This window comes from Carya illinoinensis, chromosome 15 (genome assembly GCF_018687715.1).
Source record: "Carya illinoinensis cultivar Pawnee chromosome 15, C.illinoinensisPawnee_v1, whole genome shotgun sequence".
Taxonomy (NCBI): Eukaryota; Viridiplantae; Streptophyta; class Magnoliopsida; order Fagales; family Juglandaceae; genus Carya; species Carya illinoinensis.
The window spans coordinates 32314033-32386121 of record NC_056766.1 but is presented as its reverse complement, the minus strand read 5'-3'; the positions used below and the strand labels follow the sequence as shown (position 1 = coordinate 32386121).

Below are 72089 nucleotides of genomic sequence, written 5' to 3'. Positions count from 1 at the left end.
AGTAGCCCAACCTGACATGTTCTGAACACATTACATGATTTGAACTAACATAATTGAATTTGGAATACTGTTTCCCACAAAGATTATGCCAAATCGATGGTGCTTAGGATGCCCCTGCAATACGAAAATTATAAATGTTTAACAAGATAAGCTAGCAAATTTTGAAGAATACAATTTTTTTTTAAAAAAAAGATGAACCATTGGCATTCATATCAATAGAACCAATAACAAAGTTAATACCATACAATTACAAATTAGAATCAAGCAAAACTCTAGAATGAAAAAAAAAAAATCTGGATATTGATGCTACCATTGAATAGTATCATCCACAAAATACGAAAATTATAAATGTTTAACAAGATAAGCTAGCAAATTTTGAAGAATACAATTTTTTTTAAAAAAAAAGATGAACCATTGGCATTCATATCAATAGAACCAATAACAAAGTTAATACCATACAATTACAAATTAGAATCAAGCAAGACTCTAGAATGAAAAAAAAAAAAATCTGGATATTGATGCTACCATTGAATAGTATCATCCACAAAGCGAGCGTGCCTTGTAAGTAAATAAGCTGCTTCATTTCCTTGTCTACCAATATGAATTACATCATACACTGCAAACCAAGAAATGAGACTATGAAATTCAGAAATCAGATTCTCTTGGCTTGAAATATAAGGTTCTTTAGAACCAATAGCCCTAATAACTAACAATGATTCCCCTTCCATTAGCAAACTTGAGAAACTTGAAGTCAAGATCATTTAAAGACCCCTTGAAGCAGTCAAAGCCTCTATATCATCTACTTCAAACAGCCCAAATTCCTTCTAGACTCAAAGCAAGTAAGACATCACATTTTTCATTCCTTAAAATAGCCCCAATAACCACAAAGTCATAAGAATACCAATTTTGAAGTTATAGTTGTTACATTCGGCTAAAAAAGACAAAAGAATGGAAAGGAATTTACCACATAGACTAAATAGCCAGAATTACATATACAAAGTGACCATATCATTAGCAAAAATAATGAAAAATAGGTCTTGCAGAGTGCACAAATGCTACAAAACTCAGACCAAAACCATACATATACTAGCATTGCAGGTCACATTCAAACTTAGCACAAGTACTAAAGCTACTAAAATTGTCTGAAATAGTTAGGTAACCCTGCACTAACTTGTTCTCAATCAAATGTTGGAGTTAAGTGTCATTCTAGCATCAATAGCAACAATTATTTGTATTTTACGCATGCACGTACTTGGTGAGCTAAAAACTGTATATATGGGTGCTACTTGACTTACCATAAAAAATAAAATATAATAAAATGTTAAATTATTTGTCCATCTTCATGTAGGACACCTAGATGAAGCAAAATTTGCACTACTGGTCTACATGGAAGGTGAGATTTGATCCTGAGACATCAATATGGAGCCGAAAGATGATCAAGGCATTGGGCTGCACTAATGTAAGAAAGAAACACGCATAATTGTACTAGACTCCTGACACTTTCTCCTTGGGGAAATAGCGCCTTAATAGCATAAAAAGATGTATGAATGCTATTTATGGATACATTTTGCATCTCAAATTTCCCATCCCCAAGCGAGCAAATGTTTTTCTCTAGCATATTAATTTTTGAAGGGTTGCTTTTGGCTCAATAGAATAAGTCTTAATAATATTTGGAATTTGATATCTACCAAATAAGCAATACATATTTAACCTCAATAGGATCCTCTTAAGATTTTCAGGGTAACTCAGTGGTGAAGTTCCTTAAAGATAATTAATTGAAAAAGAGAATCTAGTTATAAGTGACTCAGCAAGATATTACAAGATTGCTTTATAGACTCTTGCAATCTAACCATTGCTCATCTATAGTCCAAAAAGGTTAAAATCCTGCATAAGCTTAACAAAAACAATACAATATGCTATTCAGCATCTACCTATGTTCGCCTCCCAAGAGAAAACAAACAACCAAACAAGGAAAACATACCTCAATGTTGAATAGACAGTTTGAAAAATCAAAATGGGGGGATTTATTTAATAGAAGTAGGGAGATGAAGAAACCAAACCAAATGCATCGCTACCCAAGTCTAGAACCAGCAGCATCCTCCCAAACAGTGGGTTGTGCTACACAAACTCATTGGAGTACAAATCCATATACAAGTACTAACAGCTGAGTCTAGCCCATTGTTCATTTGTTTAGTGAGCTAAAAACAGTTGGTGTCACTCCAAACTTCTTGACCCATATTGAAGCCCATCACTATAGCCCCATAACAAGATGCATCGGGCGGCAAAGCTGGGAGAGCTCAGTAATGTCTTGGAATGAGTATGAACTTGGGTGCATGCACGCCTACCCACCATCTATAATAGCTGTAATGGACTGGTAACTGGACACAAAATCCATAGTCCCTTGAGCCTAGCCATCTCGGCTAGAAAATGGACACCATCGTTGGCTTTTTTATGCGGATAAAGTATTATCCCTATATATAAGGTATAGAGGGTACACAATCTAAAACAATTTTCAAAAGATTCTGAAGACTTGCAATCTAGGGAGGGTCCCTGCAGTATGTTCAAATCCTTCAAGTTTAAAACAGAGGAGAACTGAGCTCATATGTGTTTTGCCTAGCTAGTCTGTCCAATATATAGATATTGGAAAGAAAATTTTTTCTGATTGGGAACAACAAATTTGAAGATTTGGTACTTGTAATGCAATGCTCCCATTGCTTGAATTCGTTGGAGGCGCCAATTCATGAAGTCATTCTTCATTTAATGACATCTCCTCTTTCATTTTTGTAGACTTAATAGCCAAAAGAGATAGCCCATCATCCCTTATGTTCTTTACATGTTTTGGACAACCCCCAACCTCGAGTAGCCTTAAATGTTGCAATCGAACGCAAGCAATTGGGAGATGCATAAGGTTTTTGCAATCCCGTAGATATAATTCCCCAAGTCCAACGAAGTTCTCGATGGATAAAGGTAGTTCTTCTATTGTGGTGCCATCTAGAGACAATGTATACAAAGATTCCATTTTACACTCGATTTCAAGAAGATAACATAGACTTGAGCAATTACAAAGAAGAAGAAAGCATAAAGATCTCAAATTGTGGCTTCTTGGAAGGATTTGGAGTTTAGAGCATCCAGTGAAATCCAACATAGAAAGATTTTCTAGAGATCTAACGGAATCATGCACCTCAACTAATCTTATACAATATCTGACAAACAATTCCTTCAAATTTGAGATGCTTGAAATGTGACGCCCCCAAATCCCCATACACGGACATGGGGAAATCGAGACGTCTGGATGATGACAACACGGGTCACCACCCTATCGACGAGTACCAAGTGTGTGTAAAAGCAACAAATATGCACGAAAAATACGCAGCGGATAAAGAAAGTCAATAACTAAGTACCAGAATTTTTCTTAATTTAATACAAAGCTGTTTAAAACATACGTAATAAAATATTACAAGATACAAATATTATTCAAAGCAACAAGAAGATATTAATTTCAACTCAGAACTCCGGCGGAGCCGCATCCTCGGGCTCAGCCTCCTCCTCCTCGATCCCTGCACCAAAATCTACGGTACCAAAAATGGTGCCACAGGTAAGTAAAATCCAAACACCACCAGATAAAAACATATAAAACTCAAACAACATGTATGCAAGAAAAGCTAATGCACATGTCCCGTAAAACCATAAATTTTCCACGCACGCCAAAAACCCATTTGGCCCACAAAAACATATCGCTTAAAACCAAGCCTCGCCATTATCCCAGATAATGGCCCAAACCACCATTTTCCCAGAAAATGGATCACAAAGCCTCAAAACCGAACCTCGCCATCATCCCAGATAATGGCCCATAAACCAAACCATCAGAGCACTATAGGCGGGAATCGCAGGCGGGAATCGCAGGCGGGACTCTACCACCATCCCTGCTCACCACCATCCCTACGAGTGCACCGTAGGCGGGAATCACAGGCGGGACTCTACCACCATCCCTACGCCGTGTGCACCGTAGGCAGAAATCGCAGGCGGGACTCTACCACCATGCCTGCTCACCACCATCCCTACACGTGCCTCTGAATCAAGCCAATCAATCCAATTATGCATGCACCATGATCTCCCCTAGGGATCATCCGCACACCTGGCTCTGTGCCACACCGCAGGTAACGACTACGCATGTGACACCTAAACGAGTGATGCCCAGACTCGCGCCCAGCGCGTACCTGGCCAGGCCATCCTCTAGTCCCCGCCACTCTAGGGACCACGGAGTCGACACGATAGCGTTACCGTATCGTGCGATCCGGTCGTCGCCCTGTGACAACCCAGGAGATGTCACTCAGTATTATCCACTCCCGAGTGACCAGAGGAGCTCCACCGAGATAATAACCCATCCCGGCTTGGGCTCGTGAGACACACGCACCCAAAATTCCATTTACGCCAACAAAACATGATTTTCTCAAATAAATAAAATGCACGTGCATGCACCATGTAAAAGCAACCACAATGCACAAAACAACAATCCAAGCAACTTCGTCCTCATCCATCCGACCCCCAAACTCCTCGGACTCAATCCGGAATCAACCAACCAACAGCAAATATTTATTGAATGAGCAAAATATATTTAAATCTGAAAGTAGGGTGTGGAAAAAACTTACAGCGCTATATGGTATTTTTCGAAAGCTCGTGGCGTTGCAAACGGCGGAAGAAAAGCAACGTAACAGTGTAATTTACACTGTTGCCGTGGGTAATAAATTACCCACTTTCGAACAGGAACAAACCAAGGCACGAAATTGATAGGAAATGGTCTTGAGATATTTATGAAGCTAATGAAAACGAGTTTTGGCCGTGGGTGGTGGTGGAAACGGCGGTCGAAGGCCAAAAAGGGGTTGAACGGAGATGAGCTCGTGGGAGCTACTCCGGCAACGGATCGGGGCCGAAATTAGGTGGGTTAGGTCCGCAAGAGGTGGGGGAAGAAGCTGTCAAGAGATGGTGGCCGGAGGTGGTGCGACGGCGCCGGAATCGGTGAAAAATCGTGTGGCTTGGCGGAGCTCGTGGTGGCTAACGGTGGCTCGGATGGAGGTGAAACTTGGTGGGGATGTTCACCGGTGAGAGGGGAAGAAAACTGGGTGGGTGGTGTAGGCCATGCCACCGGCGAGCGGCGGTTCTGTGGCAGCTAACGGCTGGTCCGATGGCTCTGAAAATTGGTGGGGATGATCTTTGGTGGAAGGGGAAGAGAATGGTGGTGGTGGTGCACTAAACAGTGGCCGAACGGCGAGAGAACTAGGTGGTCAAAGGGGGGTGACGGAAAGGAGAGGGAGAAGAGAGCAGCTCGCGGGGAGAGAGAAAACGGGAAGGAAAGAAGAAGAAAAAGAAAGAAAAGAAGAAAAAGAAAATGAAAAAGGGAAAAAGAAAAAGAGAGAAGAAAATAAATGAGGTCCAATCCTCACTTCGGAAATCAAAACAGATCCGCCGAAAATGATTTTAAAAAACCGTAAAACGACTAAATAAATTAAACACAATATCAAATAAATTAAAACCAATTAAAATACATTAATTTAAAATAAATAAACCAATATATTAATTAAATTAAAAACACTCATTCAGTGAAAATACACGCAAAAGCGGGTCATCACATGAAAGATCCAAAATCTTTTTTAAGAATTTACAATCTTCGAATTCTGTAACAGAAAAGAGGAAAAGTTTAATGGAATCTACTACAGATTTCAAAGAAAAAAAAGTGTTGATGATTATAATTGTGTACGTACCTTGGGCTTGAATCCATCCCCTAACTCCTTTATGAAGCTATCATGCATTCTCAAAATAATGAGATTCTTCCCTTGAAAATTATGTGTCAAATATTGGAAAGGATAGTTATACCAATCAATGACTCTTAACTTGTTGGAGAGATAATTGGGTGCACAAGAAAAACGTGCATTACGATTAATAAAAACTCTAAGTCTCTTCATATGTAGAAATGCTTCTAGATGCAAGCTTATCTCCTCATCGCCTTTAGGTAAATCTAACAGTATGCCTTCAATTTTGTTTGGCCCCTATTATAAGTGCATAATAGGGGCCAAACAATACTTATTAATTAATAGTATGCCTTCAAAATAGCACTCTATACTTATTAATTAATATTACCCACTATTTTTCTATAATATATTTTAAAAATAAGTAGTATTTATCAATTGCTGAAATCTCCAATACTAAATAGACGCATACTATAATATAAAGGATTTGTCTTTTTACCAACTTACGAACTCTCCTACAACTTTCAATAAAAGAAGCACGCTAGCTTGAGAAGATAGTAGACATGAAATTAGAAAATATAGGATATTTGGAACGAGAAAAGGACATCTAGATTTGGTACTTTTATTGACTCATTTTAATTATTAATATACGAACTCTATATATATCTACAAATTCATATAGATAATTTAAAGGATATATATATATATATATATATATATGAGTACTGCTACATCTATAAAAGAATTACACAAAAACAATCCCACAAACTGACGTGTCTTCATCTGATACATTAGATCTACTTTACAATAAAAGTAACTTTATAATCTGATGAACCACATCAAGTTAGGTCAATTTATGCGAGTACTTTTGTGTATATATACTCACTTAGGTAAAAATTTATACGATTTATATTTTCTTGAAAAATAAAAAAATAATCCACTAGGTTTCACTTTTGGAAAAGGAAACAATTGTAAAACCCAAGATATTCTTTTTTTACTCTTACTGTACTTTCTTCCAACACTTCATGGCTATCCCCATGAAACCATAGCCTACTATGTTTGCTAGGTTCTTTGGGTGGTTCTAGTTGAACAATTTCTCGTTCCATATCTTGTAGCAAGTCATGCATCGAAACATATCCATCACTCCATTCAATAGTAATAAGACACTTGTCTATAAGCCTCTTGATTCCATGAATAGGAGAAAAACCACAACTATCAAATATTTCCATGACCTTAGCCAAAGGTTCTCATTTAAAGAAAAATGCAATTTGAAGGAAGATTCCCTCTCAGTATGATGCAATCCTTCATAACTCACTAAGACTTTATGAATATCACTGTTGGGAATGTTTTTATACTTATCCATTGATGTATACTTTGACATGTTAGATCCAAACCTAGCACTTTTAAAGCCAATGGAAGACCTTGAGCATATTTTATTACTTGTTTAGAGATTTTCACATGATAATCTTCAAGTGTTTCATCTTTCTTGAAAGCATGCAAGCTAAAGAGTTTCAATGTCATTCAAAACCATCACCTAGTATTTTCTATTAACTTCAAAGACTTCTAATCATTGTTGATCTCTTGTTGTTATGAGAATTCTACTTCCTGAACCAAACCAAGCACGATCTCCAACTAGTTTTTCTAGTTGGACCAACTCATCCACATCATCAAGAACTAGTAGAACCCTTTTTAAGCAAAGTCTATCCTGAATCACATTGACTCCTCTATCAACATCTTTAATATTCGATATTGTTTCTAAGATCTTGGACAGAAGTGTATTTTGCAACTGAACTAGACCTCCCACTTCTTTTGAAGTTTTCCTAATATTTCTCAAGAAACAACTTCTTTCAAATTGAGAAGAAATCATGTTATAAATATCTTTTGAAATAGTTGTCTTACTAATTCCACCGGTTCCAAATATCGCTACCAGGCATATAATATCATTCATTCCAATACTTAAATGCTGTTAAATATCTTGTATACAAGACTCTATTCCAATTGGATACTTGGCAACACTTAAAGGTGTTTGGTTTACTATTCTTGAGTCCACCCAGCGAATGATTTTTTGGATAAATTCTTACTCATGCCTATCAATAAAAAAGAGATGAAAAATTTAGGCATCGCAAGGTAAATGACATTTGAATATGATTGAGTTAAAAGTATATAGAGTTTTTCCTTTTTTTTTTCCACTAAAGTGACAGTAGTATGTTATGATGTCAAAGCATAGCATTTTCCTTTCTTAAATCTAAATGTTTCAATACTAGATTGTGCATTAATTTGTTGTGTCCTTGTGCCATCTTTAGACTTACATTTTTATTCTTTTCATGTATTTATTAACAAACTTTTTAACTTTTGTTTTTTCGTTCCATTCTTGACTCTGAAACTTATAATTATTTAAGAGTATTTGTGAGTTTTTATATCAAGAAACAAATTGAAAGTAAAAACCACTACTTATTTAAATGATTCCCAAATCTTATTCTTTATATAACCCAAATAATAAACAATTCCCATCCTTTTTCTTAATTTTTTTTTCAACTATCATTGAACAGTTATTTGATGGACAAAATTTCATATATTCCTCTATATATTTAATTCATATATTCATCAAAAGACACAAACGGCAAAAAGAAAAAAAAAAGAAAAAAAAGATGCATTTGATTTATTTCATGTTCTTCTATTTCTTCAATAAACTTTATGTGAGACTAATCATGTGGTAGTACTAGTATTAGATACTAAGGTTGCGTTTGGGTGTTAAAAATAGTCGATAAAAGTTGTGAATAGTTGTGAGTGGAGATTGAGTGGGTTTGTGGGTCCCATTGAGATGAGTTTGATGTATTTGGATGTATGAAAGATGTTGAGTTGTTGACTTTTGAGTAGGAAGTTGAACAATGTACGTATGGGTCCCATTAATGATTGATTTTATTAGTAATGATGGTGAAATATTGATTTTATTTATAGATTATATTTATAAACACAATTATTATCATAAATTAATTCCTAACACTTTTAAAAATTAATTTTTCACAAGCTTTTTTTAAGAGAAATTTATTTAAATCAAAATTGATAAAAAATATATAATACCAACTAATTATTCCTACAATATTCTCATTTCCCCATTTTGTTCCAAACTTTGGCTATATATTATAATCACAACCTGCAGGTGAGTTATTTCACCTTTTTTTCACTCCAAAACTTTATTAATTAAAAATATATAAATTATATGAAATATTTTATTGTAATAAATATTTTTTTCCACACAATACTTATTTAATGAAAAATTCCCAAATTATATGCCAACAGATTCTTCATTTAAAATTCTTCGAGTATGGAAATTATTTTTACAAACTTGTAAAAAAAAATCATTTTATTTCAATTATGAAGATGATATTCTCATGCTCCGGCCATTATCAATTTTTTACTGTCAGTGTGCTCATGAAAGAGATAAAAGCCAATATTCGATCTTCTTCATAAAAAATTCACCCAACTTCCAGAGCTTGCATTTCTCATTTAGTAGGTTCGCTAATAAAAAATACTTATATATAACGACATAAAGCTTACAATTTCCAAAACATGTTGGACACGTACAAAAATAGAAATAGAATACAATGAAAAATATTAAAAGTATCAATTCTCATTCCTATGTGCCCACATAGGTTGTGCGATAGATTCCCTGGTTGAAGCATGGCTTGTGCCGCCGTAGATGACATATCAGGAGTACGCAATAGATGATCCGGGTTATCCTCATTTTTCCGGCCTTCATAATGATTTGGGTTGGTAAAACGATAGAAAATGTGATCACTGGGTGTAATCGTGCGAATAATGTTGTGTATGAGACAACATGCTACAAGAATATACCGTTGCCTTGTAAGCCTGTATGGGTTCATTGAATACCGCTCATCCAGAAATTAATTAATAAATAATATTTACCCGCAGGAAGCCATGGAAAATTGATCATTGGACGACTCAAGGCATCCATAAATATGCGCAAATCATAGGTAGTGCCCTCCCACCCAACGTATATGAATGTGAATTTCATATCAAAATCACATGTTGCCAGCACATGTTGGCTAACTTGGTGATGCCGAGATATATAAGTGTTAGTTGCCTCGGCGAGTGCACATGCATCTATATAAGTCCTATCTATTGCACCATAACATTTCTGCAATCATCATATTTGAAATTGTAATTCTCAAATTCATTACAAATTAGACCGACCATAGTATAAAATGTCAACTTTATAAATACTTCCTTACGAAACTGAGTAATAAATTATTACCTGAAACCATGGATAATATCTGGGATTGCCTTCAATATAAGGCAACACCCCAACAACATGTGTAGGTGCGTAATGTATTGCATAACACAACATGTGTAGGTGCGTAATGTATTGCATAACGCTTGGAATGCATAAACTTCCATCTAAAACATGTTTCTACAATTCTTGGGGTGTCTATTGAGGATTGTGACTATGTAGTCTCATCCGCGTAAGCCAATATTATGCTGCGGCATTCGCTCAACCACTAGCCTTATAGATTCATCCTCTTCTACCGCAGCCAACAGAATAGCTATGTGATCCCAATGTGTGTTATCGCGCCTCCTCCATTCTTGGTATTTGTCCCACATTTGACCCATGTTACTACTCGATGCACCTTCGGTCGCGTTGTTGGCCTCCACTTGGGCCTCATCATCTGAACCACTTCCGAACTCCATTCTGCGCTATATCAAATAATTAGCTTAAAAACACTTCTAAGCTTCACTTGTTAATTTATAATAAGCATGTCCATATTATGGCTTTGAACCAAAAAAAAAACAAAAAAAATATTCAACTATTTTTGCAGTATGAGCCGTCTAATATATAGGTTGTAAATTATATATACCAAAAATAATATAGAGACAATCAAATATAATAAGTTGCAATTATCCAAGATAACCTAAAATAAACCATTAGCAAATTATGCATATAATTAAATGGTTAAAAATGTCATAAACTCATTCAATAATAAATAATAAAATCCACATCAAATAATAAGCAAGATAAACTAAATAGTAAGTAACCGTTGTAAATCCGCATTAAATAGCGTAGCATCGCCCTACGCTACATCACTGCAACCATTGTATCCAACCAATTCTGCAGTCCAGTGGCATTTCAAGGAACAACTCCTGCGCATCCTTCAAAATCCCTGTTGCTCATCCATATAAATCCATGTTCAGGGGTGGGTTGATGTCATTTAAAAACTTAATACATTTAGCTACCAATGAAGTTGACGAAACGGATCCAATATGATCAGATGAATCGCCTTTGCTGTGCTTACTACAATGCTCCTCGTACATCTTCTTGTCTAGCTCAGTTCTTGCGGTGGCACTAGAGGCCATTACTTCTAGAGCTTTGCTAAGTTCTGGGGAAATGCTACCCTGGGGTGGCTCCCTTCTACGCCGACAAGTACTCACTGCTTGTCTACGGGGCAGCCCATCTAAGTTGATGTCCACCTCATCTAGATCAATGGGCGCTTCCGTGGCAGTTCCCAATACCAGGCCCCTTCACCTTAGCTCGTCCTCAAGGCGATCCTCCTCCTCACATGTGGGGGGTTCTTGCGTCGAGTCATAATGGAGGACTCTTGTGGCCACAGACCCACCGAAAATTGTATAGAGGAGGTCGTAGTCTCAACATTCGTTCGTCTTGAACTTCTTCCATTTGCTTTGCACCTACCATATACAAATAAACTGTTACTATGGCATGAATACAATGAGGAACTTTACAAAAATCCTCATTGTACAACACTAATAAATAATGTCAAGAAATTTATTGAAAAAGTTGCAATTTACCTGTATTGCATTAGCCCAATGCTCCTCTGTGGCAATTACGGTTTTCATGGCCTAGTTCCAACCCATTCCTGTTTGACCCATGAGATCAATGAAGAGTCATTGCCTTTGTTGCACGCGGGTGATTTTCCCTCTAATTTGTCCCACATCAACTATCTTCTTCCCAAGTTCAGTCAGCTTCGTTGCCAGCCTGACATGATCTCGGTTTGTGATTTTCGACCCAACCAGTTGGCCGTCCATCGTCTCTTGCTAGAGAATGCCTACCAACATATTCTCCAACTCAACCGTCCATAGGCCGTGATCACGCTGGACCTTAGTGTCATCCATCAAGCACTACTCAATACAAAAATAAGAATATGCAATCCAACCCAGTAGACAGCTAATGGTTACTAGTTGTAAACTATTCAACACATAGAAGTTTATTTAAGTATGTTTAATTAATATTCTAACATGGACAAAATACATGAATAACTAAATATTCTAACTGAATATTTAAGCAAAAAATTCAGCACATGTTCTAACATTATAATCAATATGCAAAATTAATCTAAGTAAGGATCAACTTGAAATGGGTCCGGTGAAAGTGCAATCGTACCTTCCTGTAAGCACGAGTGGAAGATCGGAGGTAGTAACGCTGTAAAGTAGAGATCAAAGGGAAAAAAGCAGTCACAAGCCATTAATTGTTCGAATGGTAGCCCACATATCTAAATTTGGAACTTGCCTAGTTTTATTTTCAACAATGTCATAAAAAAAGTTGACATGCTTCAAAGATAATCCAAATTAACCAATAAACCCCACAGAAATGTCACGAGGCAAGCAATAACTTGGAACAAAATGTGCATGTTTGTCACTTGGTCTATTGATGCCCAAAGTTACATTGATAGATACTATATTAGCCACTACTTTCTCACTCGGTCTAAACAAAGTTTGGGTTAAAAGCATAAAAACAGTGAAATATAAGGGGTATACAAGATCAAAGTTGTTACAATGAAGTAAAATCCAAACCATGGGACAAACTTCTTCTAAACTAGCTTCATACATTTGGTTACAATGCACCAACATCTATGCTCAATCTAGACCAAGTTAAGGGAAAAAGATCAAAGGTATAGAATGGAAGGGCATTAGATGTGAGATAAAAATGGGCATAAAAGTTTAGAAGGAATATCAACTTGAGCTGATTTTCTCAAGCAAATAACACAATTATAATCCATCACGTGTTGCATTTCATGTTCTATGGTTAAAAAAATGGCATCTCTCTCTCTCTTGATTATTTAGCAACTACTTAAACTTTTCTTCTATGGATAATATTCTAGATCTCTCTTCTTTTCCAAAAGAGAGTTTAGGGTTGTACCTTTCATTTCTTTTTTGCCTTTTTCTACCTTTTGGTTATAAATACAAAATGAACATAAAGCAAATGACCCGGATCATTTATTATGAACACGAGGCAAAAGTCCATTAATTTCTTAGTTGAACTTGAGAGGCTCAAATCGGAGAGAGAGAGAGAGACAAATGAAGAATCTAATGACATTCATGTGACAAATGACAACCATCAACAAAAATAAAACTTTAAAATGTCTTTTAAATGGAAATGATTTTCAATTAGAAGAACTTTAGAAATCTTGAAAAAAGAAAATGAAAAAAAATGATTTATTTTTTTGTATGCAGGGTAATTGTCAAATGGGAAGTTAACCATGATTGTCTTTCTTCATAAATCTAATCTATTCAAACCTGTACAAAAAAAAAATATATATATATATATATTACCGGGTGTTTTTTATATCAATATAATGTATCTCTCGATCTATCTATATACATGCTTCTGGTCAGTTCTAGATATATCAAGAACTATATTATTATCGCTCATCTAACCTAGCAAATCTCATCACAGAGCACCATAACAGAGCAGCCAACAAATCCACTACAGCTTACCATCCTGCATAAACATGGAAGATTTGTCTTGCATCTTGTAGGCTGATTTCATTGAAACATGTTACTCATACTCTTGAGCCGCATATATCCCTCCATTCTAAGGAACTTACAATATTTGTTATCTGAAACTATGTATTATTTACTACGTTTTCTGCAAAGGATATGAGGCTATGAGGTAGGAACATCCATTGAAGACAATGACAAGGAATCCTTTTTGTTTGATGTCTATAATTCATTCCTTTTGAATAAGAATAGCCAAATGTAGAAGGATTTGAACATGGAAAGCTAAAGACTTTGCCAAATTCTAAATACTGACTTTGATATTTTTAATTTTCTAATAATTTATTATTAATAATAAAAAATAGTAATATTTTATTATTATAGAAAGTGTGATGACTAATCTAATGTAGATTTTAAGTTTTAAGTAGTTGGCTAAAAGTAAAAAAATTACATATTAGTAAAATTTTAAAGATTGAGATGACTAATTCAATGTCAATGCTAGTCAATCAAGGAGAAAAAAAATATTTGTGACCGTGAATTGTGCAACTGGCGTGTAATCGTTTTGAAAAAAGTGAATAAAATATGAGATCTACATAAAAAAATTATTTTTTAATATTAGATTTTACTCTTTTTTTAAAAAAATTATGCGGTATTTACGTACTTCACGATTGTAAGTATATTTTCCAAAAAAAAGAGAAAACAAATCCAAATTAGCTGTCGTAACTACAAGAAATATAGCTTTTTACATCACTTTAATTCATCACTAAAAATGCAAAATACATCATAATTATTTGTTAGCAATGCGTTTTATATTTTTTATGATAAATTTAGATAACGAAAAAAATCATTCAGTGAGCCCATGTGCTTCCCAACAGACTTGCCGTGTAATCTGGTCTTCTGGTGTAAAACTTGTCAGACTTTTGTCTTAAAGTTGCCTTCTATAAAGCAATATTAAAACTCAATTGTTTTTATATGATTGCCACCCCTTTTAGCCGTGTAGCTTCCCAGAAAGAATTCAAGTTTTTCTTTTAGAGGGCCGCTTTGCAACGGTCTGTCCGACATTGTTAAGCAATAACTAGCATCCAATTCAAGTGTTCCACGTAAGCAAGCACATACAAAAGAAGTAGGGAACATTACACTAGATGATTTAGATTCAGTTTGATAAGTAAGAATTTTCAGATAAAAATTTTGAGGTTTAAGATAAAATATTTTAAAATATATTTTAATATTATTATTATTTTAAGATTTGAAAAAATTAAGAAAAAGTTGAATTATTTATTATATTTTATATGAAAATTAAAAAAAATTATAATTATAAGATAAGAATTTTGAGTTATAAAAATTTTATACAGCCAAACCGATATTTAATTAATTGAAACTTGGCCCCTCCTTCTCTACCTTTTCCAAATCCCAAAGCTCCTTTATTGCGTTCACACTATAGGCAAACTTGAGTTCGGCTTCGTCTCTTCTTCTTCCCTTGTCTTCTTCCCATTTTTCCATTTCCCTTATCTTCATCTCTTCTTCTTCCCATTTCCTTTTATTCTTCCACGAGCTTTAATGAGTAAACTTTTGGTTCACCATCGAGCATCGGGGCATTGTTCTCACCGTCACCCCCTTACCAGACCCATCTAATCTCTACAATGACATTAAATGAGTCACCCACATTAAATCGATGTCGACAATTTGTTTTCTAACTTTACTAGATCCTATTGCTTCAAAATCTTGAATGTTCTTCATCTCCCAAGTCTATTAAAGTAGATCGTAATGAATCATTTCAGTAATAATTCTAAAGAAAGTATGAATGAGCTAAAAACAATGTGGGTTAATATTCAGTTACACACAAATGAACAATTTTTTTTTTTTAAAAGTACACACAAATGAACAAATTATGATGAATCTAATAGGCAAACCATGTGCTAGAGCACGAAAATGAACAAATGCTCCTTCAAAAATCAAAGATACAAAATAAACGTCCACAGAATAACATGTAATGGAGAATAACTCTTGAATAAGAACAATTCGTAAATGAGCCCAAAAAATGGTGCCGATGATGGAGAAAATGGTGGCGGCGACGTGGGTGGTGGGTTGTTGCGGCAACTGCTGGTTGGAGCTCAATTCTTCCACCTGAGTTTAGCAGATCGATGCCGCCACAAGCACCCTTGTTGGTCCATTTTTCATTTTCCCCGACTCATTATGTTTGCTGGATGTATTTCATTTTTTTACTATTTCTAGTTTGAGATTTGGGTTGGTGGAAGGAGACGCTAACATCACGTAGCAGAAATGTCAAAAGGGAAAAACGGGTTTCATCTAGTCTGTAGCACACGGGAATTACAATGAGGAGTCTATTTGTCAATATCTTGTTCGAGGATTGTTATTTGAGATTTAATAGGCCGACCGGTTTTAAGATTCTCTCTTTCTTTTGAGGAATGTTAGTTTTATTTTTGGCCATTTGTAGTCATGGCAGCCTATTATTATTTATTTCAAGAGGGTCTTCTTCGGATGTTGGGTCCCATTTTATTTGTTACAAAATACCTGTAATATCTTGTGTTGGGTTCGACTTGATTTTAAATAGACTTGTGATTAAGTCAGAATTATGATAAGTGAAAATTAAGTGGAATTGCATTTACATGATTTTAGTTTTAATTGAATAAACATGTTAGTCATACACTTTAGTTTACAGAAATAAATTAGAGTTTAATGTATGAGTCATAGAAGTTAAATAGATATTGATGAATTTGGGAAGTAATGGTATTTTAGGGTTATCAAAAATTTAGACTTTTAGAAAAAATAGGTTATTTTAGTATTTCAGGCTTAAATATCAGAATACGTGTTTAATTAAATATTTAAGTAAGTTACATGTTTTTTTATAGGTGACGATTGAGATTTGATTGACATTGCTATGGAAAAATTCAAAGAAGATAAAAAAGTCTAGATAAGCGGGATTTCCATGCTAGACTTTGTATAAAAGAAATGAATTGAGGTTGATTTTGAAAAAATATGCATGCTTTGTTATGAAAATAAATTTAAAACATCAGTTATTTGTTCTGCATTATTAATGAAATTTGTATAAAAGAGGAAAGTATTTTTGTCATGACTGGTGTAGACATGAGCAAATTTTTGGTATTCTGTTTCTGACTATGCAAAAAGAGCGAATACAAAATCTGAAAATTTGTACATGTTATTTGAAGATGCTCTAAATCTATTTTGAATATGTGAAAATGATATGAAATCGTTCAGTACTCTATTTTGATATGGTGTGGCATCTGAGAACCTTTTAGCATGATTTTCTGATTATGTATTTGATTATGTTTCTTGTCATGATCCGACGATTTTGATTTTATTTTGCTTTGATATATGGCTCTGCCATGGGTGATAATAGTGACTTTTGGCCCTATCACGAGACATAATAGTGACCTCTAGCCCTGCCACAGGACATAATAATAGCCTCTAGCACTATACAGTTTATTCATTTATAATCTATCAAATTTAATAGATAAACGGAATCAACAGAATTCTCATTTATCTATTTTTTTCCTTGTTTTTGAACTATACAGTTTATTCATTTATAATCCATCAAATATGTAGAAGGCAACCAGGTATTGTGTTTTAGAGTATAGTAGATATTGATCATGATCCATTTTGTAGAATCATCTACAATTTTTCGCTTTAAAATGTTTCCATGTGTGATGTATTCCAAGACATTTGTTGTTATGCTTTTCAAAAGATGCTATGTGATTTGGTAAGTGAGAAGAGAATTTTTAGTTTTAGATAAAAGTTTAAAATATTATTTTTTTAATATTATTATTGTTTTGGAATTTGAAAAAGTTGAATTAGAATTTGAACAGTTGAATTGTTTATTATATATTGTGTGAAAATTTGAAAAAATTATAATGATGAGATGAGATGAGAATTTTATGTTTTATCTTACTTACCAAACCTAACAATTACCTAAAAACTTTGAATACAACTTTATTTAATTATCCACTGACAAAAGTCACCCATAGTGACTATCGATTGAATTTTTCTTTTTCTCTTTTTACTTTATAATTGAGGAAGTATTTTTTAATGATGTTGTGTTTTTAAATATTTAAGAGTATAAAAACAATGTATTAAAAAAAAAAACAATTTGACCTTATCGACGAGATCTCTCATCAACTATTGGTTGGTTGTGTTTTCTTTGCTTTCTCTCTCACATATGGTTAACCTCCATTGTTTCTTGCTCACACCTTCCCTTGCTCATTTTCCCTTATAAAATCCCAAAACTCATTTTCCCTTAAAAACTCATTCATACTCATTCATACCAATCGTGCTTGAGATCTTCACCCATTTTCGAGCCAATGTCTTCGTTTGAAGCCTTGCTTCAACTTCTTGTTCTACTTCTATAGCACTTCCATAGCTAGGCATGTTTCACTATCTTGGTTAATGGCACACCAAGAGGTTTCTTCCAACACTCCAACGTTTTGAGACATGGTGATTCTCTATCCCCATTATTATTTGTTTTTGTAATTGAAACCTTTAGTAAAATGATGTCAGATGTTATGAATGGTGGTTTCTTATTCGGCCTCTTAATGGGGGAAGCAAATGATGGTTCTCTCAATATATCTTATTTTTCATATTTGCCAACGATGCCCTAATATTTTGTGATGCTAGCCAAGACCATATTTGAGCATTAAGGGCTCTTCTTCAATGTTTCAAAGTCCTTACGGATTGAAGATAAACTTGGCCAAACCAAAACTACATTTTCGGTGGGACATGCTCATTATGTAGAAAGTATAGCTTGCATTGCAAGATACGAGATATCTCATTTGCCAATGAAACCTCTTGGCCTCCTGTTGGGTTCCTTGGGTTTTCCATAGAAATCGATATCAATTTTGGATTATATGATAGAAAAAAGGGAGCAGGAACTCGCTAGTTTGGAAGATGACATACTTATTTAAAGATGGGAGATTCACACTTACTAAAATGACCCTCCCCAAGGTATTGACCTACTTTGTATCATTATTTCTACTTACTTCCAAGATGACTTCCCGTATGGAGAAACTTCAACGAGATTTTCTAAGGTGTATGAATTATTTTTTAATTTCATTTGGTAAAATAGGCCATAGTTTGTTTTTCAATTTCAGAAGGAGGTCTTGGTATTTGAAATTTGTAGATTTTTAGTAGGGCTTTACTAGGCAAATGGCTATGGAGATATCAAATTATGGCATGATTTATGATATGGCGAAATGACACTCAAGGAAGCTTATCTATAATTGTATGGTATAGTGAGAATGAATGGCATCTTGATTGTGGACCTCCTAGATCAATCCAATGCACTCCCCATTGGAATATCACATTTTTTAGAGCGTCTCAAGATTGGGAAGTTGACTCATTTTTTCGAGCTCTATAATCTAGTATACTTTGTGGCTATGATGGGGAGTTAATGAACTTTTTTGGTGCCTCTCGACAAAAGGAAATTTCATTGTCTACTCCTTTTACCAATCCATGAATACAAAAAATAACTTATTTCTGTGGAAAAGTATTTGTAAGACAAATGCCCCATAAAGGCAACATTTGTTTCCTTGGGAGGTCTCCTTGGGAATTTCCTTGCAATAGACAACTTAAAGAAACACCGATCATAGTCTTGGATTAGTGTTATTTGTGCAAAAAGAGTAGAGAGTCCGTTGATCATCTACTAATACATTGTGAGACGATTATGATCTTGTGGAATTGACTTATTTGTCAGGGTGGATGTAGCTTGGATGATGCCGCCTTGTGATCGATCTCTTAGCTTCATGGAGAATCCTTCCAGGCACTTCTCAAATTGCTCAATTTGGAAGATGGTTATGATCTGCCTATAGTGGCATCTTTGGAGAGATGAATGAGTGAAGTTTTGAAGATCGAGAGCAGTAAATTGATGAACTTAGTGCTTTATTTTTTAATAATTTGTTCTATTAGTCAATTGTAATTGATTTTGATAGTATGAACATTTATGAATTTCTTATATTACTAGAACATTATGCCTATACGTTGCTCTTTTATATGCTTGTACTTAGGCTCTTTCCTATCTTTAAGATCAATAAAATATTGTAAACTGGTTAAAAAAAAAAAAAAGGGATCCATATTTCTTAATAAAAGATAAGCCACACATTGTAATTTTTAATATTGTAAAACCCTCAAATATAACCCCTACCTTAACCCTAAGCCATTTTTTACTACTGGCAGTCACTTTTGAGAAATTGTCCCTAGAGTGGCAGCTACCACTGACCATCCTAAGAGAGTATGGAAAATTACTCTAGGGAGGGTGGCAATCGATCATCTCTTGTTGGGAATTGCTGGTAGGCGAGATATGTCGGATCCTGCAAGATCCATGGATCTAGTTGGATCCCGGATCTTGTAGGATCCAGTAGGATCAACGGGTCCTTTGGGCCACCCCATGCTAGGATGCTAACCATTACTTGCCCAGGTATTTCGTGGCCACCCCGCATAGAACTTCCTAAAGGTCGACCAGCTAACCCCTTGGGGTAGTAGTGTAATATCCGCTCATTCTTTTTTCTTCTTTAAGTATGAGCCTCGATCTACGTGTCAAGCTTCAATCTACGTGCTGAGCCTCAATTTACGTGCTGAGCTTCAGTCTACATGTTGGGCCTCGTTCTACGTGTCGAGTTTTGATCTACATGTTGTACCTCGATGGCGTGTTCCGAAAGTTACCCAGCGGGTTTCAAAATAAGATAGATATTTTAATGCTTACGAATATTTTAAATATTATGAAAATATCGATAGAAGATATTTTCAGTATTATTAGATAAGCTTTTTTTTAATGTAGCACAATTATAATATTTTAATGGGCTCTGAAAATATTATAATTGTAGATAATTACTTATATTAAATATTTTAGTTGTTTTAAAATTTTAAGAGGTTTAATTTTATGTTGAAAACTCTTATTTAATTTAAATGATTTTATTCTCTTTGAGTAATTAACGATACTTTAACATTTTAAATAATGATGAAGAACTATTATTTTATAAACTTTAGTTTATAAAATAATATTATATCTTAATACCTCTCAGTGTTTTATTGAAGTGTTTTATTTTAATAAAACACTTATGCGTTTTCAAATCAGTGTTTAAACTCATCGTTAGATCGTTTTGAGAATCCCGAAGCGTAGGACTGAGATTAAATATCCAGGCCCCTCTCTTTTTCTCCTTACTTTTTCTCTTTTTCCTTTTCTTCTTTCTCTTTCTTCTCTCTCTTCCCATGCACGTCCAGCCGTGCCTTTGTTCTTCTCCACCGTGCATGTGCTTCAAGCTCCCAGCCGGCGCCACCTCCAGCCGCCGTGCCCCACCTCCCACACCGGCATGATCCTTCCCCACCGGCGAGCACTACTGCACCGGTGGTGAGCTACACCGGCCACCTCTTCTCTCTCTTTCTTCCTCCAAACAAATGGGTCTTCAAGCCATTTTCTCCTCCTTGAGCCACCATACACGGCCAAAACAGCCATCAAGCACCACCAATGGATTCACCACGTCATGGGCTTCCTCCCCATGTCCTCCTTGCTCCCTAACTCTCTCTTTTTCTCCAATGGGTTTCCATAGCCTTAGTTTCGGTTGCACCATTATACGCCGCCGTACACGGCTTCCCACGGTGTTTCACCACCACCACTTTGTTCCTCTCATCACCATGACCTTCTCCAACAAATTTCATGCCCAACAGAGCTTTGTACAGCTCTCACTCTCCAAGGCCGAAATCCACTTCTAGAGGCTGATCCGCCTCTGTGAGCCACCGTATGGCCACCACCTCGCCACCACAGCTCCAGCACATCTTCCTCTACCTTTCCCTACCTTATCATGAAGTTCTATGGCCTTCCACAGCCTCAAGCAAAATCCCACCATTTTGGATTCATTGTTCACGGCGTGATGCCGCCGTGTTCCGCCACCTTTGACCACCACGAGGCCATCATGAGCCTTTCCAAGGCCACGCCTAGCTATCCTCAAGCCCAAACCGCCACTTTATGTTGTGGACAGCCAACGTATGCGGTGTTACTGCCACGTATGCTCCTCCGACACTTGATCGTGACGAGCAGCGAGCAATGCACGGGTTATCCCATCGATGGTATAACCCTCTATCTTTACTTATTTATGTTTATATTAGTTGGTTGGTTGGACTGTAGACTATGTAGTTAGTATTTGTTGAGTTCGCTGCGTAGTTGTGAAGTGTTGAGCTTGATTGTGTAGTATTGTGGACTGTGTTGTGAAGTGGGCATGAGATGGATGCCGTAGTTATGATACGGCGTGAGGTGTGAAGAGAGTACGTGTGGAGCGTACTCTGTGTAGTGCAGCGACGCACCGTATGACGTGCATTGTAGTGACGTGTGGCTTAGAATGATGGGGATGCGCGTGGAGCGTACTCCGTGTACTATGGCGATGCACTGTGTGGTGTGCATCGTGATAACAAATGTTGTAGCTGAAGGAGTACGCTTGACGCGTACTCCATGTCGGGTAGCGATGCACCGTGAGACGTGTATCGTAGTGATGTTTGTCGTAGTGTGGATGGAAGAGAGTTCACATGAGTGTACTCTGTACTAGGTCATGTACACCGGATGGCGTGTCATGAAGGGTGGACGGCACTGGTGATGTGGCTGTGTATGGTATGGTGCAACATATGGTGATGTATGGTGCAGCGTCGGGAAACTGTGTAACAGTGTTCCGAGGCACTGGTGATGTGGCTGTAGTCCAAGGTAACAGGTGTTGCATTGAGACTGACTTGTGGCTGAAGGTATGGGTGAAGTAGTGAAAAGGAATAAGAGAGCGCAGCGGAAGCACGATGGACATTGTGCTGTTATTAGGGAATATTTCTCGAGCTGCATAGTGTGACAGAGGTGCATTTCTGGATGCAGTCCTCTTGTCAAGTGGCGGGAACTGTGTAACAGTTTCCCGAAGCATTGGTGATGTGGCCTGTAGTCTGGGGTGACGAGTGTTACCTTGTGGTTGACTATGGCTAAGAGTATAAGAAAGTGGTGGAAAAGTATCAGATGTGCAACGGAAGCATGATGGGTATCGTAATGTGACTCGAGATTAGTCTCGAACAACGTGACATGACAGAGGTGCATTTGTGGATGCAGTCCTCTCATATCAAGTGTTGGGATGAACTTGTACAGGGCCGGGAAGTAGGAAGAGTCCTATCGACCGGGTCTGAGCAAGTTGATATTGGAGTATAGAGCTTGTTTATACAAGCGGATGTTCATTGGAACTATAAGTTACTCTTAGGTGATAAAAGGGGATGAGATACAGGTGTCTCTGGCGAGACACGTGTACCAGACAGGTTTACCATATGTAATGGGTAATCTGTCCTCAGCAGAGTTACATGGTGTTTTAGCCCCAGAGTTGGCTTGAATTCATGTAGCCCTGAGTGGATGGGAATGAAGATTTAGTATAGGCTAGAATACGTGGAGGTAGTGACGAGTATCTAGTCTAAGGTTGGGATGCATGACTCTGTCGGTTGGAATCATGCGTCGGATTGTGGAATAGAAGAATGAGACGGAAGTCTTAGTGTCTTAACCCTAAGATGAATCACGGGGGTTCACTTTAAGGAATAAGACCCCGAAGGTTTTAGTATAGTAAATGGCACATAAGAGCCCAGGGATGGACGGAGAGTGTGCCAAGTGAGGCATAGTTCTATTTTTAGAATATTTACTTATGCATTAGATAGATGATGACGTAAGGTTATGTGTATGCATGTAGGTTGCCATCTGACACACACATGAATGGACTGCATGGAATGAGTATGGCATGAAGTCTACTTAAGTATTATGTTTATACTCTTCTAGAGTTTTGTTTATAGAAATGAAGAAGAAGAGGACGAAAGCTTTTCTCAAAAAAAAAAAAAAGGAAAATGAAACCTTTTGTCCACGAATACACGTTTTACCAAAGAAAAAGAATGAAACATAAGTTTTCAAGTATAAGTATGTAGCTGCCCTCCTTGACAGTCCTTTTTTACGCACCCAAAGTATGTACGTGTATGCATGTGAATGGATGTTATAAGTAATCCGTATTGTATGTATGTTCATGAAAAGGAAATGAAACGAAGCGTTAAAAGCCGTAAGAACTGTTAAGGAATGTAAGGACTGAAACTAAAAAGAAAAGAAAGAAAACAAATTTTTTAAATAACTCTCTCTCCTAAAAATGACTCTTTCTAAGCATCTTTTCTTAAAATAAAAGAAAGAAAACTATTTTCTCTCTCTAAAAGAAGAGAAAACTTCTTTTAAAATGACTTTTACAAAATAAAGGAGAGAAAACCCTTTTTCTTAATTAAGACCTTTATGAACTGTAAGAACTGAATAACCGTAAGAAACGTAAGAACTGTAAGGACTGAAATGAAAGAACGGATTGAAAAGGAAAGGAAAGAACTGTAAAGGAATAAACAGACTGAATGTATGATGTATGAAAACACGTAAGGGCCTCATGGACTGAAATGGAAATGGTACCAAAGGAATGGACTGAACGGGGCAGATTGCAATGCCGGGTGAGTAGTACTGGTAGTGCATCCAGTGCTGCACCTTGATGGAATGGATTTCCAACCTGCAGCCACAGGCGGAATCAGGTCCAAAAGACCGTTAACCCTAGCACACGAGGCATAACAGTGTGCTACATGGCCAATGAAAGTGAAAAGAAAGAACGGATGCATGTTAAGAAAGAATGCATGTATGTATGGATGAACGGAATGTATGAATGTACGTAAGTAAGAAAAGATGAATGCATGAATGTATGTATGTATGCATGAACGTACGTAAAAAGATAAATGCATGAAAATATTCTTTAAGAAATGAAGGCAGCGATACGTGGGGAACTGTTTTAAAGAATAAAGCATGTTTTCAAAGAAAAACCCCACCTCGCAACATTTTCAAAAGAAAAGAAAGACGTATGCATGCTAAGTACGATATGTAGGTATGGAATGATAACTGCATGACTGAAAAGCTATGTTATTATATTTTGATTGTATGAAGTAATGCTTACGAGTCATCGACTCATTTTAGTTTTTATGTGTGCCCTCCTAGGCACAAGATGAGCATGACAAGTCAAGACGGGTACTGCTGAAAGGGAAGAGCATGAAGGCCTAGGCAAGATGTTTTATATTGAAAACTTAAATTATGAAATGTAATGTTTTCTGTTGAAATATTTAATTAAGAACAAAAAGAATTTTATTTATGACATGGAGTCTTTTGTATCCTGGCATGAGTGGAAAAGAAATTTCAAAGGAATCGTAATTCCCGTCGATTTTATCAAAATCGTTATGAAAAGGACCCACCATAAGGACGAGTGTTACAAGTAGGGTATTTGGATCACCTCCCTTCGTGGCCTATTACTTTCTTTTTTTATTTGTATTTTTTAAATAATAAATTTTAATTGTGTGTGAATATATTTTACTTATGATGAAAATGTTTATATGCGAATGCCACTGATTGGAAAGTTTTATACAGCTATGCCTCATTTCTACTTTTGACTTATTCTATTCTTAAGTTGGTATGTAAAGCATATCATTAAATCTTACAAATCAAATTTATCATTTAAATGATGTGAATTGTGTGCTCAACACAATGACTTAAAAATAGATATTTTCTATGAGATCCATTCTAGACCAGTTGCGGTGTTATTGTTGGATTTATACCCTCTGATAGGAGGGTGACACGTGTTAGCATAGTCAATTTACGGTTGGGACGACAAATCAAAACGTCTCCCTCTCTTTCACTTAGTTCAGTCTCTCTCTTTCTCTTTCTCCATTCTCCCTCCCTCGACAGCAAGTCGAATCTCATGCCCTTGCCACTCTCTTTTTCTCTCCCCTCAAGCCAAAATTGGAGATCCCCCTTAGTCCTAGGTTTCTCTCTCTCTCTCTCTCTCTCTCTCTCTCTCTCTCTCTCTCTCTCTCTCTCTCTCTCTCTCTCTCTCTCTCTCTCTCTCTCTCTCTCTCTCTCTCTCCCCTTAAGTTGAACTAGATATGAGATTTATCCCTATTGGTAAGTTGCCCTTCACAAGATCTAAACCAGTTCTCAAGTTTTTAGGCCAAGTACATCTATAGTTAGTGGCTTCATAAGGCTCTAGCATCACAAATTGTAGAAGAAGCAAGATAGAAGAGCAAACTATACCATCATCCTCTCTCTCATTGGACTGCAAAAATATAGAGTGAAGTTCTAGATTGCCTCGAATAAGTTTGAGAAAGTAACTGGTTGATTTCCCTAGATTCAATCGAATTTGGGATTATGATTCTTTTTTTCTCAATTCCCTTTTCCCCCATTACAATACAGGTTGTATATTTGTTTGTAGAAATCCATTGAAAATTATTATAATCAATGTTTTGAAATTTTTTCCTTTTGTGGATTTCTATCAAATGGTTGCAAAAGTTTTAGGATGTCTGGGAAGTAGTGGCCATGAAAGGATAGAAACTGACATAATCAGGGTGATAGCACGATCGAGCTGGAGAGAGTGAACCAAAGTTTTGAATACCGTACCATACCAATTGGAATTTACCATGTCAGAACAGTAACCGACACGAGAGAAGTCTGCATTTTGTATCAAGTCAAATACTAGCCATTTTGAAGTGTTTCAGTAAATACCGGCCAGTTTTTAGTGTCTCGACCGGAATGTCAAAACCAGGGGCTGGGCGATTTTGTAATTAAAGTGAAAAGGCAAGGGCTTTTTTGTAAAATTAAACTCAAAATAAGGGCCTTTCCCCTTCTTCTCCATATGTTTCTCCCTAGTGCTGCCCAGCCCCATCAAGCACTGCAACCTCCAATCATTGGCTCAACTCTTCGAGAACTTGACCAAACATAACAAGTCCTAGCTCGTCACAACCATGAATAATATTTTTCATGAATCCCAAAATGTCTTTGATCATTCGCCGTCATTTTTGAGATTATCTGTGAGTTATAGCATTATTAGTTGTCATCTATGTGCCTTATATTTTCTCCATGTAATATGATACGCATCAAGATCTTTGACATCAAACTCTTCTTCTTCTTTTTTCAATATATTTTTCTTTCTACACTGCCGTTGATACATCCAAACTTTTAGTTTGTCACTTTGCATATGTTTTGTCTTATTAATTTATTAACAAAGTCATTTAAAGTTAGGAAAAAAAGGAAAATAAAGGAAAGAAATATGAGGTATACATAAGATTTTGTGCAAATTAGACGTTGGCGTTTGTAGTAGGGTGATGATCGTGCATCGACGATAAAAGAAGATGGTACTGTTCTTCTTTAAGAAAAATTATGAAGAAGTTAGTGGTGGACATGTGTATCAACACCCCATTTGATTAAAGAAATTAAAATTAACAAGCTAGATGGTTCTTCTTTATATATTCCAAAGATGATCAGCAGGACCACAAGAACCTTGGAATTCATGCATATGATATAGATTTTTTTTTTTTTTTGAGCTAGAAAAAAAGGGAAATTAGGGCCATGATTGTGTAATTTTATTTTTTTAATAGTTGGATTAGGAACTTTGAAGTATTATTAAGTTTTACAAGTATATGTGTTCTTAAGACTTGTATTAAGAAGTATTATTGAGTTTATGACTTATATTGTTATTATTTTGAAAAATATTTTTTTATATATATAATTAATTTATCCATATATAGACTATCCCGAAACAGTACACTGATATGCTCACCAGAATGGTATTTAAAACTTTTGGAGTGAACTCCAAGAAAGAGGAAGATATAGACTCACACGAAGACAAATGTTATGATCCCCACAAATTATATAGAATGAATTGCTAATGGAAAATGGAGAAACTAGAAAATATATTGATAACTAGGAAATAGTTCGAGGCAAATCCCAACCTCCCGATGAACCAAGTTCTTAAAAGATAATTCATAATAATCTTTTCCACCATTTTCCCTTCTCTTATGCGCTTCAGAAATAACAAACTAGACTACGTAACAAATACGTGTACTGTAAAATACTGAATTACAAAAGGGTAAACTGGTAATTAAGTAATATTTGAAAATAACTACTAGCTTCTAGAACACGTGTTTGGGTACTGAAAGTACATCAACACTTCTCAATATACTCCACTATTATTCATTACTTTATTATTACTTTTTACCTACTTTTTACTACTAGTCATATTCAAAATTATTACTTTTCACCTATTTTTTCACTACAATTTACAACATACATCAACACTTCTCAACATCCAAACCCAACCGTAAAAGATGAAACAAAAAGTTCTATTCTCTCAACATGTTAGTTATCTTTATCCCTTTCCATGCTACGTTTTGACTCCAAGGTTTAACTGGTAAAAACACCAGCATGACAATCAAAACTCCCATAAACAACAACTGATAGCAAAACCTTGCAAGCATGCTTGTGCACAGGGTCATCAATCAAATCACAAAATGGATTGTAGCTTGGATCAGTAGGATCACAAAGAAAGTACAACACTCTATTATGCAAAACCCCTCTGAGGAGGCTGACGAATATGCTTATTTGTAGCATGTAAACAATTCCAACAACCCAATGAACCAATGAGCTTGCTAAAGGAGAAGTTGAGAAGAATTTAACTCTTTGAGCTAGGGACTTCACAAACATCCTTATAGAATTGATATCTATCCAACTTCCACACATAAGAGGAAATAGTCCAAGTTCAATGAAAAGAAGAAAATCAACCTTTATCATGGTCATCGAATGCCTTATTGCTGCCAAAAACTACCTGAAGAGAGATGGAAATATCTCTGCTAGAGAAGCAATACCATAGAATCTCCCCAAATGCTCACCCTTAGTGTATCGACTCAACGTAACAATGCCAAGATAGAAGAGAACTAGAGAAAAGATAAAAATATATCCAACAATGAGAGTAGTAACATCAAAAAGTCATGATACCCCAACCACGTATTCTTCCTTCAATTTGGGCATTTCCCTTAACAAAACCCCAATTTTCATAGGTCCTTTCTGTGTTCCCATCTCAACACAAAAAATTCTCATACGCATTTAATCGAACAAGTTGAATGCAAAATTTGTACAACAATGCATACCTTGGCTTGTAGCATAATCAACAGAAAGATGGTTGGATGTTAAGCCATTGTTGGAGGCAATGGGAGGTGGCTCCTGATCGGCTTTCTGCTTGGTGTACATGGTGTAGTCGAGCTCCTCTACTCTAAATGCAACTTCCCGATTCAATGAGTTCTAGTTGTGCTGGATTCTTTTGTACCTTGCCAATTGTAGCGCTCCAACAAGACAAGAGGTGAGATTGCAACTCCTGCTTCGACTGCGGCTAATTTGTTGCTTGTTTCTTGCAAACAATTTTCTCCTCAAATACTTGCTAATTTTCCTTCAATGCATGAAGTTGTCATAGCCCCCCCCCTAAAAAAAAAGACTGCAAACATTTTCTCATACTGTCGTGGATAGTCCATGATGGTAACATCATACTCGCATAAAATTTTGTGGGAACCTGGCTCTGTTTCTCACCCTCATGGAAATTGAAAGCCAGATAGGATGAATCTAGGAATTCCTCATGTAACGACGTTGTTTCTCTATGGGTCTACTGATCTATAGCCACCAACAACTCCACCCCATACCACTGCGTCGTGGCTTGGGTGTGGCCTGCTTCGAGTTGCCTTTTGGCGAAGACGCTACTGGTCGGAGGTCTAAATCTCCAATGTAATGGTCTTCTTAGTTTGGGTTGTCATGGAGATTTGCAAATTGAGCACTCTAAAGCACTTGAGGCCATCATCAATAATAGAGAGATTGGAGTCGATAACATCAAAAAAAAAGGAGCGGTAAGTGGACTAAGAGAGATCGAGCTCCACAAACTAAGGCAACCGCGTGGCCATCTTGTGGAGCATGTGGATTCTACTCGTGAGGTGAGCCTTTTCCTCTCTATGCTCATTGCAATTACAAGGACACCACCCAACATTGGTTTGAAATAGTGGCCAACTACTGCTTTGTTTGCACGCTTAGACAGATCAAGGATAAGCCATTCAAAAGATGGCCATCTAAGTTCTTTAGTTAGCTCACCACATTGGAAATGGGTTTTCCCTTGTTTGGGTTTTCTTGTTGAAGAAGAGAAACCCCACTCTCAGTAGGTGGAGGAGGCTTAGGAGGAATATTGATGGCTAGGGCTCGTCCCTTTACAGTTAGTGTATTAATTTTGCTAGGGACGACCCAAAGGGAAGGGAGGAAGAAGTCAGTTGTGAGAAGAAATGGAGAAAAATGAATTCAAATAAGGAAATCTGAGAGTTTAGATGGAGTGATTTCTTTGGGAGTAACTTCTGTGGACACCGCCACACTCTCCTCCACTGCTACTGCCTTTTCTATGTCTTCCTTTGTGACTTCATCTTTATCCGTCATTCCATTTTCTTCCTACGCTACTGATTTTTTTTGTTTCTTCGTTTGAATCTGTAGTTGCCAAGTCTTCTTCGTCCTCATGGTCTTGCCACTCCATGAGGGATTGCTTTGAAACCTTGTAATTTTCGTGGTATCGATCGACTAAATCTGTGAGATATAGGAGCGATTCAAGAATTTTTTCCATCAAGAGGAAATTTTCTTGCTGATTCTTGAAGTTTACCTCGTCCCTGAAGAATCAGTGGCTCTAGATAGCAATTGTTATGAACCCCACAAATTATATAAAATGAACTGCAAATGGAAAATGGAGAAACTAGGAAATATATTGATAATTGGGAAGTAATTCGAGGCAAATCCCAACCTTCATATGAACCAAGTTCTTACACGATAATTCATAATAATCTTCCACACCCTTTTCCCTTCTCTTATGCTCTTCAGGAGTAACAAATTAGATTAATTAACAAAAAACACGTAAGAAGTAATTCTACGTACAATCATTAAGTGTGTAAACGTCATATAATTAGTTTGAAAAAAAGTAAGGTCTATTATTAAACAATTAATTTTTTTCATATAGATCCCATATTTTATTAACTTTTTTAAAATCGATTACGCTACTTTTACACAACAATTCATAGTTGTAAATATATTTTCTCTTAAGATAATGGACCGATCCTACAGTAAAATAGTTGGGCTGCTAACTGATAAACATTTTCCTCATGGGCCTCATTACAGCAAAAGAGCAATTATAACATGTAAGCAGACTCACGATAACTAAAATGGATTAGTGATGTGTCACAGAAGGTTAAAAAGGCCCAAAATCACCTCGTCATTTTTTAAGATAAAGTTATTATACTCATCATCCTTACGTTACATACTTGTTAAAAGAAAAAGGTAAAAGAAAAAATTTATTTATCATCATTTTTTTCGTCATCCCCTCATCATTCTATAATATAATATTAAATGATAGATTTATAAGTAAAATATAATAAATAATCTTCAATCATTTAATACTACATCTAATACCACATAATAAGATAATTAGATGATATATACCACATCCGATACAAATGCAGACTATTTTCTATTTGGATCATGCAACTCGGACCGATGTCCCAGCTGATGACTGCAATTGTAATTTTTTTAAATATTTTTTTAATATTTTTAAATAGTAAATTTTTTTGTCAAAATATTCATTAACCATTAAGAAAAGAATAGAAAAAAAAAAGTCTGTCCAACTCATCGTTCCAATTCATTGCTTCAATCACATGGTAGAACCCTAGCTAGGGCTCTCTGTCTACACTCGGCCACTACGAGGGCTCTCTTTGCTTTGCAACCATATCTACTATATTGTAGTTCGTTAGAATTTAGGCTGCGTTTGGATGGTCAGCTGAGTTGAGTTGAGTTGAGTTATTTATTAATAGTGTTGAGTTGAAATGGTTGAATGAGTTTGGTGGGGTCCACTTAAAATGAGTTAAGTATGTTTGGATGTTAAGATGAGTTTAGATATTTATGAAAAAAGTTGAAAAAGCAATGGGTCCCACTATTATTTTATATTGTATTATCTGACAGCGCTGACCGACGTGAACTCCCACTGCATCATCCGAAATAGCAATGAGTTTGTATGACCCACTGCATCATCCGAAATTGTTAAATGCCATCGTTTTTTATTCATGAATAAAGCAGCCACTTGCAATACTACTACCGTCACACTTTTTCGTCATCATGAAAACATATTCATAATTCACTTTTCTTTCCAGTGTTTTCCATACTACTTTTTCTTTAATTTGTTTTTATCCATTTCATTTCATTTGTTTTTTCATATTACTATTTTATTATTTTCCATAATTTTACTTCATAAAATATATTATTTCTTATTTATATTTTGAGTTAAATGAGTAACACCAAGTACCATTATCTTTCTTAATTTTTATTTGCAAATGCAAAATATAATTAGTTTTTTAAAAATTATTTAAAAATAACAAAATTAATAAATAATATCACTTTATTATTTAAATGAGTAAATGCATGTAAAAACTGATTTTACACTACATTTTTTTTGTAGATTTTTTCAACAGAAATTAAAAAAAAAAAAAGATTGCAACACCATGCTAGCAATTAGGTGTTTCCTTGTTGCCCAGTAGTATGCATCCACATAGCCTGTGCAATAGCATCTCTACTTGCAGCCATTGCCTGTGCCGATACAGTCGACATGTCAGGAACATGAAATTGTTCATTGCTGTCCTGATCCATATTCATTTCTGAATAATCATCAAGATTGTTAAATGCCAGAAACGTTTGATCATTAGGCGTAACGGTCCGGATGAAGTTATGTATCGCACAACATGTGATAATAATATAACGTTACCGAGTTGGACGGTATTCAAGCATGTTTTTTAAAAGTCGGAAATGCCTCTTCAAAACACCAAAAGTTCTTTTAGTGACATTCCGAATGGATGAATGCCACTAATTAAATAGATCTTTATATCCTTGGAAGGTACGATTTCCATGACGTTCAGATTTGTGGTATCTCACCCTTGGATACGGCGACATATATCCCTCCGTGCAAGGGAATGCAGAATCTACCAAATAATAATAACCTGAGATTTCAATAGAACAGTAATCTTTTTATAAATATGGTATAGAAAATTACTAAGCACTTGTTAGGTACAAATTAAATAATGTGTAGAAATTACCGTCTTGAGGCCATGGAAAATTGTTCTTCGGACGCCTTAACGCATCAATTAAAATGCAAGCATCATGGGCTGTACCCTCCCACCCGGCCTAACGAATGTGAATTTCATATTGAAATCATAGACACACAAGACATTCTGGGCAAGTTGCTGATATTGATTTAAATATGCGTTAGTTACGGAACTCGGCATAACTGTGTCAATCATGACCCCATCCATTGCACCATGACATTTATGCAGATTTTGTTTTAAACTTGCATATTCCAAAATCATGTATTGGAAACATTATGTCATTTGTAGAGTGCATTTTAATCTACAAAAATAGATAATGTAAGAAAAATTTACCTCGAACCATAGATAATATCTGGGATTTCCTTCAATATAAGGCATCACCCCTGTCGTCTGACTTGGTTTAATCACATGGCGTACAAGGCGACATTATGCATGCATTACTGCGTACAAATGTCGATTCACAATTTCAACCGAATGTTGAAATAGATTAGCTGAATTTCGTTGAACCACACCATGTCCGACAATGTAGCAAAACATTCCTAAGGCTTCCTCAACCGTGACCTCTCGAGTCGAATCACGCAAGGCCACATCTCTACGTAACCGATCGCATAAGGCCCGAAATGCATATACCTCCATTCGAAACATCTCGTAGCAGTTATCAGGATGTCCATTTAAGACTGCGATGATATACTCCCTTCCACACATGCCAATATTATGTTGTGGCCTAGGCATACGACATTGGGCATAGGATTGATGCTCCTCCATCATCATGTTCAGAAGGGTCGCCTCTTCTTGCGTACCATCGTTACATCTTCTCCATGCGTTCCATTCCGCCCATCTATCTTCGTCAAATGTATTTGACACATTACTACTAGAGCCCTCCTCGCTTGTCTCGTTCTCCTCAGTGTTTATCTCATTATTCCACCTACTATGATTGTCCATGTTGTGCTTTTAAAAATATGTGGTATGTAAATATTTAGAAATTTTCAATATTTGTAATACTAGGAATAAAAGGAACAATAATATGTATGAACTTAGCAAGTACTTTTAAAAAATTACCACGCCAATGTTTGAACTTAAATTAGCCCACACAAAATACGATTGTTAGAAATCAACATACAACTAATAAAGTTCGAGATAAAATATAAGTAAAAGAAAGTGTCGGATAATTTTGTAAATCCAAAGCAAGCCCAATATGCGTGGTCAGCGTAGTGACCACACCCAGTGCAATTTCAGCTCTGGAGTCACGGTCTGGAAGACATTGATCATATTAGAATCCAAAACAGCTTTTGCTGCGGGAAGCTGGACGTCCAAAGGTAGGGGAGGGGTGATATCATACAAAAACTGCATACACTGTGCGACACTGTTATAACCTGCATCAGACCCAGTATTTGAACTCTCGCCTCTACTGTGCTTTGAACTGCATAGGTCAAACATCTTTGCATCCAACTCTGCCCGTGCTTTAGAACTAGCGGCAATTGTTTTCAAGGCATCAGCCAGATCTGGTGAGATTGATGGCTCGGCTATGTCCCTACGTCGTCATCAAGGAGTCATTCACTACGACGCCCCTTCTTGCATTTCGAGAGTGATCTCGATGGCATCTAGATCAATAGTCGAGTCTAATCTAGTGCCAGTGCCAAACACAGGACCTCGGGCCCTTAATTCATCCTCCAGATGCTGCTCCTCTTCCCTGGAGGGGGGTTTTTGCGTTGAGGCAAAATGCAACACCCCTGTTGCGACCGCTTGACCAAAAATCATGCAGAGGACGTCGTAGTTGCCACAACTGTTGTTCTTGAACTTTTTCCACTCAGATCGGACCTAAGAAATGGTAAGAGTTAAATGCATTTAATGGGCAATAAATTGATTACATAAAGCAATAAATTAAAAATACATCAATTAGAACACAAGAATAGGAAGGTTACCCGGATCGCATTTGCCCAATGTTCGTCTAAACCAATTACAGTTTTTGTGATGGGGTTCCAACCCATGCCCGTTTGACCCATTAAATCTGTAAACTGGTGTTGTATCTTTTTTAGACGGGCGATTTTTCCTTTCACTTGTGATGAATCAACCCGCCTAATACGCAGGTTATTAAGGAGCTCAGATAGTCCGACACAGTCACAGTTTGTTATTTTGGACCCCACCAATTTACCTTCCAATGTTTCTTGGAACAACATGTCAATCAGCTTGTTCTCAAACCCACCAGCCCACAGGTCATGATCACGTTGAACCTCTACATCAGCCATGGTATGCTACTAATGGGCAATAATGACAGCACAAAGAATAGACAATGCAAATAATAAACAATGCACTTAAAGCCATATTATTATGTCAAGCTATGCATCTTAGACATGGTACATGCAATGTGTAGAAATATAGGACTTCACTAATTAAATACATGTCATATGTTATTTTTGTTTATGAGTCAAATGCATTTAATATATCATAGAAGGATTGCAGGCCCACTAAAAATGTAAGATAAATTTATAATATATTGATACTGAAATATTTAATACCTTGTACGAGGAGCTGTTGGATGAGCATAGAAAGTATGGCTGCAGATTTTAATACAAGCCAATATTAGGAAAGTAATTTGGTAGGGCTGCAGCTTTTAATACATATATGGGGATCCCAATCCCCAAATCACAAACATAAATATTGCCTAAAACGTATATGTTCTACACCAACTTCAGAAACTTAGCAAGTTGAGAAACAATAGAATCCATGATTCTAATTACACATACTAAATTTACCCCAGTGTCAGATGGATGTTAATGTAGAATCTTGCATTTTTCAATAAACAACGACAATGAATTGTGTATTGTGTGTCGGCGACTTCAAGCATTTACTGTAAGGAATAAAATAGATTCTCTATAGAAAAATATTAATCTACGTCAATTCTCCATATTATGAAAAAGTCACTTTATATGCATACAAAAGTTACTCTGATAGAGAGAGAACTACAGATGAATTTAAAGGAAAAAAGGGAAAAAAAGACTACCTCCAATGACAAAGAAAGTATGTCCAATCTAAGATGTAGGAAAAAGAATCAATATCCAAGTTCATAACAAATTAGATTTGAAAAATAACTCGAATTATTCGTTAAGAACTAAAACAATCTCAAAGCAATCACAAAATCCTCAAAAAACCAAGCACGCTTCTCACACAAAGCTTGGAATTCCATCATAACATGTAATATGCATTCTTGATTTGTCATCACGAGAATTGCAATAAATCAATTAGATTTTCAAACCTCAACCATTAAAAAAAAAAACAAAACAAAACAAAGAAGGGTGACAAAAATGCAAATTCCACTTTTAGACGCCAAAGTAAAACCAAAGAGAAAGTCCCACCTTACTAAATTCAAACAAAAATTTATATAACCATATTATGAAAACATCAATAAAAATAGAAACCAGGGCTCTAAATCAATCCAAAGCAAAAAAAAAAAAAAAAAAACACAAGAACCCACTTCCACAAAGACCCAAAATGACACAGAAAAATCAATGGCTGCCCAAAAATACTCAAAAAACAAAACTTCAATGAACAACCCGAAAACCCATACAGAAGCCAACACTAGCATGAGATAATAATCACAAATAAACTAGTATATAAAGTAATTATGCACACCTGAGACATCAATCACAAACTTTTTAATAATAGATTATATATTGAGGTGTGGCATCCATTGCATAGAAGATCCAGATTTAGCGCCAGAACAAGACAAGAACATATGGAAATTAAATAATGTGCATCCTCAAACCCAATTTAAGTATCACCACCACTACAAATTAAATAACTATATGCGTATATGAAAAGCCGATCATCAAAAAATTCTCTCTATGCTAATTTTACAACCTACCTTACACAAAATTCACCCGTTGAGTGCTCTCTAATCAAATGCACCAATGCCAAAGCACAAATTATTCCAATTAAGAAAAATGCACTCCACACGTTTGACAAAATTGTTATGAAACATTGAAAGGGAAACATACTCAAGTTTGAGTTGAGATCGATGCTTACCCAGTAAGATCGCATCCTCGGAGCCGTGATTGATAATCTCTTGATTGTAAGAGTTCGGTGCCTATGCTTGACTGTGGAGGAGCTTTGCTTCTGTAGAAAGATTGTGGTGGAGCATCAACATTTCGGCATGATGGACTTATATACGAAACACAACAGCAAACAAGAACCAAATGTTTTTCAAGTCTACCCCTACAGAGATGATGCTCAAAGAAATGAGAGATTGGAAATAAAGGAGGGTAGATGGAAATAAAGTAGAGTGCAGATGGCAGGGGATCAGTTTGACCGAAGAAAATAAAAACTCATGTGCACGTACTGATCATTTACCACGCCGATTGAAAAATCTAGAGGGCTGCAGCAGTTCAGATGAAGATGGTAGATTAGCTGTCTTTAGGAACTGTTGGAGCACGAGGGTTGCCGATTTTAATTGGGGTTGACAGTGGGTTGTTTTCCGTTGACACAGTAGGTTGCTATTAGCCCTTTTCTCCTGTTGAAGCTGCCGACTTAGATGATTTGATCGGAGACCAAGCAAGTTGAAATCTGTATCCAAAATCTTTTATTTTGGTTTTGAAGATGCTTACCTAATCCTTTGCCGCATGAAGGTGCTGGCAATATTGTGGAATTTTTTAGGAAAGTGTTGTGTTGGTTATAGACAGATTGGGGAAGAAGAAGACAAGAAAGAGAGAGGGAGAGGCGGAAGAGATGGAGTTAACGGTAAAAAAATTACAAAAAGTAAATAAAGTTTTCAGGAGTCTCTGCCTCCATGTCAGTAGAGTTATATCTACTAAAAAGTAAACTTGGATGAGTTTTACATGGAATGAGCTTAGTTTTGTGTTTGGATACTTGAATGGGTTAAAAAGAAAACTGTACTCAGAGCAGTTGGGCTTGGTTATGGAACCAAATGAAGCCTTAATCCATCTCCTAAATTCTCGTCTTCTCTACTCTAGTTTCGACAATCAGAGCTTTAATTTGGTTACAGATAATTTCACAAAAAATGGACTTCGATGGAGACGATTACGTGTTCCATGGAACACCGATAGAGCAGGAGGAAGAAATCAGTAAGCGTAAGAAGAAAGTTGTGGCCGAGTCCTCAAGTCACCTCCGAAGCCTCCCTGTTTGGATGCAAGAGGTACAGTCACATTTTCCTAACTCCTCGTTCAAATTTACTTCCTCTTGTTTGGTTCCTAGGAAGCTCAGGAAAGTAAAATAGGAAGATTTGAATGCCTTCTATGGTTTTTTTAGGGTTGCAATATAAGATCCGAAGTACATACACATTGAGCCTATGTAATTGCATTGGGATGAGTTTTGGCTTTTGTTTGTTTGGACCTAGAGACCGTGAAAGTATTTGCCTTGGAAATCGAAATTGGCATTATAGGTAAAATGTCATCCTCTCCAGAAGGACTTTGGAAATGAGAGTCATTAAGAAGAAAACAACAGATTTTAACGGCCTTTTATCCATTTGCATGTTTATAATAAAGTTTTTGATGACTGCCAATCTATAGTGACCATTTTCTAGCTAGTTTGATCTAAAACACTGTGGTGAATGATCATATTCATGTAGCATGTGTCGTAGCAAGCCCTTAGATTTTGAATTGCATGTGAACTGTCTGATAGTTGGATTTATAACTTTATATATCTAGTTTGCAAATCATTGTATTGCTTTAATCAAAAGCCAATAAAAGATTTCTCGAGTGTTTTGCTTAGGATTTCATAAGAAAAAAGAGATGACATCTTTGATAATGCTCTTTTCATACTGATCCTAATTCCTTGTACTCTTACTTTTTCTCCAGGTTACAGATGAAGAAGGGCGACTAAGATTTTGGTTAACGAGCCTATAAGCACTCTTCCCAGCAGTAGTGTCCGTATTCGACGACTTTCTCTATGTTTTGACTTTTCCCTCTGCTAGGGTTCCCCCAAAGTGTGAATGGCTGTCGTGGGGCCCCTTTTGGGCTCCTCGGCAACGATTGGGAGGCAGCGTTCCTTTGCAGAGTTGGTTTATCAAACCCCGTCTCCGCTTCCTGAAGTAGAGATTCTGATTCGTCCGCTGAAGGTCATCGATGGGGAGATCTGCATCATGTTCTCAAGGGAGGAAATTGAAAAATCAGCCCAGCCTTATCATTTCTCTATTGTGATGAAATTTATTCAACAAAGACCATCGCTAGATGTGATTCAGTCCTTCATCAAAAATCGCTGGGTGATTGAGCTGAAATATTGCATATTTTAGCTATTTAAAACCAATGTATTTTAAATTCATCATGACATTATTATTGGTTTTAAATGAAAAAATGGTTAATAAGAATAAATACAAGTTGTGATTTAAATTGATTAATAGCATGAGTTTATGCTTAACTTGAGATTTAATTGGATAATGTTTATTCATATGCATATTTTATCTTATTTAGAAAGCTTGGTATGAGATAAATTTTGTGTGTGATCCATATGTTAAACTTTTTGAATAGATTGGAAGTCATTAACGCATGCATGACTCAAAACAATGAATTTTGGCTTGTAGGTCTTATACGCAAGACATGGAAAGATATATTGAATTGTTGACCACCTCTAGATTGAAGAGTGCCGTATGCACTTCATCCCACCAACTCAACCCAAGTCACTCTCATCAATCATCCACCACCTCTTCCATTCACACTCAAATAAATCCACCAACTCCTTTCCAACCCACGGAAAAATACCTCTTTTGTCTTCCAATTGGTTGCATATCACATGAATTTAATCCATTCACATGGCAACAACCTCACATGGCAACAACTTGGCAAGTTGGAAGAAGGAGTTGAAACGTGATTGAAGGCTACTGTCCACCGAAATTATACATTGAAGAAGCACATCAAAGGCTACTGCCTTTCCACTAAATTGGACAAGAGCTGTTGGAGAAGGAAGATAGAGAGCTGCATGTGATGTAGTCAACAATTAACACCACCGAAAAGGGAAAATGGAAAGCAAGACAATACATGCAAGTTGGGTCAATGTTTACGGCAATGAGAAGAGAATAGAGAGAGGCATGTGACTGTTGTGCTGGAATTAAAGTGTGTGTGTGGCTGGACGGCAGAAATTGAAAAGGTGTGAGAAGAAATAAGAGAAGTCGGCTGGAGTGAATTGTGGTTGAGTTTGGCGCCGACTTGATATATATATTGATGCAAGAGTTGAAAGAAGAAAACCAATCGGTGGGTGAATGATGTGCTGGAATTGTGTTGTGCTGAATTAAAATGTGTTGTGCAGGAATTGAGTGAAGAGTAAATCGGTGCATGATTAAAGGAAAGTGGTCGGTTGCCAATGCTGAATTTTCTGGAGGTGTGAAGACATGTTGGATTTGGTTTGGGGAGTGAAAGGTGCTTGGTTGCTTGGTTTGAATTGAGAAACCGATTGAATAAAGAGTGTGAATGCAAGATTGAGTATGAATGCAAGTGAAGTGTGAATATGAGAGGCAGCTAGTGGAGTTGTTCGGCTATAAAAGGGGTGCAATCCGAAGGAGAAAAAAACAACTTACAAAAAAAGAACTTTCTGCTTTGTTATGTTCTTTGTTATGTTCTTTAAGTAATTGGCTCTTTCTTGTGTTCGGCAGTTTGTTTTTCCTTTTGGCTTCAATGCTTTGTTGTTTTAGAATTTTTATTTAGTGTATTAAGAATTGTTCTAGAATTTTATTTCATTAACTGTAATACCTTAATTTCTATCAAGTGTGCTAGTTTGTTTCATGCAACAAAAGAAATTGTTTTAGAAGTTTTAATCAAGTGTGCTAGTTCGTTTCATGAAACAAAAAGAATTGTTTTAGAAGTTCTCATTAAGTGTGCTACCTTAATTTATTGCAAGAAGGGTTTGGTTGAGAGTTTTTGTTTTTGTTTTAGTTGGGTAATTTATTTGTTGTTTACTTATTTCATGTTATTTATTTTTATTGTTTCTTTAAGCTTTCATTTAATAGTGATTACAATTGTTATGTGTTATTTTAAGAATTTGTGATTTAAATACAAAGATGAATTCTAGAATCTTGGTTTTAGGCATTTTCAATTTTCAGTTCATGTTTTGTCAATTACTTTCTAATTTAGTTTAATGCTTAATTTAGTTTTATTAATTTCTGAGTTTAATCTATTAGTCCTTTACATTCCAATCCGACAATCAAAATCTAAAGACATGAATCTAGTCCATGACTAGTACCTTTTTCCATCCATTGCACATATCATCCTCTTGTTTTCTCTTTGTGAAGTTTTTTACATTTTTCAACGAGTTTAATTTTAAGTAACTTTCCCTGAGGAGACGATCTAGGAATTTATTCCTAATTATTACACGACATCCTCCTGCACTTGGGATAGCATTAGTGCTACTCATTTTTTAGTGAGTCACTGGGGTCTAGAGAAACAACCGGTAGTATCTAGCATGAGAAGACCTCAGAACGTCTTTGTGAGGTTCTCCAATGAACCTAATTATCTGAAAGCCTTTTCCCGAGAGGTCTGTGAGGTGGAGAGGTCTCTGTACCGGATCTTCAACTGGAATACAGATTTCTCAAAGGATCAAGAACCTTCCGTGGTCCCTGTTTGGGTATTTCTCCCAGGCCTGCCACCAAACCTGTACCATGAATGCTTCCTCCGAAACTTGCTGATGCCGATTAGAAGATACCTTAGAAGGGATAACAGCACAAAATGTGCCACACGCACAGATGGTGCCAGGGTCTGTGTGGAGATGGACGCTACTCTGTTTCCTATTCCAGGCTTCTGGATAGGTGATCACCGGCTGTCTTCAAGCCGTTATCAAGAGGTATGTTATGAAAGCTTGTCGGCATTTTGTAAAAATTGTCATTTGCAGGGACATAACTCTAAAACATGTAAAAAGGCTGATAGTAAGCTAAAAGATGTTCATAACAAGAAGAAAGGGGCTCAAAGCAGACATACAAAAGAGGGTGGAGTAAAAGAAACAGGGGCAATATTAAGTTTGGAAGGAATTTCCATCGAAAAGGAGGGGGGTTATAGGGACGGAAATGTTGTCAGGATTGAGGACCAAACACATGGCGAGAACTCTTCGATGGGAAATAAAGAGCCGGTAGTAGTAATTGTTGAAGAGCCTGGAGAGAAGCCCCAAGAGAGAGTACCAAGCGAACCTCTGCTTTCTAAAGACCAGGTTCAAGATGAAAATATAGAATTGGTGAGAATTAGTCCTATGAGGGTCGTGGAAATGCCTTTGCAGGAATATGCTCTTGAGAAATTGGAGGAGTTACATATTGAAAACTGTTCCAAGGCAGAAAAATTTATTGAGGAGAAAAACAGTGAACAAATTGGGTTTTTGGAAGGTGAAATGGATACGGAGGTGGCTCATTTACAAATAGTCATATGTGTTGGTTACAAACAAAAATGAAAATGATTGGTAGTGTATCGAATGAAGAAAACGATGGGAAAATCTGGATTTTTTGGGCTGAAGGTGTTAAAGTTAATGTATTGAAGACATGCTCCCAATCGATAACAATTAGAGTAGAGGAAAACAATGAATACTGCATATTTTCTTTCATTTATGCGAAATGTCAATATTTACAGAGAAGAGTCTTGTGGGACAAACTTCGCAGTATAAATCCAGGGATAGATCCGTGGATGGTTGTTGGGGACTTTAATATCATCCGAAAGGATGAGGAGCGCAAAGGAGGCCGACCTCGATATGCAGGGGCAATGGCAGACTTTAATTCCTTCATAGAGGACTCTGGTTTAGTGGAAATGAACCATGCTAGAAATACTTTGTCATGGTGCAATGGACAACATGGTCTTTCAAGAAGTTGGGCGAGATTGGACATAGTTCTGATAAACACCCCCATGCTGTTAAAGTTTTCGACTGCCTCCATGAAATACCTTCCTAGATTATCATCCGATCACTCTCCAATGATTGCATGGTTGGAAAATGATAGCACTAAATATGGTTTCTCCAGCTTCAAATAGCAAAAAATGTGGGAGACTCATGAAGATTTCCGAGATTGCATTGCCCGTTCTTGGCTTGTTGAGTGTGGTGGAACAGGAATGACTCGGCTGGCTCAAAAATTAAAATCTCTTAGATGTGCTTTAAGAGCTTGGAATAAAATTGTCTTTGGTATGACTACAGCAAACATAAAGGCCCTAGAGGATCGGGTTGAGGCTCTGGAAGAAAGCTTGCAAGAAGGATTTAATGAGGAGGTGGACCTGGACTTGATGGTTACTAAACTGGAGTTGGATACGTGGGTACAAAGAGAAGAGACTCGTTTGGCTCAACAAGCGAAGCAAAGCTGGCTAAAATCAGGTGAGGCTAATATCTCTTTCTTCTGTGTGCTGAATTCAAAAAATTTTAAGGCTGTAAGGGAGATGAGGCTGAGTGATGGGCGCTATTTAAAAAACCCGAAGGAAGTCCATGAGGGGGCAGTGAAGAATTTCAAGGAATTCTTGGGCTCTAGCTAGACTTATAATCTTCCAAATTTATCAAACTTGGTTGAACCAGTGATTACGGAGTGGCACAATAAAAAGATAATGGAGCCTCCTTCGATCATAGAGGTGAAAGAAGCAGTGTTCTCTATTCTTTCAAATAGTAGTCCGGGGCCTGATGGTTTCGGATCCAACTTTTATAAATTCGGTTTGGAGCTTATATTCGGGGAGGTGGTGGAGGCAGTGCATGATTTCTCCTGAGGTATTCCTTTACCCAGATTTTTTTCAAATACATCTATTGTACTTATCCCGAAGATCGCTAACCCAAAGAGTTTTGACAACTTCCGTGATTGAGCTGAAATATTGCACATTTTTACTATTTAAAACCAATGTATTTTAAATTCATCATGACATTATTATTGGTTTTAAATAGAAAAATGGTTAAAATGAATAAATCAAAGTTGTGATTTTAATTGATTAAAAGCATGAATTTCTGCTTGAATTCTACCAACTATTGATTACTGTGCATTCTGATCTGTTCCTCTAGAATTGAGAAACAAAATAAACTGAACTAGGTCGATATTGGAATGGCTTCACATGTCTTCATTTTTGTGATCACAGTTCATTGGACAAATATTTTTGCTCTTTGTGCATGAGTTATGAGTTCACATACTTCAAATATATGTATATTTTGTTTATCTTGCATGTTTGGTTATGTCTTTCTCTTCTATTAATTCTCTACTTTTCATTTCCATTTGTTCATGCAATGCCTATTCCAGGCCTTTGTTCTACAACAAAAAGGTGATTTAATGAAGCAGGTGGATCCAAAGTTGGGCTCCGAGTTCAACAAGGAGGAGGCAATAATTACAATGATCAAAGTTGCTCCACTTTGTGCTAATCCATGACCAGTAGACTCACCATGTCTGTAGTGTTAAGCATGCTCGAAAGCCAAATTATTGCTAATGAAGATATCATGGATCCAAGCATATATGGTGATGAATATAGGCTTAGAACTTCAAGAGACCAGTTTAATCAAATCCAACAAGGAGTAGCTCAAGTGAATCCGAGACCCTTATTCATTCATCAGATCCAACAAACTAAATTAAGGTGAGGAAAATGAAGGAAGAAGTTGGTGAAATCAAAGGGCTGCTGCTGTCCACCGAAACTATATGAAGAAAAACGCTGCTTCCTTTCCATTGAATTGGACAAGAACCGAAATGAAGAAAAAAAAAAGAAAGAAAACATGTGACTCTTGAAGAGAATTCGGCTGGAGTGAATTGTAGTTGGGGGAATGAATTGAATTAGTTTGGACCGGTCAAAGCAGTAGGTGAATGAATTGTTGTGTGCTGAAATTGAAATAACAAATTGAAGAAACAAATTGAGGAAGTCGGCTAGAGAGGCAATGATGAAACCGAGTAGAAGTTAGGCAAGAGTTAGGCAACAAGTTAGGCAAGAAGTTAGGCATGTTGGACTTGGTTGTTTGGTTTGAATTACTAAACCAATTGAATAAAATAATTGAAGAGGAATGCAATGCAAGACACGGCAATTGAAGAGGAATGCAATGCAAGACACAAAATAATTAAAGAGGAATGCAAGTGGCCGAAATTGAGGTGTGAAATGCAAGAATGAAGTGTGAAACAAATTGAGGTGTGAATGCAAATTGAGTGTAAATGCAAGATTGAAGTGTGAAACCAATTGAATGAGAGATGAAGTAGCCAAGATGTTTGGCTATAAAATGGGTGCACTCCGAAGCTAAAGAGAACAATTAGGACAACTCAATCTTAGAAAAACACAACTCAACACACACAATTTTCTGCTATGTACTTGAAAGAATTAAGCTCCTTTTTGTTTTAAGAAATTTTGTTTCTCTTTTTAGTTTCAAAGCTTTGTTGTTTTAGCATTTTTTTAGTGTATTAATATTTGTTCTAAAATTGTATTTCATTAAGTGTAATACCTTAATTTCCATTAAGTTACTAGTTTGTTTCATTACTAGTTTGTTTCATACAATAAAAGAAATTGTTTTAGAAGTTTTTAATCAAGTGTGCTATTTTGTTTCATAAAGAATTGTTTTAGAAGTTCTAATTAATTGTGTTACCTTAATTTATTGCAAGAAAGGTTTGGTTTTAAGCTTTTGTTTTTGATTTTGATTTTTCTGAATATCATACGTGAAGAGCAGAGGAATTGTTATAGAGTTTTTATTAAAGGTTTAGAGATTAATTTTCAAGAGTGATACGTGAGAAATTGTTCCTTTTCGTTTCGAATTTCAATTGAATCGTGAAAGGACGTTTTCGTTTAGACTTTTCATTCCCTATTTTATTTAACTTCAGTTTAAAGTTTATAGAATACTTTTGAGTTTCTGTTTACTTATTTCGTGTTATTTATTTTTCTTACTTCTTTAAGTTTTCATTTAATAGTGATTACAACTGTTATGTGTTATTTTGAGAATTCGTGATTTAATTACAAAGATGAATTCTAGAATCTTGGTTTTGGGTATTTTAAATTTTCTGTTCATGTTTTGTCGATTACTTTCTAATTTAGTTTAATGCTTAATTTAGTTTTATTAATTTCTGAGTTTAATTTATAAGTCCTTTACATTCCAATCCAACAAACAAAAAATTCAAAAGACATGAATCTAGTCCATGACTAGTACCTTTTTCCATCCATTGCATATACCATCATTTTATTTTCTCTTTGTGAAGATTTTCACATTTTTTCAACAAGTTTAATTTTAAGCAACTTTCCTTGAGGAGACGATCTAGGAATTTATTCCTAATTATTACACGACATCCTCCTGCACTTGGGATAGCATTAGTGCTACTCATTTTTGAGTGAGTCAAGTTTTTGGCGCCGTTGCCGGGGATAAGTTGTTTAACTTAAATTTAAACTTGTTATTTTATTTTATTTTTCTCTACCATATTATCTTTGGTGACTCATCTCATTTGCATCAACCACTCATCTCTACCATATTAGATTGATGTATCATGTCATGCCAGTATTTCAAGAAGGTGGGTCTGAGCCAATACAATCAGCTAACTGGGTCAATCGAGCACAGAATCAGCCTTTCTCCAACACATATAATCCGGGGTGGAGAAATCACCCAAATTTCTCATGGAGAAATGATCAGCCTGGTCGGTCCCCACCACCTCAGCAGCAGCCATTTAATCAAGGTGCTCCTCAGCACCAGTATCCACCATATCAGAATCCTCAGAGCTATCCTTATGTAGCTCCTCCTGGATTTCAGCCTCATGTAGCTGCACAAGGTCCTCAGCCTTCATCATCTGCCAAGAAGACTCTAGATGACAGTATGGCACAGATGGCCATTACACTTTAGCAATTCATTCAGGCCACCACAAATAATCAAAATACTCAGGCCATAAATGAGTTGCGTGGCACTGTTAATAAAATGAGCACAACCTTGAGCACCCTAGAGAAAGGGAAATTTCCTGCACAGCCTCAACCTAATCCTCAAGTATACAGACAACAACAACATCAAGTGCATAATGTCTCAGGAGACGTTATTGAGACAGCAAAAGCTGTTCTTACTTTGAGAAGTGGGAAGGAAATTTCCCGACCTGAGATGACCATAGACACAGAGATAATTGCTCCTACACCTAAAGATGCAGCAGAAACGGATGAAGCTGAAAAAGAACCAGAGGTAGCGAGACCAGAACAGAAGAAGCCTGTGAGTGCAGATGCTGAAACTAGTAAGGGATACCAACCTGTGGTACCCTATCCTCAGAGATTGGCAGCTGGCAAAAAGAACAAGTATCACACGGAGATTCAAGAGATTTTCAAGCAAGTGAAAATCAATATTCCACTCTTGGATGCCATACAACAAGTGCCTTCATATGCAAAATTTTTGAAGGACTTGTGCACGGTGAAGAGGAAGCTGAATGTGAAGAAGAAAGCTTTCCTAACAGAGCAAGTTAGTGCATTGATATTGAGCGAGACTCCTCAGAAGTTTGGAGATCCCGGCTCTCCCAACATCTCCATTATGATTGGTGAATCACGAATTGGGAGAGCTTTACTTGATTTGGGGAGTAGTGTGAATTTGCTACCGTTCTCAGTATATGAGCAGTTGGGATTGGGTGAGCTGAAAAAGACCTCCATCATGCTACAGCTAGCTGACAGATCAGTTAAGGTACCGAAGGGTATTGTAGAGGACGTGTTAGTCCAGGTGGACAAATTCTACTACCCAGTAGATTTTGTGGTTCTTAACATGCAGCAGCCGGTCTCCACTATTTACCAAGCTCCTGTCATCCTAGGAAGACCATTTCTAGCTACATCAAATGCTTTGATCAATTTCAGAAGTGGAGTTGTGAAACTTACCTTTGGGAACATGGCACTTGAGTTGAACGTTTTCAACGCTTGCAAGATGCCAGCACATTTTGATGACACAAGTGGTTTGAATGCTGTGGAGAGTTTGACACCAACAAAGTTTATTTGCTCAAATTCTCCTTTCTCTGATAATGAAGATGACTTTGAATTTTTTGATTGTTTTGCAGATTCTTCTTTACCATTTCAAGAGACTGAGCGAATACCTTCTGAATGGTCCACCCAAAATAAACGTCGGTTTCTCTCCGAGGAAAGAAAACAGTTTCAAAAATTTTGCAAATCCCGATGGAGTGGGCCGTACATTGTAAATCCCAGGGAAGTGTCTTGATTTGCTTCTCCTTCTTTACAATTTTCTTTACTTGCTTTGTTTTTATTTGTTCGTTTGTTTTGATTTTATATTTCATGTTGATTGTTTGTATTGCTTGCTTAGTTCTGTGCACTTTGTTTTCTTTCGTTCGATTCATTGAGGACTATGTCTCTCACTAGTTTGGGGGTGTGGACTGAAGAAAACGGTGCGTTAGTAGACACTGTAGATAATTGAAAAAAATAATTGGATCCGTCCGTGACCTGACAAGTGTGGCTGGAGATTTGAAAGTTGAAAAAAAAAATGATTGGATCCGTCCGTGACCTGACAAGTGTGGCTGGAGATTTGAAACAAATCACCTGATGTTGTTGACAAACAAGATTGAAGGCTCCGAGTTTCTAAGAAATGTCATTTTCACCGAAATCACATTACTCTTTGACTTGGATGATAGCTCGTCTGGTTCTTTGTGCTATCTCTATAAAATCAATCCTGAAGTTCATCCAATCCGCATCAAGTTTTCTTCTCATCTCTATAAACTCATCTGCATTCTTTCAACATTCTCGTTTTAAGCCTTCTATTCTTTTGTCAATGGCTCATTCCTCTAGCATTTCTCTAGAACCATCCATGAGGCATTCTGCATCTCAACCTCCTGTCCTTTCTGCAGCTACCATTGGTGCCATGTTGCAACAAGAGAATACTAGTATGGCTAATAAGTCAGACTCCGATGCTATCTACGACTTGGTGAGTCTTGGGACTCGCTACTCATCCTCTATTGTTGCTTTTTCCCAGCAGGTACAAGCCAAAAATCATGAGGTTGAAAGGCTTAAAGAACAAATTGTTGTACTTCAACGAATTGTTCAAGAGTCTCACATAAGGGAAGGAATCGTTCGGCAGAAGAATAAACAGTTGAAATCTCTTTTAGATTCTTCATTCCGCTTGCCAGTTCCCATGGATAAGGATGACCTGATGTTGTATGAAGAGCATGAGCGTCTCAAACATGAGGCTAAAAACCTCAAGTTTATGTAAAAGTAAAAAAAAATAAAAATAAAAATTCTTTTACTTTCTTGCTTGTTTTGCATTGTTTGTTTTGTTTTTTCTTTCTTTTGCTTTTTGTATTTTTAACTTTGACAGAAATCTACTCCTTGTGTACGCTCGAATATCTCAGGTGAATTTTTCCTCTCTGTTTAATCATTTTCGTCTCAATATATGTTCTATAGTGTTTATCTCGCTCCAATTCATGTCTGTATAACATACATCATCGAATATTCAATTGCTGAACATTGAGGACAATGTCACATTTAGTTGGGGGGAGGGTTTTCTGTTAAAAATGTGTTAAATGATTAAAAAATAAAAAATTAAAAAAATAAATAAATAAATAAATAAATAAAATTTGTGAGGTGCATTGAAACATAAACGATTAACACACTTCTGGCATGTTTGTTAGATTTGTGTATCTTGGTGGAATAGTTGAGTGGAATTATTTTGTGAAGATTTATTTTCAACCTTAAGCATAGAACATGACTTATGATGCCTCATATTTTGTTGAGGAGTGACTTGAAACACCGGGATGCGATATTTACAAAAATGAGAATTAGTATGATTTATTTAGAATGAAGGGCAAGTTTTGAAAGAACATTTTGCACATGCTTACACTTGTAGTGTTCCTCATTAATGTTCATTGATTTAAAACAGGAGAAGTAAACTGCAGGACTACCGAGCCTTATAAAAAAAAAAAAAAAAAAAAAAAAAAAAAAAAGAAAAGAAAAAGATCGTGTAAGTTTTCCTAAATAAAGGGCTAGAAACAGTTACCCAAAACTTTGGGGGTTGAATGATCAATCTTTAAACAGAGTTGGCGTAAAAACTGCTAGTCCCTTAGGCTTTGAGGTAGTTAGAATCAATAATGATTAATCTTAAGGTTGAAAAATCCTATGATAAATCATGTTTATTAGTGAGGAACATACAGAGGTTTAGCCACACACACATATCTGAATTCTAAAACATTTGCCCCAATTCTATGTGAACAATTACTGAGACTTTCCTTGTGGATACAACTCATGGTGCTGAGTAGTCACGAATCAATTTTTTTGTGAGAATTCAGAATTATGTTTGATTGTTTTTGTTTGAATTTCGAGCTTTATACAATATTCATCTCAATTAATTTTCACTATTTTACTCCAGGATTAGCAAAATGCTAGTTGGGGGGTGTGATTGAGCTGAAATATTGCACATTTTTACTATTTAAAACCAATGTATTTTAAATTCATCATGACATTATTATTGGTTTTAAATAGAAAAATGGTTAAAATGAATAAATCAAAGTTGTGATTTTAATTGATTAAAAGCATGAATTTCTGCTTGAATTCTACCAACTATTGATTACTGTGCATTCTGATCTGTTCCTCTAGAATTGAGAAACAAAATAAACTGAACTAGGTCGATATTGGAATGGCTTCACATGTCTTCATTTTTGTGATCACAGTTCATTGGACAAATATTTTTGCTCTTTGTGCATGAGTTATGAGTTCACATACTTCAAATATATGTATATTTTGTTTATCTTGCATGTTTGGTTATGTCTTTCTCTTCTATTAATTCTCTACTTTTCATTTCCATTTGTTCATGCAATGCCTATTCCAGGCCTTTGTTCTACAACAAAAAGGTGATTTAATGAAGCAGGTGGATCCAAAGTTGGGCTCCGAGTTCAACAAGGAGGAGGCAATAATTACAATGATCAAAGTTGCTCCACTTTGTGCTAATCCATGACCAGTAGACTCACCATGTCTGTAGTGTTAAGCATGCTCGAAAGCCAAATTATTGCTAATGAAGATATCATGGATCCAAGCATATATGGTGATGAATATAGGCTTAGAACTTCAAGAGACCAGTTTAATCAAATCCAACAAGGAGTAGCTCAAGTGAATCCGAGACCCTTATTCATTCATCAGATCCAACAAACTAAATTAAGGTGAGGAAAATGAAGGAAGAAGTTGGTGAAATCAAAGGGCTGCTGCTGTCCACCGAAACTATATGAAGAAAAAGGCTGCTTCCTTTCCATTGAATTGGACAAGAACCGAAATGAAGAAAAAAAAAGAAAGAAAACATGTGACTCTTGAAGAGAATTCGGCTGGAGTGAATTGTAGTTGGGGGAATGAATTGAATTAGTTTGGACCGGTCAAAGCAGTAGGTGAATGAATTGTTGTGTGCTGAAATTGAAATAACAAATTGAAGAAACAAATTGAGGAAGTCGGCTAGAGAGGCAATGATGAAACCGAGTAGAAGTTAGGCAAGAGTTAGGCAACAAGTTAGGCAACAAGTTAGGCAAGAAGTTAGGCATGTTGGACTTGGTTGTTTGGTTTGAATTACTAAACCAATTGAATAAAATAATTGAAGAGGAATGCAATGCAAGACACGGCAATTGAAGAGGAATGCAATGCAAGACACAAAATAATTAAAGAGGAATGCAAGTGGCCGAAATTGAGGTGTGAAATGCAAGAATGAAGTGTGAAACAAATTGAGGTGTGAATGCAAATTGAGTGTAAATGCAAGATTGAAGTGTGAAACCAATTGAATGAGAGATGAAGTAGCCAAGATGTTTGGCTATAAAATGGGTGCACTCCGAAGCTAAAGAGAACAATTAGGACAACTCAATCTTAGAAAAACACAACTCAACACACACAATTTTCTGCTATGTACTTGAAAGAATTAAGCTCCTTTTTGTTTTAAGAAATTTTGTTTCTCTTTTTAGTTTCAAAGCTTTGTTGTTTTAGCATTTTTTTAGTGTATTAATATTTGTTCTAAAATTGTATTTCATTAAGTGTAATACCTTAATTTCCATTAAGTTACTAGTTTGTTTCATTACTAGTTTGTTTCATACAATAAAAGAAATTGTTTTAGAAGTTTTTAATCAAGTGTGCTATTTTGTTTCATAAAGAATTGTTTTAGAAGTTCTAATTAATTGTGTTACCTTAATTTATTGCAAGAAAGGTTTGGTTTTAAGCTTTTGTTTTTGTTTTTGATTTTTCTGAATATCATACGTGAAGAGCAGAGGAATTGTTATAGAGTTTTTATTAAAGGTTTAGAGATTAATTTTCAAGAGTGATACGTGAGAAATTGTTCCTTTTCGTTTCGAAATTCAATTGAATCGTGAAAGGACGTTTTCGTTTAGACTTTTCATTCCCTATTTTATTTAACTTCAGTTTAAAGTTTATAGAATACTTTTAAGTTTCTGTTTACTTATTTCGTGTTATTTATTTTTCTTACTTCTTTAAGTTTTCATTTAATAGTGATTACAACTGTTATGTGTTATTTTGAGAATTCGTGATTTAATTACAAAGATGAATTCTAGAATCTTGGTTTTGGGTATTTTAAATTTTCCGTTCATGTTTTGTCGATTACTTTCTAATTTAGTTTAATGCTTAATTTAGTTTTATTAATTTCTGAGTTTAATTTATAAGTCCTTTACATTCCAATCCAACAAACAAAAAATTCAAAAGACATGAATCTAGTCCATGACTAGTACCTTTTTCCATCCATTGCATATACCATCATTTTATTTTCTCTTTGTGAAGATTTTCACATTTTTTCAACAAGTTTAATTTTAAGCAACTTTCCCTGAGGAGACGATCTAGGAATTTATTCCTAATTATTACACGACATCCTCCTGCACTTGGGATAGCATTAGTGCTACTCATTTTTGAGTGAGTCATTCCGCCAAATCAGCTTGTGTTCAGTTTTCTACAAGATTTGTACTAAAATTCTAGTGGCATGTATCTCACCGCTTCTCTCTCGGTTGATCTCCCCGAAACAAGGCGCGTTTATTCCTGGAAGAAGCATTTTTGACAATATAAGCTTGATGCAAGAAATGACACACGGACTTCATAGGCCAGTTCAGGGTGGTAATGTTCTCATTAAAATTGACATGGCTAAGGCATACGATAGCATTGAATGAGGTTTTCTGATTCATGTGTTATGTGCCTTTGGATTTTCTGTGGAGTTTTGTGAGCTAATCAAAAGTTGTGTATCTTCTCTGTGGTATTCGGTGACCATGAATGGGGTTTCCAAGGGTTTTTTCAAAGGTGAGCGAGGGCTTCGACAAGGAGATTCCATCTCCCCCTATCTATTCATAGTGGTAGAGGACATGTTATCTAGATTGTTGAAAGGAAAATTTCAACAAGGTTTGATAAAACCTTATCACCACCACGGAGACGCCCCTCTTATTTCCCATCTTTTATATGCGGATGATATAGTCATATTTGCTAACGGAAATAAAGCCTCACTAAAAAACATCTCGGAGTCCTTAGAGCTGTATGGAAAATGGTCGGGCCAAAAGGTGAGTAAGGAAAAATCATCGATTATTTTCTCTAAACATATCCCTCATGCTAGACGTCAGATATTGCTTCGTTTGACTGGTTTTTCTGAATGCTCTTTGCCGTTCAAATACTTGGGTGCCCCCATTGTTTCTGGAAGGCTAAAGGGCATCCATTTTGATGATTTTTTGGGGAAGATCAAAGATAGAATAGGAGGATGGCAAGCTAAACTGTTATCAAGTGGGGCACGGATTCTCCTCCTTAAACATGTCCTTGCGAGCGTGCCTGTCTACCTCCTATCCATTATGCAAATTCCAAAGTCGATTTCAAGAACCTTCAACCGGTATTGCAGCAACTTCTTTTGGGGACACCATGAGGGGAAGCCGAAAAAGCATTGGAGAGCATGGGAGGGGATGTGCCGTCCAGAAAAAGAAGGGGGTATTGGTTTGAGAAATCTAGAAGACATAAAAAAATCCCTACATATGAAGTTTGCCTGGAAGCTACTTACCGAAGATAACCTATGGACTCGGTTCTTCAAATCTAAGTATGTTAAAAACTCTCATATCTCTTTACTTAACCCCTCAGTAGGTACAAGCTTTTGGCGTATGGTTATAAAATGCATTCCCGAAGTACTTCAATTTGCAAGATGGTGAGTCAAGGATGGCAACGTATCCTCTGGTGTGATACCTGGTTGGAGGATGGTCCTCTTTGTAATTACTTTAGTAGTGCTACAAACCTGTCCCTGAAAATCAAAGATTGCATCCTGGAGGATGGCTGGAATTGTGAGCTCATAACTCAGTTGGTTGGCCCTAACTGCGTGGAACAAATTCTGAAGGTTTTGGGTAAGAGAAAAAATGAAGCAGATGTGCTGGTATCGACCCCTTCTCCTGATGGGGTATTCTCTACAAAAAGCGCATGAGATTGTGTTAGGATCAAAATGCCAACTGATGTGTGGGCGGGCTGGGTTTGGCATCCTTCTCTTCCTAAATTCATGGCTTCTACCATGTGGAAGGGGCTCCATGGGGCGTTGAGTGTAGATGACCGACTGAGAAGAATTGGCATCGCTATTGTGTCAAAATGCAACTGCTGTAATAATGGAGCTTATGAAGATCTAAATCATGTGCTGGCTGAAGGTGAGTTTGATAAATGTATTTGGAGGAAATGTGCTTTACAAGTGGGAATGAATGCGAGGGAGGGTCGGTCTTGGAAGGAAACAGTTGGTAGCTGGTTCAATACTGCTACTAAATCTTCTACTATGGGCAACCTCATTGGAATCATCCCCTCTATTGTTACGTGGAGATTATGGCTGAGAAGATGCAAATCCCGAATGGAAGGCAGCGGCGACTCCGTGGAACAGGTTTGGAGAAGTATTCGGTTTTGGATTGCCAGAATAGGAGAACAATTAAAGGCTGGAAAAAAATTGAAAAAAAAAAGAGCTAAATGTTCCTTCAAAAATGTTTACAAAGAAAACAACACAGGTAGTCAAATGGCTTCAACCACACCAGGGTAGATACAAACTCAATACCGATGGAAGTAGCCGTGGCAATCCGGGGCAAGCTGGAGGTGGAGGAATAATCTGAAACTCATCAGGTAATCTGGTTAGAGCCTTTTCGGTTTCTCTGGATCAAGGAACAGTTTCCTTTGCAGAATTCATGGCAGTATATCATGGAGTAAAATTGGCCAAGAGTATAGGTATTGTCCAACTAGATATAGAACTGGACTCTAGTACTGTGATAAAATGGCTGAAATCATCTTTTTGTGGTTTATGGTATGTGGAAGACTTTTGGGAAGAATTGACAGCTATGATGAGAAGTATGAATGTAAATATCACTCATGTTTACCGAGAAGCAAATGCACCAGCAGAGTTTTTAGCTAGAATGGGTTCGGAAGGATGTACTAATTTCTGGGAATTCTTTTCTGATTTACCTTGGAAGCTTCGAGGCCTCTTGAAGTTGGACAAAGCTGGACTACCATATATACGAGAGGGCTAATATGTTTTTTTGTATTTGGTTTTTGTTATATATGGTATTTTTGTATCCATGGTTTTCCTCTGCACACATGAGGTTTTGAATATATCCTGGAGGTCCCTCCCTCCCTCTTTATAAAAAAAAAAAATTATATTTAAAAAAAAAAAAAAAAAAAAAAGGGCGATGAAGATTTCATGGAGCATTTGCAGGAGGGTTTTCTGCTGGTTATTACAATACCGTGGGGTCCGAAAAGGGTAGAATTTATTTACATTTAGAAGAACTAAAATTTCTAAATTAAGACTTGAGTGTAGAATAATGTTAACACTGCAAACAAATGTGCAGGGTGGGCTCCACAGACATCTGTATCATCCCGATAGAATAGAGCTGAAGTCAAGCGGCAGAGCATTTTGAATTTTTTAGATGAAGACAAAAAAGCTGTACGTTTTTATCGTCTTAGCCGAGATGCTGGTTTGCTAAGAGATTTTTTTCACTTAGCAATTGTCAACTTCGTGGATTTGTTGTTGGAGGTTCTATATGTTGGAAATGGTGCATGTTTGGACATTGTTGATACATGTACTATTTTACAAGATATATGTCTCTGGTATGAATATTAATGAGGGAAGTGGGCTAAAAATGGCATGCAAATTAATAGACACTGTGAAATTTTTTATATTTTGTATTGCAATCGTTCCTTGTGATATTCATGACCCAAGGTTATGAAAAATTCTCAATTCTTTGGGGGTTTTGAAGATTTTCCTCCTTTGCACCTTGTTTGGGAGTTTGGAGGTTGCACTTTTTTTGGGAGTTTGGAGGCGAGAGGATAAAGTGGGATAGAGAAGAGAAAAGAGAGAATTTTGATTCCTTTGTTAGAATGTTTTACTAATAATGGGAGGGTTGAGTGGACGATTCAGTGGGAATCTCTCTCATCTTGCTTGTTTGTAGAGTAGACGGAGGGCAAAGGATGAGTACGATGTAAATTGAGAATGGGGAGAAATTTGTGATCAATGTTTGTAATTGTTGAAGTTTGATTAAATTTTAATGGGCTTTATGGGGTTTGTCTCAGAAGCATTAGTACACATAGGTATGTATAGACATGATACAAATATGATGATATGTTGAAGGGAGGGGGGGAATGGACATGTATCTGATACAGAGTATGGTAGAGAGAGCTTCCTAGTGATGCAGATTCTTAAAAAAAATAAAAATAAAAAGCATAAAAGATGCTGAGTGTAAATTGAGTAACTAAATGGATATAAGCACTCCTATACTTTGGGTTCTTTTAGGTGTCAACAACATCTTCCAATGGGAAAATTATCTGAAGAAGATTTGCCATTTACCTGTTTGTCATTTCCGTTTCATTTTTTCCAGCCAATTTCTTTTGTGACAAGGAAGCTGCACTTGCATGGAAGTATATGACTTTTAGTGATTTTTAAGTACTGTGAATGCCATAGATACAGATGACATAGCTTAGGAAATGTAAACAGACTACATGTATTTCTTCACAAAAAAATTGTAAAGTACTAGTGAAAGCATTCTATTTATAGTTTGAAGGATTATACTATATTACTAAAAACAAGGGTAAGGGATTATGCTAGCTAAACATTAGGGGTGGGTGGCGGGGCATTGCCCCCCACCGCCATGCGTCCACCGCCTTGGCCTTGTGTGGGTGGCGCGGGCAATCCCACATGGGTTGGGGGCTGCTGCCCAAAGGGAAAACACCTAGTTGTACCTCGGAGGGGGGTTGTTTTAGGCCCAGGGTGCGGCCCAGCCCCCTCTGCACCCTAGGCCTAGGCTTAAGCCCAACCCAAAAATTTTTAATTTTATTTATTTATTTATAAATAATCAAGTTTTATTGATCAAAGAATGGCAAGGTCAATAAAACCCTGAGGTGTAGCTTAGTTGGTCAGGCATTGGGTTTGCTTTCCAATTATCACCAGTTCGAGTCCCTTCATGGTCACTTGAGGTTTACCTTACTGTTAACTTCAGGACCCCTAAAAAAAACTTATCCAAAAAAAGAATGGCAAGGCCAATAACAAAGTCTGATGGCCTAACTAGGTAGACACATTAGAAGCAAGAAAATCATGAAGGACCATGCAATTAAAATCCACAGCAATGGCCCAATTACAAAGAGTTCTAAAAAATAAAACTTTAAGCTCCTCCAACGATCTTTCCTAGTAGGCACGTTTGAATGTTTGCTCATTGCACTCCTGCCACAAGCACCACATAATGCATAGAGGGATCATCTTCCAAATCGCTTTGATCGGTTGCCTGCCTCTTATGTTTTTCCAGCTAGCCAAAGCTACCTCCACGGTCTTCGGCATAACCTAGGCCAAATCCACTCGAATGAATACCTCATTCTAGAGAAACATTGCTGTATCACAATGCAAGAGGAGGTGGTCTATCGACTCTCCCCCTCCTCTGCACATGCAATACCACTATATATATATACAAATAAATTCGTTACCAAAATGACGTCATTTTAGTAAAGAATTGTTTTTAAGGGAAATGACGAAACGACGTCGTTTTTTTTTTTTTTTTGGGCTTGCCCCCCCCCCCCCACAGCCTCTCTCTCTCTCTCTCTCTCTCTCTCTCTCTTCCTCTCTGTGGCGCTGCCTCTCAGACCCTCTCTCCCTCTCACAGTTGTAGCAGTGACATGGCCCACATCGTCTTCTTCTCCTCCTCCTCCTCCTCCTCCTCGGCTTCTCCCTCCTCTTCTTCTCAAACCCTCTCTCCCTCTCACAATCATCGTGGGCCTGTGGGTTTGAGAAATTGTTTTTACTAGTTTAAGGTTTTTTGTTTTTAATTGTTTCTAATTTGTTGTGTATTATGTTGTGGATTTCCTCGTTTCTTTGACTTTTTATTTTATTTTTCCTGGTTGTGACAGATGTGGGTGGTCGGTGGAAGAGGGGGGGGTGGATGGACCAGGGGTTTGCCCCTACACCCCGGCACACGGACGGGGGGCCCCGCCCTTGGAATGCAGTGGCGGATTCCAGTGGGCAAACCCCCCAAATGCCGAAAAGGGGGGTTTGCTTTAATATGAACATGTAACATTTTTCTTGTTTAAGAATTAGTATTTAAAAATTAGTTATCAAAAAGGAAAACAAAGAAATAGCATCACACAATTGAAAATTATTTATTTATTAATTACGATGGCATTGTGTTTCATGGAAAGAGTATTTTCGATGATGCATAGAACAGCTCAAGTTATAATTGGTAATATTGTAAGCCTTGTGCTGAACGCATCTATTTAAGAAGTCTAACAACGGGCATGGTAAACAGAGATTGAGGAAGCTATTTTGTTGAGATTATCGTTTTAAATATATTATTATTCTACATGTTATAAAAAAAAATTACAAGATTCTTAATCAACTTTTTTGATTCCTTTGTTTTCACATTTAGGAATTGGATGGTCAATCACTTGAGACATCTATGCAGTTCGATTCATTTGGATTTACAGCTGCAGAACTTGCTCGTAAAGAAGCTGATGTCTATCTATTGGTTGAGCAAGTTGACTTGCAAGTGTGGGATTCAGTGGACTAAGCTAAGTAGTAGCATGTATTACATTATCCTTGGCCAACCCAACCATATGGTGTGAACATAATTTTAGCTATACAATGAAGGAAGTCAAGAGTCTGATTTATTTGGAAATAGGACTGAGACTGAATATTGGATGTGTTTGATCCTTTCCCCAACAATTAAGATTTGGAAACTATTGATGCTAGAGTGTACTTGTAGATGGGTGCCAAGATACCCTAATATAGGGACACCCTAGAAAATGTTCTTATGCTTGGTGTTCTAAATGACGGATAGGACATAGAGAGTTGATTCGGTCTTCCTATTAAACCGAGTTAGCCTAGACCTCGCAATGTATGGGCTTATATTTTCTTGATCTACTTTTTATTTACCATCTCATAATTCACAATCTTTTGATTATTTTTGTCAAAGACTTGTAAAAAGGATTAGAGAATAAGTAGTCCGTGTGGTTTCAATTTTGATTGAATCAGCCATTTCGTTAACACTCTATTAATTAATCGTTAAAAATGCTGACTTGGCATGCCATGTGTCGTGAAAATAAAATAAAAAATCTAAAAGTAGAAGAAAAAATAAAAATAAAAATAAAAATAAAAACTAATAAAAAATTAAAAAATATTGATATGAAAGTATAGGGATCAATCTGTTCAAAAGGCAAACCAGATGGACCATTTAGCATTGTACACCATAAAAACATATAAATTAAAGCTTCAACTGAGAAACTAAAAAGAACATTAGCTAGACTACAATCACCCCGGGGATTAGTTGGGACTTTCTTCTTGGACACTCGGTGCCATATGAGTCTCTTATGTAATGCCTTCTCTTTTGAGAGTTTTAAGTCACTGTTGGACACGCACACACAGTTCTACTTCCTAAATACATCAGCATGAAATGTCTTGCTGGTCTGTTTGTGATATGTTTGTTGTGTATTGCAGGCCATCAGCTATTCCTGGGCCTGTTTCTGATGAAATAATTCTTGCAGTCACAGAGTCTATTGGTTTGTTTCGGTTAATATAGAGTGATGCCTGAGATAATGGTAATTTTGATACAAATTCTAAGATACGCCCCTGTTTGCTGCTTTTGAATACGTGTAAAATTGTTGCTGAAGATGGGATGGCAACTACGCCTATGCAAATAAAGTTGTGACCCGGTCCTTCAGCAAGACTCGACCCGACCCGACCAAAAAGCGGTTTGAAATAGCTTGCGGGTCGAACCCGCTCAAACCGAATATACGTTTTACCAGTTGATCTCAAACCCTAGCTGCCATCCCTCCCTATTTCTCTCTGTCGTCATTACCACTTGCAATCGATTTAAAGCACGAGTTGGAGCCTCATATGCCATACGGATTGTTGATCCATTGTTCAACCACAAGGAAAATCTTCAGTTTTATGCCGATTTGGAAAAAAGAAAAAGAAAAAAATAGAGCATTTGATCACGGAAAAAAATGAAACAATTTTCTAGCAAACCCGTGAAGAAACACAAAAACAAAAAGTTTATTTCCTACCTTGCGGCTGTGGGATGTAAGAATCATGTAGTTTGATACACTCCAAGTCTCCAATTTGCTAGGGAGCTCAAGTCAGGTTTCTTGGAAAACGAATATAGAAGGACACCTTTCTTATCATCATCTCTAACTTCAATTTGTTGCACAAAAGTAGAGCTTCCGGGCATCAACCATGAGGATCAGCTCTGCCCAAGCACCATCCAGGAATCCCATAAAACCCATATCGAATGCTCTGCCAAAAAAATCCCATTCTGAGATTCAAGTACCCTGTTAAAGCTTAAAAGTAAATCAGGTAAACTCGGGTCGGTTCGGGTCAATGCGGGGTATCCGCCTGGCAAGCCGGGTCGGTTCGGGTTGCACCATGGTCACTAAATTAAATATATTTATATATTTAATTTAATCTGGTTGTAGGTTTTTGATTTCAATCTTGATGTTCTTATCTGAAGAGTTTCCTGTTTCAATCTGAGACAGCCTTGGGCTTAGAGTTCTAGAAATTAGTACAGGGGTCTGTATAAGCATATGCACAGAATGCCTGCAGCCTGTTAGTAGTTTGTGTTACAAGATGAAATAAGTATGCTACCATGTTTCATTTATTTTGCTATAATTGGCTGGACATTCATGCATAATGGGTTTTTCACGTGTAACAGTCCCCCTTACGGGGTTTGGAACTGTCAGACAATGATTCTCTGTGAAGTCTGTTAAAACACCATAGTGTTCATACACATTGAATTCTGATGCTACATTCTTCTCTAGAATATTCATCAAGTTTGCCAGTCTTATCTTCAGCACCTCTATAGAAAAAAACCTAGTTTTTTTGTTAAGCTGGAAGTTGAAATCACATCAATTTTATGGTTTCATCTGATTATATTATGGTTCAGTGCAAAATTTCCTAGTTTAGTTATATTTCAGCACAAGCATATCTAACTCCATGTCTTCATTATTTACTCACAGATGCTCGGAGAGAAGCTCGTAAAGCTTTCTTGGCCTTTTCTTCTGATGATTCAAAAGCACAGCTTGCAGAATCTGAGCCTGTCAAGGGCAACATTGAAAGTTCTACGGAACGGCCTGCTAATGATGATGTTCTGTCATACAAAAGCACACCTGTGAGAAATTTTCCATATATAGATCAATTGATACATGAAGAATTGATCTTTCAGGATTTTTTTCTCAACAAGTTATTCTATGGATTCGCTCAAATTTATGCCCATTTATCTATATGTCTTAGCGTAGTATTTTTTTTAGTAGGTTGATCTTCCAACTCCAATAAGTTTGTGGAGCCTCAAAGTGGTTCCATTGTATGTGCTAGAAAACTTCCTCCTGGACCATGGTCATCCTTTAGCATGATGTGAGTGATTTTTTTAAATGAATTGCAAAGTCACTGTAGAAAAGCCATTATAGTTGAGAACAAAACTAGTGGTCAATGGAATATTATGACTATCTGGCCTCACTAATGATTTTGTACTTGTTGTGAGAAACAAAGCAAAAAATTGAAAATATCAAATGCTTTTTTACCTTGGCATAAAATCATGTGACCGCGGTCTCAGTTGCTTTTGCCCAACGATCTTTTAATGCAAGATTTTTATATTGTTGCAAATGGTTACATTGAAGCTCGTGTTGCACCTAAAGAAAAGATCTGACCTTTTCTTACTTCAGGTTTATTTGCTCAGTTGCTGGTTCCGCCACTGCTTATATATATGGATAATGCTTTATCCACATAGAAAAGCCACTGATGGTGTCCATTTTCCAGCTGGGATGGCTAGGCTCAGGGGCTACGGATTTTGGGCCCAGTTACCAGCCCATTACAGCTATTATGAATGGTGGGCAGCGCACGCGCACCCAAGCTCATACTCATCTCATGACATTACCGAGCTCTCCCACCTTTGCCGCCTGACACATCTACTTTTTATGGGGCTGGAGTGATGGGCTCCAATATGGATCAAGAAGCTTGGAGTGACACCAACTGTTTTGAGCTCACTAAACAAATGAACAATGGACTATACTCAACTGTTAGTGGGCCGTATATGGATTTGTGCTCCAATGAGTTTGTGTAGCACAGCCCACTATTTGGAAGGATGCCACTGTTTCTAGGCTCGGGTAGCGATCCATTTGATTTGGGCTCTTCATCTCCCTACTACTATTAAATAAATCCCCCTATTCTGATTTTTCAAACCGTCTGTTCAACATTGAGGTATGTTTTCCTTGTTTTGTTGTTTGTTTTCACTTGGGGGGCGAATATAGGCAGATGCTGAATAGTGTATTGTATTGTTTTTGTTAAGCTTATGCAAGGTTTTAACCTTTTTGGATTATAGATGAGCAGTGGTCGGATTGCTAGAGTCTGTAAAGCAATCCTGTAATATCTTGCTGAGTCACTTATAACTAGATTCTCTTTCTCAATTAATGATCTTTAAGAAACTTCATGTAATGCCCGTCCTTGTGGTGGGTCCTTTTTCATATCGATTTTGATAAAAACCGACGGGAATTACGATTCCTTTTCAATTTCTTTTCCATACATACCAAGATACAAAAAACTCCATGTTATAAATAAAATCTCATTTTTTTAATTAAAACATTCAGCGGAAAAACATTACACTTCATAATTAAAGCTTTTAATATGAAACATCTTGCCTAGGCCTTCGTGCTCTTTCCCTTGGGTTGTGCCTGTCCTGACCTGTCATGCTCATCTTGTGCCTGGGAGGGCACACATAAAAACTAAAATGAGTCGATGACTCGTAAGCATTACTTCATACAGTCAAAATATAATAACATACTTTTTCAGTCATGCAGTTATCATTCCATACATACATATCTTACGTAGCATGCATACGTCTTTCTTTTCGTTTAAAAACGTTTCGAGGTGGGGTTTTTCCTTAAAAACATGTTTTCTTCTTTAAAACAGCTCCCCACGCATCGCTGCCTTCATCTCTTAAAGAATCTTTTCATGCATTTATATTTCTACATACATTCATGCATACATACGTTCATTAAATCATCTTTTCTTACTTACTTACATTCTTGCATTCGGTCCGTTCATACATACATATCTTGCATCCATTCTTAACATGCATTCGTTCATTCTTATCACTTTCATGTGGCCGTTGCACACTGTTACTCCCCGTGCGCTGGGGTTAGCGGTCTTTTGGACTTGATTCCGCCCGTGGCCTCGGGTTGGGAATCCATTCAGTCAGGGTGCAGCACTGGGTGCACTACCAGTACTACTTACCCGGCATTGCAATCTGCCCATACTTTGATATCATTTCCATTCCAGTCCATGTGGCCATTACGTATTTTCATACATCATACATTCAATCCGTTCATTTCTTTACAGTCCTTTCCTTTTTTTTATTCGTATCGTTTAAAGCATAATTTTCTTTATTTTTCATAAAAGTTGCTTTAAGAGAAAAAAATATAGTTTTCTTTCTTTATCAATCCTTACAGTCCTTAACAGTTCTGACGTCTTTTAAAGCTTCATTTCGTTTCCTTTCATAAATATACATACAATACGTACTGCTTATAGCATCCATTCACATGCATACACGTACATACTTTGGGTGCATAAAAAGGGGCTGCCAAGGAAGGCCGCTACGTACTTATACTTGAAAACTTACGTTTTATTTTCCTTTTTATAGAAAAGCTTTCGTCTTCTTCTTCATTTTTATAGAGAAAACTCTAGAAGAGTATGAACGTAACACTTACCTGGACTTCATGTCATACTCAATTCATACGGTCCATTCATGTGCGTGTCAGATGGCAACCTACATGCATACATATAACTTTATGTCATCATCTATCTAATGCATAAGTAACTATTCTAGAAAATAGAACTATGCTTTGCTTGAAACATTCTCTATCCATCTCTGGGCTCTTACGTACTATTTACTATGCTAAAACCTTCGGGGTCTTATTCCTTAAAGTGAACCTCTGTGATTTACCTTAGGGTTAAGACATTAAGACCTCTGTCTCGTTCTTCTATTTACACAATCCAACGCATGATTCTGACATACAGAGCCATGTGTCCCAACCTTAAACTATATACTCATCACTACTTTCATGTATCCTAGCCCATGCTACATCTTCATTCCCGTCCACTTAGACTACATGAATTCAAGCCAGCTCTGGGGCTAAAATACCATGTAACTATGATCAAGACAGATTACTCATTACATATGATAAATCTGTCTTGTACACTCGTCTTGCCAGAGACACACGTATCTCATCCCCTTATTATCACCTAAGAGCAACTTATAATTCGAATAAACGCCTGCTTATATAAACAAGCTCCAAACTCCAATACCAACTAGTTAAGACCCGGTCGATAGGACTCTTCCTACTTCCCAGCTCTTTATAAGTTCATCCCAATACTTGATAGGAGAGGATTACATCCATAAATGCACCTCTGTCACGTCACGTAATTCAAGATGAATCTCGAGTTACGTCACGATACCCATCATGCTTCTGCTGCACTCTTTGATACATTTTCACCACTTCCATACACCCTTAGCTATAGTCAACCACAAGGTGAATCTCGTCACCCCGGACTACAGGCCATGTCACCACTGTTTTGGGACACTGTTACACAGTTCCCGCCACTTGACAAGAGGACTGCATCCACAAATGCACCTCTGTCACATTATGCAGCTCAGGGCACATTCCCAATTAACAGAACTATGCCCATCATGCTTCCGCTGCACTCTCTGATACTTTTCCACCGCTTCACATATACCTTCAGCCATACTTCAGCCTCAAGGCAATACCCGTTACCTTGGACTACAGCCACATCACCATTGCTTCGGAACACTGTTACACAGTTTCCCGACGCTGCACCATACACTCCACACTTCTCTGCTATGCCATTCGACCCTCTGTAATACGCCATCCGGTGTATCATGACTTAATACAGAGTACACTCACGTGAACTCTCTTCCATCCACACTACGACAACATCACTACAATACACAACTCACCATGCATCGCTACGCAACATGGAGTACGCGATACGCGTACTCCTTTTGTTACAACACTCATCATCACGATGCACATCACACGGTGCATCGCCATACAACACAGAGTGCACTCCACGTGCACTCCCTTCATTTTACGCCACACCTTACTACAACGCACGTCACACGACGCGTCGCTGCACTACACAAAATACGCTCCACGCGTACTCTCTTCACACATCATGCCATATCACAACTACGGCATCCATCTCATGTCCACACTTCATAGTACAATCCACAATACTACAATTCAAGCCCAACACTTCACAACTACATTTAGCTTCACAACTACGCAGCGAACTCCACAATTACTAATTACGCAGTCTACAATCCAACCAATCAACTACTTTAAACATTAATAACTAGAGATAGAAGGTTATACCATCGACGGGCTAACCCGTGCGTCGTTCGCTGCTCGTCACGATTAAGCGTCGGAGGAGCGTACGTGGCGGTAACACCGCGTACGGTGGCTGTCCACCACATAAAGTGGTAATTTGGACGTGAGAATAGCTAGACGTGGCCTTGGAAGGCTCATGGTGGCCTCGTGGTGGTCAAAGGTGGCGGAGCACGGCGGCATCATGCCGTGAACAGTAAATCCGAAATGCTAGGTGTTTGCTTGAGGTGGTAGAAGACCATAGAACTTCATGGGAAGCTAGGGAAAGATAGATGAAGATGTGGTGAAGCTGTGGTGGCGAGGTGGTGGCCATACATTGGCTCACGGCGGCGGATCGGCCGTTTGAAGCCAGTTTCGGCCTTGGAGAGTGAGGGAGAGTGAGAGCTACACATAGCTCCGTTGGCTATGAAATTTCTAGGGGAAGTTCGTGGTGATGAGAGGAACAAGGTGGTGGTGGTGAAACACCATGGGTGGCCATGTACGGTGGTGCACGGCGGTGCAACCGAACGTGTGTGTGTGAAGACCCATCAGAGAAAGAGTGAGAGTTAGGGAGAAAGAAGGACATGGGGAGGAAGCCCTTGACATGGTGGTTCCATTGGTGGTGCTTGGTGGCCGTTTCAACCGTGTATGGTGGTCCAAAGAGGTGGAAATGGCCTTAAGACCCATTTCTTTGAAGGGAGAAAGAGAGAGACTCGGTGGCCGGTTTAGCTCACCACCGGTGAGGTAGTGGTCGCCGGTGATGGAGGATCACGCCGGTGTGGGAGGTGAGGCACGGCGGCTGGAGGTGGCGCCGGCTGGAGCTTCAACCGAACGGACATGGAGGAAGGCTCACGTCGGGCACGAAGAGAAGGAGAGGAAAGAGAAAAAAGAAAGAAGAAAAAAGAAAAAGAGAAAAGACTAAAGGGAAAGGGTAGGGGCCTAGGTATTTATCTTCAATCCTACGCTACGGGATCCCCAAAAGGATCTAACGATGAATTAAAACACTGATTTGAAAACGCGTAAGTGTTTTATTTTAAATAAAACACTTTAATAAAACACTTTATAAAATATTATTTTATAAACTAAGGTTTATAAAATAATATTTTCTTCATCATTATATAAAATGATAAAGTATCATTAATTAATCAAAGTGCATAAAACACTTAAGCAAAACACTGAGAGGAATTAAAATAGAATATTATTTTATAAACTAAAGTTTATAAAATAATATTTCTTCATCATTATCTAAATTGATAATGTATCATTAATCATTCAAAGAGGATAAAACCATTTAATTTAAATAAGAGTTTTCAACGTAAAGTTAAACCTCTTAATATTTTAAAACAACTAAAATATCTAATATAAGATATTATCCACAATTATAATATTTTCAGAGCTCATTAAAATATTATAATTGTGCTACATTAAAACAAGCTTATCTAATAATACTGAAAATATCTTCTATAGATATTTTCTGAAAATATAGATATCTTTTATAGATATTTTCTATAGATATCTTCTATAGATATTTTCATAATATTTAAAATATCCGTAAGTATTAAAATATCTATCTTACTTTGAAATCCGCATAATAACTTTCAGAACACGCCATCGAGATACAATACGTGGGATAAGGCTCAGCACGTAGATCGAAACTCGACACGTAGAACGAGGCTCGACATGTTGACCGAAGTCTGACACATAGATCGAGGCTCGTCAGATAGACTGACTCTCGACACGTAGAATGAGGCTCAGCACATACACTGAAGTTTGACACGTGGATCGAGGCTCATAAAGAAGAAGAAGAGAGAAGGAGCGGATATTACACTTCACCGCTGAGTTACCCTGAAAATCTTAAGAGGATCCTACTAAGGTTAAATATGTATTGCTTATTTGGTAGTTATCAAATTCCAAATACATTTTGCTAGAGAAAAACATTTGCTTGCTTGGGGATGGGAAATTTGAGATGCAAAATGTATCCATAAATAAGATATATAGCTAAAAAATAAAAAGGCCTTCATACATCTTTTATGCTTTTAAGGTGCTATTTCCCAAGGAGGAAGTGTCAGGAGTCTAGTCCAATTCTGTGTGTTTCTTTCATACATTAGCGCAACCCAATGCCTTGATCATCTTTTGGCTCCATATTGATGTCAGGATCAAATCTCACCTCCCTTGTAGGCCAGTAGTGCAAATCCTGCTTCACCTAGGTGTCCTGCGTGAAGATGGACAAATAATTTAAAATTTTATTATATTTTATTTTTTATGGTAAGTCAAGTAGCAGTGTAGCACCCATATATACGGTTTTGAGCTTACAAGTACGTGCAAGCGTAAAACACAAATAATTGTTACTATTGATGCTAGAATGACACTTAGCTCCAGCATTTGACTGAGAACAAGCTAGTGCAGGGTAACCTAAATATTTCAAGCAGTTTCAATAGCTTTAGTACTTGTGCTAAGTTTGAATGTGACCTGCAATGCTAGTATATGTATGATTTTGGTCTGAGTTTTGCAGCATTTGTGTAATCTAGCAAAGGCATTTAAATCTTAGATATCAAGCTGGTTGCTTTACTCTAAAAGACCTATTTTTCATTATTTTTGCTAATTATATGGTCACTTTGAATATGCAATTCTGGCTATTTAGTCTATGTGGTAAATTCCTTTCATTTTTTCTTGTCTTTTTTAACCGAATGTGACAACTATAACTTCAAAATTGGTATTCTTTGACTTTTTGGTTATTGGGGCTATTTTAAGGAATGAAAAATATGATGTCTTATTTACTTTGAGTCTAGATGGATTTTGGGCTAGATGATCTAGAGGCTTTGACTGCTTTAAGGGGTCTTTAGATGATCTTGACTTTATGTTTCTCAAGTTTGCTATTAGAAGGGGACTCATTGTCAGTTATTGGGGCTATTGGTTCTAAAGAACCTAATTTTTCAAGTCAAGAAAATCTGATTTATGAAATTCAAAGTCTCATTTCTCGATTTGTAGTGTATGATGCAATTCATATTAGTAGACAAGGAAATGAGGCAGCTCATTTACTTGCAAGGCACACACGCTTTGTAGATAATACTATTCAATGGTAGCATCAATGTCTAGATTTTATTCATTCTAGTGTCTTGCTTGATTTCTAATTTGTAATTGTATGGTATTAACTTTGTTGTTGGATATATTAATATGAATGCCAATGGTTCATTTAAAACAACAAAAAAATTGGTATTCTTCAAAATTTGCCAGCATATCTTGTTAAACATTTATAATTTTCGTATTGCAGGAGCATCCTAAGCACCATCGATTTGGCATAATCTTTGTAGGAGAATCTGTGAAGATAGAAGGAGACAAGCTAGGTGTTAAACTATTTTGCACTTCAAAATCGGTGTTCTTCACACCTATTTTGATATTTAAGCCTGAAATACAAAAATAACCTATTTTTTCTAAAAGTCTAAATTTTTGGTAACTCTAAAATATCATCACTTTTCAAATTCATCAATATCTATTTAACTTCTCTGACTCATACATTAAACTCTAATTTATTTCCGTAAACTAAAGTGTATGACTAACATGTTTATTCAATTCCACTTAATATTTACTTATGATAATTCCAACTCAATCACAAGTTTATTTAAAATCAAGTCCAACCCAACACAAGATATTACAGGTATTTTGTAACAAATAAAATGGGACCCAACATCGGACGAGGACTGACTTGAAATAAAAAAGAATAATCTGCCATGACTAGAAAGGGCCAAAAATAAAAGGGACTACGTCCACATAGAATTTTTACAGAAGATTTTTACAGATCACTTTAAAACCTTTTTTTTTAGTTTTTTTTTTCTTTCACTATTTTTAAAAATTATTTAGATATTTTTTTAAAAATAAAAAAATTATATATTCATTTAAAAATGTTTACTTAATCACTAAGTAAAAATAAAAATTAAAAAAAATTAAAAAATCTCAATTGCTTTCAAGCGAATTGAAGTCCATGCATAATTAATATCTCAACTACTATAACATGACATAACAAAATTCAAATTATTCTTAGATCAAAATTAAGTTATTTTTTTTTATTATTTTTGGTTAGTACAACAAAATACCATATAAAACAAATTTTTTATTAGAGCAAAGAGTGAAAAACAAAAATTAGTTTACATATATATGTGCAAGTTCACAGCTCCTTTTGCCTTTTTATAACTGTAATAGAAGTATTCAATAAGATTATGGCCAGGATTGAAAAAGAAAATGGGTGGTCGTTAAGCTAAGCTAAGCTAAGCTAAACTCTTGGTCCAGGTGTATTTTCTTATTTTAGTTCATTTCTCTTTCTTCTCACTTTCCTTTTTATCAAAAAAAAAAAAAAAAAAAAAAGAGAAGAAGAAAAATGGTTAATGCAGGCTTCATTTCATACAAAATTCCGACTTAATATATATATATATATATATATATATATAGAAGTTTGTATATATTGTAGCAAGTAAGAATCCTAAATCTGCTTCGTCAAATCTTATAGCTGGGGAAATCTAAAACAATTATGCATTTTGTTATTGGATCTTATTTCTATGTTTTATTTTTTAAAGAAAAAATGGTTATTGCATTTTATAATTTCTATCTTTTTTTTTTTGGTGAGTTAAGCGGCTCTCTAAATCTTTCATTTCAAAGCTTTGATAACTATTTAGTCTCATGTAGCAAATCTAAATTATTTTTTTAAGGGAAATTGTCATCATTTATTTATCAGAGAAATTTACATCTATAACTGGATACATTCTGAGATGTCGTCATATCAAACATGACATCATAAATTAAAATAATGCATTTAAAGCTCTACTAATATACTATTTCCTTCCGTGATTGGTCTTATCTTCATTATTATTAAAACTCTCTACAAACAAACGTGCAAGAGACATCACTATGTCTAAACAGATACTCAACCTCTACAAACAAACTTTATTTTTTAATTAACAATAAGGAAATCAAAAAGAAAATGAAAATATTGTTTGAAAGCAAATCTAAACTATTGTTTGAAAGCAAAATATCATCTTAACAAATAATTCCACTCCCACTAACTTGAAGGTACTTTAAGTACTCATCAGCAAAGTTTTATATACTATTATATATTGGGAGGTTTTTTTTAGCCCAAATCTGAATTTCCCTATAAATAATGTAATTTTCTCCCTAATTTCAATCTGGATTACCATATGCAATCATCTCATCATAGCTAAAACTTACATTTATACTACTCACCTGGTCACTCACTTCATGTTCTAGTTTGCTTAGAGCCATAAGCATCGAACTACAAGAAAAATGGACTTTTGGGACCAATTTATTGCAACCAAAAGACTATTTGTAACTAATTTTAGCTGAAAATAATCATTTTGCTGGAATTAACTGGTCGCAAATAAGTAGTTTTCTTGTAGTATATATATCCCTCCGCATCAATATTCCTCTAAATATTCGTGTACGCCCAATCGAGATTTATGGCCAGAGATGGATCCACAAACAAATTAAGCACCATTCACATTGAGTTTAACCACTAAATATTAATCTATTCAAAATTTGGAATTTTATTTATTTTGACTTGTATTGAAAAAATGTGTAACGTCAGTCACATCTATGATGCAAATTCAAGTAAAGTTATATACATATCTATGCCTGACACTTTTGAAGATGGCTTCCAATCTCGCTATATCTTTGAAAGTTGAATATGTGGATCACCATCATCTTGACACCGATCTCTTTAAGGATTGAATACGATCATTGAAATCGTCATTCTTGTATATCAGATGACTCTGACACTTTTGAAAATTACTTCCTCTAAATAACTTTCAATTGTAGACGTCACATTGTTCCACCAACATTGCACTTGATCTCACTTTCTAATTGAAATTGCATCCTACTCTATGTATATAATATTTTTGGGTCAGCGACAAGAAATAAACCGAAAATAATTATTTATTTATTTATTTTTATTTTAAAGTTTGTTAAACATATTGGCGTGATGCATTTTAAGTAGTTATTCCTTTAATTTGCAACATGTATGATTAGAGAAAAAATTTAAGAGGAAGAACAATAATTCTCTTAAATTTAGAACATGTTTGGATAATGAGATAATATGAGAATTATATCAATAATAATGACATGGTTCAACACTTCAAGAAAAATAAAACCACATATGTCCTACTTTTTTTTACGATAATTATAATTTTTATCACATTTTTATTTATAATATTTTTAGGATATTATGATCATATCTACTTCGTTTGGAGTATAGAAAACTGGTTTTATCAGATGAGTTAGACTCATAAATTTCTTTAACATATAGACCTCACACTATTATATTGAGTTGTCAACCTTGGAACAAAAGAGGAATTATTACAGGGTCCCATGTCATGAAGATCAAAACTAGCTTTGTATATTTTAGTTTTGGGAGTGCGATTTGAAAGTTAATAAAGAACACAAGCAGCATTTTGGGTAATGAATGAAGAAAAACTGATAGGTTGATCATGCATGTTATGAGTGATTTGATCATTCATGTTGTGTTGTTGATGGCAGTCAAATTCAAGTCGTAATCATGTTATTAAAATAGAGGACATCTGAATGATCTTTTGCGTTCTCTACATGCATGCTTATGTAGCAAATCAACTCCGCAACTTTAAACGTATAATGAGCTTGAATTACAAGAAAACTCAGCATTCAGACTGTAATGAACCCAATTAGCTTTGACAGGCTTGATGTGCCTCTAGCTAATTTGTCTTCTTTGTTGTTGGGCTGAGTTACTAGTTTGTTTTACTGGGCTGGCTTTGTGATGTAGGCCCATATTTTATCAGCTTTAGTTATTCGGCTTAGTACCTTAGTTTCTGAACTGGCCTAGGGCGTTCGT

The 72089-nt window shown here is 36.5% G+C and overlaps 2 long non-coding RNA genes and 1 pseudogene across 2 annotated transcripts; 2 read left to right on the top strand and 1 right to left on the bottom strand.

The window, feature by feature from the left end:
* Positions 1-37524: 37524 nt before the first annotated feature.
* LOC122296831 lies at positions 37525-58359 on the top strand (annotated as a pseudogene).
* Positions 58360-58948: 589 nt separating this feature from the next.
* LOC122296432 lies at positions 58949-60113 on the bottom strand. The gene is made up of 2 exons (XR_006238524.1): positions 59855-60113; positions 58949-59728 (listed from the first exon to the last, which is right to left on the bottom strand). It is a non-coding gene; the product is annotated as an uncharacterized LOC122296432 (long non-coding RNA).
* Positions 60114-60583: 470 nt separating this feature from the next.
* Positions 60584-62265, top strand: LOC122296433. The gene is made up of 2 exons (XR_006238525.1): positions 60584-60954; positions 61505-62265. It is a non-coding gene; the product is annotated as an uncharacterized LOC122296433 (long non-coding RNA).
* Positions 62266-72089: the final 9824 nt, after the last annotated feature.